Source organism: Poecilia mexicana, unplaced genomic scaffold (genome assembly GCF_051168715.1).
Source record: "Poecilia mexicana isolate PSO_F unplaced genomic scaffold, ASM5116871v1 scaffold_13, whole genome shotgun sequence".
Lineage (NCBI taxonomy): Eukaryota > Metazoa > Chordata > Actinopteri > Cyprinodontiformes > Poeciliidae > Poecilia > Poecilia mexicana.
This window is the reverse complement of record NW_028263382.1, coordinates 28,494-99,760: the sequence shown is the minus strand read 5'-3', so window position 1 is coordinate 99,760 and position 71,267 is coordinate 28,494. Positions and strand designations below refer to the sequence as shown.

General features: G+C 39.9%; 1 protein-coding gene and 1 long non-coding RNA gene across 2 annotated transcripts; both read right to left on the bottom strand.

The window, feature by feature from the left end:
• Nucleotides 1–37,176: 37,176 nt before the first annotated feature.
• Nucleotides 37,177–44,054, bottom strand: LOC148155641 (uncharacterized). Its single transcript, XR_015764982.1, has 2 exons — nucleotides 43,635–44,054; nucleotides 37,177–37,898 (listed from the first exon to the last, which is right to left on the bottom strand). It is a non-coding gene; the product is annotated as an uncharacterized LOC148155641 (long non-coding RNA).
• Nucleotides 40,276–43,013, bottom strand: LOC148155642 (uncharacterized). The gene is made up of 2 exons (XM_088011421.1): nucleotides 42,932–43,013; nucleotides 40,276–42,816 (listed from the first exon to the last, which is right to left on the bottom strand). The coding sequence occupies exons 1-2, from the start codon at nucleotides 43,011–43,013 to the stop codon at nucleotides 41,627–41,629; spliced, it is 1,272 nt and encodes a 423-aa protein (XP_087867547.1). The 3' UTR covers nucleotides 40,276–41,626.
• Nucleotides 44,055–71,267: the final 27,213 nt, after the last annotated feature.

Below are 71,267 nucleotides of genomic sequence, written 5' to 3'. Positions count from 1 at the left end.
TCAATTTTCAGCCTTCTTAGTGTTTGGACAGCTCCGAAATGCTGAGCAGCACTAGATCTGGCTGTATTAAACTGGAATTAGGTCAAATGCTTAAGTTTCTAGTGATCAGCAAGCCAGAAGCCAAAAACGCTTTATCTCAGCAAGAGAAGTCAAAAATGGACTATTTGTAAATTTGCAGCACTACATTCAATTTTCAGCCTTCTTAGTTGTTGGACAGCTCCGAAATGCTGAGCAGCAATAGATCTGGCTGCTTTAAACTGGAATTAAGTCTAATGCTTAAGTTTCAAGTGATCAGCAAGCCAGAAGCCAAAAACGCTTTATCTCAGCGAGAGAGGTCAAAAATGGAATATTTGTTAATTTGCAGCACTGCATTCAGTGTTCAGCCTTCTTAGTTGTTGGACAGCTCCGAAATGCTGAGCAGCACTAGATCTGGCTGCATTAAACTATAATTAGGTCTAATGCTTAAGTTTCAAGTGATCAGCAAGCCAGAAGCCAAAAACGCTTTATCTCAGCGAGAGAAGTCAAAAATGGACTATTTGTAAATTTGCAGCACTACATTCAATGTTCAGCCTTCTTAGTTGTTGGACAGCTCCGAAATGCTGAGAAGCACTAGATCTGGCTGTATTAAACTGGAATTAGGTCAAATGCTTAAGTTTCAAGTGATCAGCAAGCCAGAAGCCAAAAACGCTTTATCTCAGCGAGAGAAGTCAAAAATGGACTATTTGTAAATTTGCAGCACTACATTCAGTGTTCAGCCTTCTTAGTTGTTGGACAGCTCCGAAATGCTGAGCAGCACTAGATCTGGCTGCATTAAACTATAATTAGGTCTAATGCTTAAGTTTCAAGTGATCAGCAAGCCAGAAGCCAAAAACGCTTTACCTCAGCGAGAGAAGTCAAAAACTGACTATTTCTTACTTTGCAGCACTACATTCAATGTTCAGCCTTCTTAGTTGTTGGACAGCTCCGAAATGCTGAGCAGCACTAGATCTGGCTGTATTAAACTGGAATTCGGTCTAATGCTTAAGTTTCAAGTGATCAGCAAGCCAGAAGCCAAAAAAGCTTTATCTAAGCGAGAGAAGTCAAAAACTGACTATTTGTGAATTTGCAGCACTACATTCAATTTTCAGCCTTCTTAGTGTTTGGACAGCTCCGAAATGCTGAGCAGCACTAGATCTGGCTGTATTAAAATGGAATTAGGTCAAATGTTTAAGTTTCTAGTGATCAGCAAGCCAGAAGCCAAAAACGCTTTATCTCAGCGAGAGAGGTCAAAAATGGAATATTTGTTAATTTGCAGCACTACATTCAGTGTTCAGCCTTCTTAGTTGTTGGACAGCTCCGAAATGCTGAGCAGCACTAGATCTGGCTGCATTAAACTATAATTAGGTCTAATGCTTAAGTTTCAAGTGATCAGCAAGCCAGAAGCCAAAAACGCTTTATCTCAGCGAGAGAAGTCAAAAATGGACTATTTGTAAATTTGCAGCACTACATTCAGTGTTCAGCCTTCTTAGTTGTTGGACAGCTCCGAAATGCTGAGCAGCACTAGATCTGGCTGTATTAAACTGGAATTCGGTCTAATGCTTAAGTTTCAAGTGATCAGCAAGCCAGAAGCCAAAAAAGCTTTATCTAAGCGAGAGAAGTCAAAAACTGACTATTTGTGAATTTGCAGCACTACATTCAATTTTCAGCCTTCTTAGTGTTTGGACAGCTCCGAAATGCTGAGCAGCACTAGATCTGGCTGTATTAAAATGGAATTAGGTCAAATGTTTAAGTTTCTAGTGATCAGCAAGCCAGAAGCCAAAAACGCTTTATCTCAGCGAGAGAGGTCAAAAATGGAATATTTGTTAATTTGCAGCACTACATTCAGTGTTCAGCCTTCTTAGTTGTTGGACAGCTCCGAAATGCTGAGCAGCACTAGATCTGGCTGCATTAAACTATAATTAGGTCTAATGCTTAAGTTTCAAGTGATCAGCAAGCCAGAAGCCAAAAACGCTTTATCTCAGCGAGAGAAGTCAAAAATGGACTATTTGTAAATTTGCAGCACTACATTCAGTGTTCAGCCTTCTTAGTTGTTGGACAGCTCCGAAATGCTGAGCAGCACTAGATCTGGCTGCATTAAACTATAATTAGGTCTAATGCTTAAGTTTCAAGTGATCAGCAAGCCAGAAGCCAAAAACGCTTTATCTCAGCGAGAGAAGTCAAAAATGGACTATTTGTAAATTTGCAGCACTACATTCAATGTTCAGCCTTCTTAGTTGTTGGACAGCTCCGAAATGTTGAGAAGCACTAGATCTGGCTGTATTAAACTGGAATTAGGTCAAATGCTTAAGTTTCAAGTGATCAGCAAGCCAGAAGCCAAAAACGCTTTACCTCAGCGAGAGAAGTCAAAAACTGACTATTTCTTACTTTGCAGCACTACATTCAATGTTCAGCCTTCTTAGTTGTTGGACAGCTCCGAAATGCTGAGCAGCACTAGATCTGGCTGTATTAAACTGGAATTAGGTCAAATGCTTAAGTTTCTAGTGATCAGCAAGCCAGAAGTCAAAAACGCTTTGTCTCAGCAAGAGAAGTCAAAAATGGACTATTTCTTACTTTGCAGCACTACATTCAATGTTCAGCCTTCTTAGTTGTTGGACAGCTCCGAAATGCTGAGAAGCACTAGATCTGGCTGCATTAAACTGGAATTAGGTCAAATGCTTAAGTTTCTAGTGATCAGCAAGCCAGAAGCCAAAAACGCTTTATCTCAGCGAGAGAAGTCAAAAACTGACTATTTGTGAATTTGCAGCACTACATTCAATTTTCAGCCTTCTTAGTGTTTGGACAGCTCCGAAATGCTGAGCAGCACTAGATCTCGCTGTATTAAACTGGAATTAGGTCAAATGTTTAAGTTTCTAGTGATCAGCAAGCCAGAAGCCAAAAACGCTTTATCTCAGCGAGATAAGTCAAAAATGGACTATTTGTAAATTTGCAGCACTACATTCAATGTTCAGCCTTCTTAGTTGTTGGACAGCTCCGAAATACTGAGAAGCACTAGATCTGGCTGTATTAAACTGGAATTAGGTCAAATGCTTAAGTTTCAAGTGATCAGCAAGCCAGAAGCCAAAAACGCTTTATCTCAGCGAGAGAAGTCAAAAATGGACTATTTGTAAATTTGCAGCACTACATTCAATTTTCAGCCTTCTTAGTTGTTGGACAGCTCCGAAATGCTGAGCAGCACTAGATCTGGCTGTATTAAACTGGAATTAGGTCAAATGCTTAAGTTTCTAGTGATCAGCAAGCCAGAAGCCAAAAACGCTTTATCTCAGCGAAAGAAGTCAAAAATGGACTATCTGTGAATTTGCAGCTTTACATTCAATTTTCAGCCTTGTTAGTTGTTGGACAGCTCCGAAATGCTGAGCAGCACTAGATCTGGCTGTAATAACCTGAAATTAGTTGATCTGCTTAAGTTACGGCTTTACATTCAATTTTCAGCCTTGTTAGTTGTTGGACAGCTCCGAAATGCTGAGCAGCACTAGATCTGGCTGTAATAACCTGAAATTAGTTGATCTGCTTAAGTTACAAATGATCAGAAAGCCAGAAGCCAAAAACGCTTTATCTCAGCGAAAGAAGTCAAAAATGGACTATCTGTGAATTTGCGGCTTTACATTCAATTTTCAGCCTTGTTAGTTGTTGGACAGCTCCGAAATGCTGAGCAGCACTAGATCTAGCTGTAATAAGCTGAAATTAGTTGATCTGCTTAAGTTACAAATGATCAGAAAGCCAGAAGCCAAAAACGCTTTATCTCAGCGAAAGAAGTCAAAAATGGACTATCTGTGAATTTGCAGCTTTACATTCAATTTTCAGCCTTGTTAGTTGTTGGACAGCTCCGAAATGCTGAGCAGCACTAGATCTGGCTGCATTAAACTATAATTAGGTCTAATGCTTAAGTTTCAAGTGATCAGCAAGCCAGAAGCCAAAAACGCTTTATCTCAGCGAGAGAAGTCAAAAATGGACTATTTGTAAATTTGCAGCACTACATTCAGTGTTCAGCCTTCTTAGTTGTTGGACAGCTCCGAAATGCTGAGCAGCACTAGATCTGGCTGCATTAAACTATAATTAGGTCTAATGCTTAAGTTTCAAGTGATCAGCAAGCCAGAAGCCAAAAACGCTTTATCTCAGCGAGAGAAGTCAAAAATGGACTATTTGTAAATTTGCAGCACTACATTCAATGTTCAGCCTTCTTAGTTGTTGGACAGCTCCGAAATGTTGAGAAGCACTAGATCTGGCTGTATTAAACTGGAATTAGGTCAAATGCTTAAGTTTCAAGTGATCAGCAAGCCAGAAGCCAAAAACGCTTTACCTCAGCGAGAGAAGTCAAAAACTGACTATTTCTTACTTTGCAGCACTACATTCAATGTTCAGCCTTCTTAGTTGTTGGACAGCTCCGAAATGCTGAGCAGCACTAGATCTGGCTGTATTAAACTGGAATTAGGTCAAATGCTTAAGTTTCTAGTGATCAGCAAGCCAGAAGTCAAAAACGCTTTGTCTCAGCAAGAGAAGTCAAAAATGGACTATTTCTTACTTTGCAGCACTACATTCAATGTTCAGCCTTCTTAGTTGTTGGACAGCTCCGAAATGCTGAGAAGCACTAGATCTGGCTGCATTAAACTGGAATTAGGTCAAATGCTTAAGTTTCTAGTGATCAGCAAGCCAGAAGCCAAAAACGCTTTATCTCAGCGAGAGAAGTCAAAAACTGACTATTTGTGAATTTGCAGCACTACATTCAATTTTCAGCCTTCTTAGTGTTTGGACAGCTCCGAAATGCTGAGCAGCACTAGATCTGGCTGTATTAAACTGGAATTAGGTCAAATGTTTAAGTTTCTAGTGATCAGCAAGCCAGAAGCCAAAAACGCTTTATCTCAGCGAGAGAAGTCAAAAATGGACTATTTGTAAATTTGCAGCACTACATTCAATTTTCAGCCTTCTTAGTTGTTGGACAGCTCCGAAATGCTGAGCAGCACTAGATCTGGCTGTATTAAACTGGAATTAGGTCAAATGCTTAAGTTTCTAGTGATCAGCAAGCCAGAAGCCAAAAACGCTTTATCTCAGCGAAAGAAGTCAAAAATGGACTATCTGTGAATTTGCAGCTTTACATTCAATTTTAAGCCTTGTTAGTTGTTGGACAGCTCCGAAATGCTGAGCAGCACTAGATCTGGCTGTAATAACCTGAAATTAGTTGATCTGCTTAAGTTACGGCTTTACATTCAATTTTCAGCCTTGTTAGTTGTTGGACAGCTCCGAAATGCTGAGCAGCACTAGATCTAGCTGTAATAAGCTGAAATTAGTTGATCTGCTTAAGTTACAAATGATCAGAAAGCCAGAAGCCAAAAACGCTTTATCTCAGCGAAAGAAGTCAAAAATGGACTATCTGTGAATTTGCGGCTTTACATTCAATTTTCAGCCTTGTTAGTTGTTGGACAGCTCCGAAATGCTGAGCAGCACTAGATCTAGCTGTAATAAGCTGAAATTAGTTGATCTGCTTAAGTTACAAATGATCAGAAAGCCAGAAGCCAAAAACGCTTTATCTCAGCGAAAGAAGTCAAAAATGGACTATCTGTGAATTTGCAGCTTTACATTCAATTTTCAGCCTTGTTAGTTGTTGGACAGCTCCGAAATGCTGAGCAGCACTAGATCTGGCTGTAATAACCTGAAATTAGTTGATCTGCTTAAGTTACGGCTTTACATTCAATTTTCAGCCTTGTTAGTTGTTGGACAGCTCCGAAATGCTGAGCAGCACTAGATCTAGCTGTAATAAGCTGAAATTAGTTGATCTGCTTAAGTTACAAATGATCAGAAAGCCAGAAGCCAAAAACGCTTTATCTCAGCGAAAGAAGTCAAAAATGGACTATCTGTGAATTTGCAGCTTTACATTCAATTTTCAGCCTTGTTAGTTGTTGGACAGCTCCGAAATGCTGAGCAGCACTAGATCTGGCTGTAATAACCTGAAATTAGTTGATCTGCTTAAGTTACAAATGATCAGAAAGCCAGAAGCCAAAAACGCTTTATCTCAGCGAAAGAAGTCAAAAATGGACTATCTGTGAATTTGCAGCTTTACATTCAATTTTCAGCCTTGTTAGTTGTTGGACAGCTCCGAAATGCTGAGCAGCACTACATCTGGCTGTAATAACCTGAAATTAGTTGATCTGCTTAAGTTACAAATGATCAGAAAGCCAGAAGCCAAAAACGCTTTATCTCAGCGAAAGAAGTCAAAAATGGACTATCTGTGAATTTGCAGCTTTACATTCAATTTTCAGCCTTGTTAGTTGTTGGACAGCTCCGAAATGCTGAGCAGCACTAGATCTGGCTGTAATAAGCTGAAATTAGTTGATCTGCTTAAGTTACAAATGATCAGAAAGCCAGAAGCCAAAAACGCTTTATCTCAGCGAAAGAAGTCAAAAATGGACTATCTGTGAATTTGCAGCTTTACATTCAATTTTCAGCCTTGTTAGTTGTTGGACAGCTCCGAAATGCTGAGCAGCACTAGATCTGGCTGTAATAACCTGAAATTAGTTGATCTGCTTAAGTTACGGCTTTACATTCAATTTTCAGCCTTGTTAGTTGTTGGACAGCTCCGAAATGCTGAGCAGCACTAGATCTAGCTGTAATAAGCTGAAATTAGTTGATCTGCTTAAGTTACAAATGATCAGAAAGCCAGAAGCCAAAAACGCTTTATCTCAGCGAGAGAAGTCAAAAACTGACTATTTGTGAATTTGCAGCACTACATTCAATTTTCAGCCTTCTTAGTGTTTGGACAGCTCCGAAATGCTGAGCAGCACTAGATCTGGCTGTATTAAACTGGAATTAGGTCAAATGCTTAAGTTTCTAGTGATCAGCAAGCCAGAAGCCAAAAACGCTTTATCTCAGCAAGAGAAGTCAAAAATGGACTATTTGTAAATTTGCAGCACTACATTCAATTTTCAGCCTTCTTAGTTGTTGGACAGCTCCGAAATGCTGAGCAGCAATAGATCTGGCTGCTTTAAACTGGAATTAAGTCTAATGCTTAAGTTTCAAGTGATCAGCAAGCCAGAAGCCAAAAACGCTTTATCTCAGCGAGAGAGGTCAAAAATGGAATATTTGTTAATTTGCAGCACTGCATTCAGTGTTCAGCCTTCTTAGTTGTTGGACAGCTCCGAAATGCTGAGCAGCACTAGATCTGGCTGCATTAAACTATAATTAGGTCTAATGCTTAAGTTTCAAGTGATCAGCAAGCCAGAAGCCAAAAACGCTTTATCTCAGCGAGAGAAGTCAAAAATGGACTATTTGTAAATTTGCAGCACTACATTCAATGTTCAGCCTTCTTAGTTGTTGGACAGCTCCGAAATGCTGAGAAGCACTAGATCTGGCTGTATTAAACTGGAATTAGGTCAAATGCTTAAGTTTCAAGTGATCAGCAAGCCAGAAGCCAAAAACGCTTTATCTCAGCGAGAGAAGTCAAAAATGGACTATTTGTAAATTTGCAGCACTACATTCAGTGTTCAGCCTTCTTAGTTGTTGGACAGCTCCGAAATGCTGAGCAGCACTAGATCTGGCTGCATTAAACTATAATTAGGTCTAATGCTTAAGTTTCAAGTGATCAGCAAGCCAGAAGCCAAAAACGCTTTACCTCAGCGAGAGAAGTCAAAAACTGACTATTTCTTACTTTGCAGCACTACATTCAATGTTCAGCCTTCTTAGTTGTTGGACAGCTCCGAAATGCTGAGCAGCACTAGATCTGGCTGTATTAAACTGGAATTCGGTCTAATGCTTAAGTTTCAAGTGATCAGCAAGCCAGAAGCCAAAAAAGCTTTATCTAAGCGAGAGAAGTCAAAAACTGACTATTTGTGAATTTGCAGCACTACATTCAATTTTCAGCCTTCTTAGTGTTTGGACAGCTCCGAAATGCTGAGCAGCACTAGATCTGGCTGTATTAAAATGGAATTAGGTCAAATGTTTAAGTTTCTAGTGATCAGCAAGCCAGAAGCCAAAAACGCTTTATCTCAGCGAGAGAGGTCAAAAATGGAATATTTGTTAATTTGCAGCACTACATTCAGTGTTCAGCCTTCTTAGTTGTTGGACAGCTCCGAAATGCTGAGCAGCACTAGATCTGGCTGCATTAAACTATAATTAGGTCTAATGCTTAAGTTTCAAGTGATCAGCAAGCCAGAAGCCAAAAACGCTTTATCTCAGCGAGAGAAGTCAAAAATGGACTATTTGTAAATTTGCAGCACTACATTCAGTGTTCAGCCTTCTTAGTTGTTGGACAGCTCCGAAATGCTGAGCAGCACTAGATCTGGCTGTATTAAACTGGAATTCGGTCTAATGCTTAAGTTTCAAGTGATCAGCAAGCCAGAAGCCAAAAAAGCTTTATCTAAGCGAGAGAAGTCAAAAACTGACTATTTGTGAATTTGCAGCACTACATTCAATTTTCAGCCTTCTTAGTGTTTGGACAGCTCCGAAATGCTGAGCAGCACTAGATCTGGCTGTATTAAAATGGAATTAGGTCAAATGTTTAAGTTTCTAGTGATCAGCAAGCCAGAAGCCAAAAACGCTTTATCTCAGCGAGAGAGGTCAAAAATGGAATATTTGTTAATTTGCAGCACTACATTCAGTGTTCAGCCTTCTTAGTTGTTGGACAGCTCCGAAATGCTGAGCAGCACTAGATCTGGCTGCATTAAACTATAATTAGGTCTAATGCTTAAGTTTCAAGTGATCAGCAAGCCAGAAGCCAAAAACGCTTTATCTCAGCGAGAGAAGTCAAAAATGGACTATTTGTAAATTTGCAGCACTACATTCAGTGTTCAGCCTTCTTAGTTGTTGGACAGCTCCGAAATGCTGAGCAGCACTAGATCTGGCTGCATTAAACTATAATTAGGTCTAATGCTTAAGTTTCAAGTGATCAGCAAGCCAGAAGCCAAAAACGCTTTATCTCAGCGAGAGAAGTCAAAAATGGACTATTTGTAAATTTGCAGCACTACATTCAATGTTCAGCCTTCTTAGTTGTTGGACAGCTCCGAAATGTTGAGAAGCACTAGATCTGGCTGTATTAAACTGGAATTAGGTCAAATGCTTAAGTTTCAAGTGATCAGCAAGCCAGAAGCCAAAAACGCTTTACCTCAGCGAGAGAAGTCAAAAACTGACTATTTCTTACTTTGCAGCACTACATTCAATGTTCAGCCTTCTTAGTTGTTGGACAGCTCCGAAATGCTGAGCAGCACTAGATCTGGCTGTATTAAACTGGAATTAGGTCAAATGCTTAAGTTTCTAGTGATCAGCAAGCCAGAAGTCAAAAACGCTTTGTCTCAGCAAGAGAAGTCAAAAATGGACTATTTCTTACTTTGCAGCACTACATTCAATGTTCAGCCTTCTTAGTTGTTGGACAGCTCCGAAATGCTGAGAAGCACTAGATCTGGCTGCATTAAACTGGAATTAGGTCAAATGCTTAAGTTTCTAGTGATCAGCAAGCCAGAAGCCAAAAACGCTTTATCTCAGCGAGAGAAGTCAAAAACTGACTATTTGTGAATTTGCAGCACTACATTCAATTTTCAGCCTTCTTAGTGTTTGGACAGCTCCGAAATGCTGAGCAGCACTAGATCTCGCTGTATTAAACTGGAATTAGGTCAAATGTTTAAGTTTCTAGTGATCAGCAAGCCAGAAGCCAAAAACGCTTTATCTCAGCGAGATAAGTCAAAAATGGACTATTTGTAAATTTGCAGCACTACATTCAATGTTCAGCCTTCTTAGTTGTTGGACAGCTCCGAAATACTGAGAAGCACTAGATCTGGCTGTATTAAACTGGAATTAGGTCAAATGCTTAAGTTTCAAGTGATCAGCAAGCCAGAAGCCAAAAACGCTTTATCTCAGCGAGAGAAGTCAAAAATGGACTATTTGTAAATTTGCAGCACTACATTCAATTTTCAGCCTTCTTAGTTGTTGGACAGCTCCGAAATGCTGAGCAGCACTAGATCTGGCTGTATTAAACTGGAATTAGGTCAAATGCTTAAGTTTCTAGTGATCAGCAAGCCAGAAGCCAAAAACGCTTTATCTCAGCGAAAGAAGTCAAAAATGGACTATCTGTGAATTTGCAGCTTTACATTCAATTTTCAGCCTTGTTAGTTGTTGGACAGCTCCGAAATGCTGAGCAGCACTAGATCTGGCTGTAATAACCTGAAATTAGTTGATCTGCTTAAGTTACGGCTTTACATTCAATTTTCAGCCTTGTTAGTTGTTGGACAGCTCCGAAATGCTGAGCAGCACTAGATCTGGCTGTAATAACCTGAAATTAGTTGATCTGCTTAAGTTACAAATGATCAGAAAGCCAGAAGCCAAAAACGCTTTATCTCAGCGAAAGAAGTCAAAAATGGACTATCTGTGAATTTGCGGCTTTACATTCAATTTTCAGCCTTGTTAGTTGTTGGACAGCTCCGAAATGCTGAGCAGCACTAGATCTAGCTGTAATAAGCTGAAATTAGTTGATCTGCTTAAGTTACAAATGATCAGAAAGCCAGAAGCCAAAAACGCTTTATCTCAGCGAAAGAAGTCAAAAATGGACTATCTGTGAATTTGCAGCTTTACATTCAATTTTCAGCCTTGTTAGTTGTTGGACAGCTCCGAAATGCTGAGCAGCACTAGATCTGGCTGCATTAAACTATAATTAGGTCTAATGCTTAAGTTTCAAGTGATCAGCAAGCCAGAAGCCAAAAACGCTTTATCTCAGCGAGAGAAGTCAAAAATGGACTATTTGTAAATTTGCAGCACTACATTCAGTGTTCAGCCTTCTTAGTTGTTGGACAGCTCCGAAATGCTGAGCAGCACTAGATCTGGCTGCATTAAACTATAATTAGGTCTAATGCTTAAGTTTCAAGTGATCAGCAAGCCAGAAGCCAAAAACGCTTTATCTCAGCGAGAGAAGTCAAAAATGGACTATTTGTAAATTTGCAGCACTACATTCAATGTTCAGCCTTCTTAGTTGTTGGACAGCTCCGAAATGTTGAGAAGCACTAGATCTGGCTGTATTAAACTGGAATTAGGTCAAATGCTTAAGTTTCAAGTGATCAGCAAGCCAGAAGCCAAAAACGCTTTACCTCAGCGAGAGAAGTCAAAAACTGACTATTTCTTACTTTGCAGCACTACATTCAATGTTCAGCCTTCTTAGTTGTTGGACAGCTCCGAAATGCTGAGCAGCACTAGATCTGGCTGTATTAAACTGGAATTAGGTCAAATGCTTAAGTTTCTAGTGATCAGCAAGCCAGAAGTCAAAAACGCTTTGTCTCAGCAAGAGAAGTCAAAAATGGACTATTTCTTACTTTGCAGCACTACATTCAATGTTCAGCCTTCTTAGTTGTTGGACAGCTCCGAAATGCTGAGAAGCACTAGATCTGGCTGCATTAAACTGGAATTAGGTCAAATGCTTAAGTTTCTAGTGATCAGCAAGCCAGAAGCCAAAAACGCTTTATCTCAGCGAGAGAAGTCAAAAACTGACTATTTGTGAATTTGCAGCACTACATTCAATTTTCAGCCTTCTTAGTGTTTGGACAGCTCCGAAATGCTGAGCAGCACTAGATCTGGCTGTATTAAACTGGAATTAGGTCAAATGTTTAAGTTTCTAGTGATCAGCAAGCCAGAAGCCAAAAACGCTTTATCTCAGCGAGAGAAGTCAAAAATGGACTATTTGTAAATTTGCAGCACTACATTCAATTTTCAGCCTTCTTAGTTGTTGGACAGCTCCGAAATGCTGAGCAGCACTAGATCTGGCTGTATTAAACTGGAATTAGGTCAAATGCTTAAGTTTCTAGTGATCAGCAAGCCAGAAGCCAAAAACGCTTTATCTCAGCGAAAGAAGTCAAAAATGGACTATCTGTGAATTTGCAGCTTTACATTCAATTTTAAGCCTTGTTAGTTGTTGGACAGCTCCGAAATGCTGAGCAGCACTAGATCTGGCTGTAATAACCTGAAATTAGTTGATCTGCTTAAGTTACGGCTTTACATTCAATTTTCAGCCTTGTTAGTTGTTGGACAGCTCCGAAATGCTGAGCAGCACTAGATCTAGCTGTAATAAGCTGAAATTAGTTGATCTGCTTAAGTTACAAATGATCAGAAAGCCAGAAGCCAAAAACGCTTTATCTCAGCGAAAGAAGTCAAAAATGGACTATCTGTGAATTTGCGGCTTTACATTCAATTTTCAGCCTTGTTAGTTGTTGGACAGCTCCGAAATGCTGAGCAGCACTAGATCTAGCTGTAATAAGCTGAAATTAGTTGATCTGCTTAAGTTACAAATGATCAGAAAGCCAGAAGCCAAAAACGCTTTATCTCAGCGAAAGAAGTCAAAAATGGACTATCTGTGAATTTGCAGCTTTACATTCAATTTTCAGCCTTGTTAGTTGTTGGACAGCTCCGAAATGCTGAGCAGCACTAGATCTGGCTGTAATAACCTGAAATTAGTTGATCTGCTTAAGTTACGGCTTTACATTCAATTTTCAGCCTTGTTAGTTGTTGGACAGCTCCGAAATGCTGAGCAGCACTAGATCTAGCTGTAATAAGCTGAAATTAGTTGATCTGCTTAAGTTACAAATGATCAGAAAGCCAGAAGCCAAAAACGCTTTATCTCAGCGAAAGAAGTCAAAAATGGACTATCTGTGAATTTGCAGCTTTACATTCAATTTTCAGCCTTGTTAGTTGTTGGACAGCTCCGAAATGCTGAGCAGCACTAGATCTGGCTGTAATAACCTGAAATTAGTTGATCTGCTTAAGTTACAAATGATCAGAAAGCCAGAAGCCAAAAACGCTTTATCTCAGCGAAAGAAGTCAAAAATGGACTATCTGTGAATTTGCAGCTTTACATTCAATTTTCAGCCTTGTTAGTTGTTGGACAGCTCCGAAATGCTGAGCAGCACTACATCTGGCTGTAATAACCTGAAATTAGTTGATCTGCTTAAGTTACAAATGATCAGAAAGCCAGAAGCCAAAAACGCTTTATCTCAGCGAAAGAAGTCAAAAATGGACTATCTGTGAATTTGCAGCTTTACATTCAATTTTCAGCCTTGTTAGTTGTTGGACAGCTCCGAAATGCTGAGCAGCACTAGATCTGGCTGTAATAAGCTGAAATTAGTTGATCTGCTTAAGTTACAAATGATCAGAAAGCCAGAAGCCAAAAACGCTTTATCTCAGCGAAAGAAGTCAAAAATGGACTATCTGTGAATTTGCAGCTTTACATTCAATTTTCAGCCTTGTTAGTTGTTGGACAGCTCCGAAATGCTGAGCAGCACTAGATCTGGCTGTAATAACCTGAAATTAGTTGATCTGCTTAAGTTACGGCTTTACATTCAATTTTCAGCCTTGTTAGTTGTTGGACAGCTCCGAAATGCTGAGCAGCACTAGATCTAGCTGTAATAAGCTGAAATTAGTTGATCTGCTTAAGTTACAAATGATCAGAAAGCCAGAAGCCAAAAACGCTTTATCTCAGCGAAAGAAGTCAAAAATGGACTATCTGTGAATTTGCAGCTTTACATTCAATTTTCAGCCTTGTTAGTTGTTGGACAGCTCCGAAATGCTGAGCAGCACTAGATCTGGCTGTAATAACCTGAAATTAGTTGATCTGCTTAAGTTACAAATGATCAGAAAGCCAGAAGCCAAAAACGCTTTATCTCAGCGAAAGAAGTCAAAAATGGACTATCTGTGAATTTGCGGCTTTACATTCAATTTTCAGCCTTGTTAGTTGTTGGACAGCTCCGAAATGCTGAGCAGCACTAGATCTAGCTGTAATAAGCTGAAATTAGTTGATCTGCTTAACTTACAAATGATCAGAAAGCCAGAAGCCAAAAACGCTTTATCTCAGCGAAAGAAGTCAAAAATGGACTATCTGTGAATTTGCAGCTTTACATTCAATTTTCAGCCTTGTTAGTTGTTGGACAGCTCCGAAATGCTGAGCAGCACTAGATCTGGCTGTAATAACCTGAAATTAGTTGATCTGCTTAAGTTACGGCTTTACATTCAATTTTCAGCCTTGTTAGTTGTTGGACAGCTCCGAAATGCTGAGCAGCACTAGATCTAGCTGTAATAAGCTGAAATTAGTTGATCTGCTTAAGTTACAAATGATCAGAAAGCCAGAAGCCAAAAACGCTTTATCTCAGCGAAAGAAGTCAAAAATGGACTATCTGTGAATTTGCAGCTTTACATTCAATTTTCAGCCTTGTTAGTTGTTGGACAGCTCCGAAATGCTGAGCAGCACTAGATCTGGCTGTAATAACCTGAAATTAGTTGATCTGCTTAAGTTACAAATGATCAGAAAGCCAGAAGCCAAAAACGCTTTATCTCAGCGAAAGAAGTCAAAAATGGACTATCTGTGAATTTGCAGCTTTACATTCAATTTTCAGCCTTGTTAGTTGTTGGACAGCTCCGAAATGCTGAGCAGCACTACATCTGGCTGTAATAACCTGAAATTAGTTGATCTGCTTAAGTTACAAATGATCAGAAAGCCAGAAGCCAAAAACGCTTTATCTCAGCGAAAGAAGTAAAAAATGGACTATCTGTGAATTTGCAGCTTTACATTCAATTTTCAGCCTTGTTAGTTGTTGGACAGCTCCGAAATGCTGAGCAGCACTAGATCTGGCTGTAATAAGCTGAAATTAGTTGATCTGCTTAAGTTACAAATGATCAGAAAGCCAGAAGCCAAAAACGCTTTATCTCAACAAGAGAAGTCAAAAATGGACTATTTCTTACTTTGCAGCACTACATTCAATGTTCAGCCTTCTTAGTTGTTGGACAGCTCCGAAATGCTGAGAAGCACTAGATCTGGCTGCATTAAACTGGAATTAGGTCAAATGCTTAAGTTTCTAGTGATCAGCAAGCCAGAAGCCAAAAACGCTTTATCTCAGCGAGAGAAGTCAAAAATGGACTATTTGTAAATTTGCAGCACTACATTCAATTTTCAGCCTTCTTAGTTGTTGGACAGCTCCGAAATGCTGAGCAGCAATAGATCTGGCTGCATTAAACTGGAATTAGGTCTAATGCTTAAGTTTCAAGTGATCAGCAAGCAGAAGCCAAAAACGCTTTATCTCAGCGAGAGAAGTCAAAAATGGACTACTTGTTAATTTGCAGCATTACATTCAATGTTCAGCCTTCTTAGTTGTTGGACAGCTCCGAAATGCTGAGCAGCACTAGATCTGGCTGTATTAAACTGGAATTAGGTCTAATGCTTAAGATTCAAGTGATCAGCAAGCCAGAAGCCAAAAAAGCTTTATCTCAGCGAGAGAAGTCAAAAACTGACTATTTGTGAATTTGCAGCACTACATTCAATTTTCAGCCTTCTTAGTGTTTGGACAGCTCCGAAATGCTGAGCAGCACTAGATCTGGCTGTATTAAAATGGAATTAGGTCAAATGCTTAAGTTTCTAGTGATCAGCAAGCCAGAAGCCAAAAACGCTTTATCTCAGCGAGAGAGGTCAAAAATGGAATATTTGTTAATTTGCAGCACTACATTCAGTGTTCAGCCTTCTTAGTTGTTGGACAGCTCCGAAATGCTGAGCAGCACTAGATCTGGCTGCATTAAACTATAATTAGGTCTAATGCTTAAGTTTCAAGTGATCAGCAAGCCAGAAGCCAAAAACGCTTTATCTCAGCGAGAGAAGTCAAAAATGGACTATTTGTAAATTTGCAGCACTACATTCAGTGTTCAGCCTTCTTAGTTGTTGGACAGCTCCGAAATGCTGAGCAGCACTAGATCTGGCTGCATTAAACTATAATTAGGTCTAATGCTTAAGTTTCAAGTGATCAGCAAGCCAGAAGCCAAAAACGCTTTATCTCAGCGAGAGAAGTCAAAAATGGACTATTTGTAAATTTGCAGCACTACATTCAATGTTCAGCCTTCTTAGTTGTTGGACAGCTCCGAAATGCTGAGAAGCACTAGATCTGGCTGTATTAAACTGGAATTAGGTCAAATGCTTAAGTTTCAAGTGATCAGCAAGCCAGAAGCCAAAAACGCTTTACCTCAGCGAGAGAAGTCAAAAACTGACTATTTCTTACTTTGCAGCACTACATTCAATGTTCAGCCTTCTTAGTTGTTGGACAGCTCCGAAATGCTGAGCAGCACTAGATCTGGCTGTATTAAACTGGAATTAGGTCTAATGCTTAAGTTTCAAGTGATCAGCAAGCCAGAAGCCAAAAAAGCTTTATCTCAGCGAGAGAAGTCAAAAACTGACTATTTGTGAATTTGCAGCACTACATTCAATTTTCAGCCTTCTTAGTGTTTGGACAGCTCCGAAATGCTGAGCAGCAATAGATCTGGCTGTATTAAACTGGAATTAGGTCAAATGCTTAAGTTTCTAGTGATCAGCAAGCCAGAAACCAAAAACGCTTTATCTCAGCGAGAGAGGTCAAAAATGGAATATTTGTTAATTTGCAGCACTACATTCAGTGTTCAGCCTTCTTAGTTGTTGGACAGCTCCGAAATGCTGAGCAGCACTAGATCTGGCTGCATTAAACTATAATTAGGTCTAATGCTTAAGTTTCAAGTGATCAGCAAGCCAGAAGCCAAAAACGCTTTATCTCAGCGAGAGAAGTCAAAAATGGACTATTTGTAAATTTGCAGCACTACATTCAGTGTTCAGCCTTCTTAGTTGTTGGACAGCTCCGAAATGCTGAGCAGCACTAGATCTGGCTGCATTAAACTATAATTAGGTCTAATGCTTAAGTTTCAAGTGATCAGCAAGCCAGAAGCCAAAAACGCTTTATCTCAGCGAGAGAAGTCAAAAATGGACTATTTGTAAATTTGCAGCACTACATTCAATGTTCAGCCTTCTTAGTTGTTGGACAGCTCCGAAATGCTGAGAAGCACTAGATCTGGCTGTATTAAACTGGAATTAGGTCAAATGCTTAAGTTTCAAGTGATCAGCAAGCCAGAAGCCAAAAACGCTTTACCTCAGCGAGAGAAGTCAAAAACTGACTATTTCTTACTTTGCAGCACTACATTCAATGTTCAGCCTTCTTAGTTGTTGGACAGCTCCGAAATGCTGAGCAGCACTAGATCTGGCTGTATTAAACTGGAATTAGGTCTAATGCTTAAGTTTCAAGTGATCAGCAAGCCAGAAGCCAAAAAAGCTTTATCTCAGCGAGAGAAGTCAAAAACTGACTATTTGTGAATTTGCAGCACTACATTCAATTTTCAGCCTTCTTAGTGTTTGGACAGCTCCGAAATGCTGAGCAGCAATAGATCTGGCTGTATTAAACTGGAATTAGGTCAAATGCTTAAGTTTCTAGTGATCAGCAAGCCAGAAACCAAAAACGCTTTATCTCAGCAAGAGAAGTCAAAAATGGACTATTTCTTACTTTGCAGCACTACATTCAATGTTCAGCCTTCTTAGTTGTTGGACAGCTCCGAAATGCTGAGAAGCACTAGATCTGGCTGCATTAAACTGGAATTAGGTCAAATGCTTAAGTTTCTAGTGATCAGCAAGCCAGAAGCCAAAAACGCTTTATCTCAGCGAGAGAAGTCAAAAATGGACTATTTGTAAATTTGCAGCACTACATTCAATTTTCAGCCTTCTTAGTTGTTGGACAGCTCCGAAATGCTGAGCAGCAATAGATCTGGCTGTATTAAACTGGAATTAGGTCTAATGCTTAAGTTTCAAGTGATCAGCAAGCCAGAAGCCAAAAAAGCTTTATCTCAGCGAGAGAAGTCAAAAACTGACTATTTGTGAATTTGCAGCACTACATTCAATTTTCAGCCTTCTTAGTGTTTGGACAGCTCCGAAATGCTGAGCAGCACTAGATCTGGCTGTATTAAAATGGAATTAGGTCAAATGCTTAAGTTTCTAGTGATCAGCAAGCCAGAAGCCAAAAACGCTTTATCTCAGCGAGAGAGGTCAAAAATGGAATATTTGTTAATTTGCAGCACTACATTCAGTGTTCAGCCTTCTTAGTTGTTGGACAGCTCCGAAATGCTGAGCAGCACTAGATCTGGCTGCATTAAACTATAATTAGGTCTAATGCTTAAGTTTCAAGTGATCAGCAAGCCAGAAGCCAAAAACGCTTTATCTCAGCGAGAGAAGTCAAAAATGGACTATTTGTAAATTTGCAGCACTACATTCAGTGTTCAGCCTTCTTAGTTGTTGGACAGCTCCGAAATGCTGAGCAGCACTAGATCTGGCTGCATTAAACTATAATTAGGTCTAATGCTTAAGTTTCAAGTGATCAGCAAGCCAGAAGCCAAAAACGCTTTATCTCAGCGAGAGAAGTCAAAAATGGACTATTTGTAAATTTGCAGCACTACATTCAATGTTCAGCCTTCTTAGTTGTTGGACAGCTCCGAAATGCTGAGAAGCACTAGATCTGGCTGTATTAAACTGGAATTAGGTCAAATGCTTAAGTTTCAAGTGATCAGCAAGCCAGAAGCCAAAAACGCTTTACCTCAGCGAGAGAAGTCAAAAACTGACTATTTCTTACTTTGCAGCACTACATTCAATGTTCAGCCTTCTTAGTTGTTGGACAGCTCCGAAATGCTGAGCAGCACTAGATCTGGCTGTATTAAACTGGAATTAGGTCTAATGCTTAAGTTTCAAGTGATCAGCAAGCCAGAAGCCAAAAAAGCTTTATCTCAGCGAGAGAAGTCAAAAACTGACTATTTGTGAATTTGCAGCACTACATTCAATTTTCAGCCTTCTTAGTGTTTGGACAGCTCCTAAATGCTGAGCAGCAATAGATCTGGCTGCATTAAACTGGAATTAGGTCTAATCCTTAAGTTTCTAGTGATCAGCAAGGAAGAAGCCAAAAACGCTTGATCTCAGCGAGAGAAGTCAAAAATGGACTATTTGTGAATTTGCAGCACTACATTCAATTTTCAGCCTTCTTAGTGTTTGGACAGCTCCGAAATGCTGAGAAGCACTAGATCTGGCTGTATTAAACTGGAATTAGGTCAAATGCTTAAGTTTCTAGTGATCAGCAAGCCAGAAGCCAAAAACGCTTTATCTCAGCAAGAGAAGTCAAAAATGGACTATTTCTTACTTTGCAGCACTACATTCAATGTTCAGCCTTCTTAGTTGTTGGACAGCTCCGAGATGCTGAGAAGCACTAGATCTGGCTGTATTAAACTGGAATTAGGTCAAATGCTTAAGTTTCTAGCGATCAGCAAGCCAGAAGCCAAAAACGCTTTATCTCAGCGAGAGAAGTCAAAAATTGACTATTTGTAAATTTGCAGCACTACATTCAATTTTCAGCCTTCTTAGTTGTTGGACAGCTCCGAAATGCTGAGCAGCAATAGATCTGGCTGCTTTAAACTGGAATTAAGTCTAATGCTTAAGTTTCAAGTGATCAGCAAGCCAGAAGCCAAAAACGCTTTATCTCAGCGAGAGAAGTCAAAAATGGACTACTTGTTAATTTGCAGCATTACATTCAATGTTCAGCCTTCTTAGTTGTTGGACAGCTCCGAAATGCTGAGCAGCACTAGATCTGGCTGTATTAAACTGGAATTAGGTCAAATGCTTAAGTTTCTAGTGATCAGCAAGCCAGAAGCCAAAAACGCTTTATCTCAGCAAGAGAAGTCAAAAATGGACTATTTCTTACTTTGCAGCACTACATTCAATGTTCAGCCTTCTTAGTTGTTGGACAGCTCCGAGATGCTGAGAAGCACTAGATCTGGCTGTATTAAACTGGAATTAGGTCAAATGCTTAAGTTTCTAGCGATCAGCAAGCCAGAAGCCAAAAACGCTTTATCTCAGCGAGAGAAGTCAAAAATTGACTATTTGTAAATTTGCAGCACTACATTCAATTTTCAGCCTTCTTAGTTGTTGGACAGCTCCGAAATGCTGAGCAGCAATAGATCTGGCTGCTTTAAACTGGAATTAAGTCTAATGCTTAAGTTTCAAGTGATCAGCAAGCCAGAAGCCAAAAACGCTTTATCTCAGCGAGAGAAGTCAAAAATGGACTATTTCTTACTTTGCAGCACTACATTCAATGTTCAGCCTTCTTAGTTGTTGGACAGCTCCGAGATGCTGAGAAGCACTAGATCTGGCTGTATTAAACTGGAATTAGGTCAAATGCTTAAGTTTCTAGCGATCAGCAAGCCAGAAGCCAAAAACGCTTTATCTCAGCGAGAGAAGTCAAAAATTGACTATTTGTAAATTTGCAGCACTACATTCAATTTTCAGCCTTCTTAGTTGTTGGACAGCTCCGAAATGCTGAGCAGCAATAGATCTGGCTGCTTTAAACTGGAATTAAGTCTAATGCTTAAGTTTCAAGTGATCAGCAAGCCAGAAGCCAAAAACGCTTTATCTCAGCGAGAGAAGTCAAAAATGGACTACTTGTTAATTTGCAGCATTACATTCAATGTTCAGCCTTCTTAGTTGTTGGACAGCTCCGAAATGCTGAGCAGCACTAGATCTGGCTGTATTAAACTGGAATTAGGTCTAATGCTTAAGATTCAAGTGATCAGCAAGCCAGAAGCCAAAAAAGCTTTATCTCAGCGAGAGAAGTCAAAAACTGACTATTTGTGAATTTGCAGCACTACATTCAATTTTCAGCCTTCTTAGTGTTTGGACAGCTCCGAAATGCTGAGCAGCACTAGATCTGGCTGTATTAAAATGGAATTAGGTCAAATGCTTAAGTTTCTAGTGATCAGCAAGCCAGAAGCCAAAAACGCTTTATCTCAGCGAGAGAGGTCAAAAATGGAATATTTGTTAATTTGCAGCACTACATTCAGTGTTCAGCCTTCTTAGTTGTTGGACAGCTCCGAAATGCTGAGCAGCACTAGATCTGGCTGCATTAAACTATAATTAGGTCTAATGCTTAAGTTTCAAGTGATCAGCAAGCCAGAAGCCAAAAACGCTTTATCTCAGCGAGAGAAGTCAAAAATGGACTATTTGTAAATTTGCAGCACTACATTCAGTGTTCAGCCTTCTTAGTTGTTGGACAGCTCCGAAATGCTGAGCAGCACTAGATCTGGCTGCATTAAACTATAATTAGGTCTAATGCTTAAGTTTCAAGTGATCAGCAAGCCAGAAGCCAAAAACGCTTTATCTCAGCGAGAGAAGTCAAAAATGGACTATTTGTAAATTTGCAGCACTACATTCAATGTTCAGCCTTCTTAGTTGTTGGACAGCTCCGAAATGCTGAGAAGCACTAGATCTGGCTGTATTAAACTGGAATTAGGTCAAATGCTTAAGTTTCAAGTGATCAGCAAGCCAGAAGCCAAAAACGCTTTACCTCAGCGAGAGAAGTCAAAAACTGACTATTTCTTACTTTGCAGCACTACATTCAATGTTCAGCCTTCTTAGTTGTTGGACAGCTCCGAAATGCTGAGCAGCACTAGATCTGGCTGTATTAAACTGGAATTAGGTCTAATGCTTAAGTTTCAAGTGATCAGCAAGCCAGAAGCCAAAAAAGCTTTATCTCAGCGAGAGAAGTCAAAAACTGACTATTTGTGAATTTGCAGCACTACATTCAATTTTCAGCCTTCTTAGTGTTTGGACAGCTCCGAAATGCTGAGCAGCAATAGATCTGGCTGTATTAAACTGGAATTAGGTCAAATGCTTAAGTTTCTAGTGATCAGCAAGCCAGAAACCAAAAACGCTTTATCTCAGCAAGAGAAGTCAAAAATGGACTATTTCTTACTTTGCAGCACTACATTCAATGTTCAGCCTTCTTAGTTGTTGGACAGCTCCGAAATGCTGAGAAGCACTAGATCTGGCTGCATTAAACTGGAATTAGGTCAAATGCTTAAGTTTCTAGTGATCAGCAAGCCAGAAGCCAAAAACGCTTTATCTCAGCGAGAGAAGTCAAAAATGGACTATTTGTAAATTTGCAGCACTACATTCAATTTTCAGCCTTCTTAGTTGTTGGACAGCTCCGAAATGCTGAGCAGCAATAGATCTGGCTGTATTAAACTGGAATTAGGTCTAATGCTTAAGTTTCAAGTGATCAGCAAGCCAGAAGCCAAAAAAGCTTTATCTCAGCGAGAGAAGTCAAAAACTGACTATTTGTGAATTTGCAGCACTACATTCAATTTTCAGCCTTCTTAGTGTTTGGACAGCTCCGAAATGCTGAGCAGCACTAGATCTGGCTGTATTAAACTGGAATTAGGTCAAATGCTTAAGTTTCTAGTGATCAGCAAGCCAGAAGCCAAAAACGCTTTATCTCAGCAAGAGAAGTCAAAAATGGACTATTTCTTACTTTGCAGCACTACATTCAATGTTCAGCCTTCTTAGTTGTTGGACAGCTCCGAAATGCTGAGAAGCACTAGATCTGGCTGCATTAAACTGGAATTAGGTCAAATGCTTAAGTTTCTAGTGATCAGCAAGCCAGAAGCCAAAAACGCTTTATCTCAGCGAGAGAAGTCAAAAATGGACTATTTGTAAATTTGCAGCACTACATTCAATTTTCAGCCTTCTTAGTTGTTGGACAGCTCCGAAATGCTGAGCAGCAATAGATCTGGCTGCTTTAAACTGGAATTAAGTCTAATGCTTAAGTTTCAAGTGATCAGCAAGCCAGAAGCCAAAAACGCTTTATCTCAGCGAGAGAAGTCAAAAATGGACTACTTGTTAATTTGCAGCATTACATTCAATGTTCAGCCTTCTTAGTTGTTGGACAGCTCCGAAATGCTGAGCAGCACTAGATCTGGCTGTATTAAACTGGAATTAGGTCTAATGCTTAAGTTTCAAGTGATCAGCAAGCCAGAAGCCAAAAAAGCTTTATCTCAGCGAGAGAAGTCAAAAACTGACTATTTGTGAATTTGCAGCACTACATTCAATTTTCAGCCTTCTTAGTGTTTGGACAGCTCCGAAATGCTGAGCAGCACTAGATCTGGCTGTATTAAAATGGAATTAGGTCAAATGTTTAAGTTTCTAGTGATCAGCAAGCCAGAAGCCAAAAACGCTTTATCTCAGCGAGAGAGGTCAAAAATGGAATATTTGTTAATTTGCAGCACTACATTCAGTGTTCAGCCTTCTTAGTTGTTGGACAGCTCCGAAATGCTGAGCAGCACTAGATCTGGCTGCATTAAACTATAATTAGGTCTCATGCTTAAGTTTCAAGTGATCAGCAAGCCAGAAGCCAAAAACGCTTTATCTCAGCGAGAGAAGTCAAAAATGGACTATTTGTAAATTTGCAGCACTACATTCAGTGTTCAGCCTTCTTAGTTGTTGGACAGCTCCGAAATGCTGAGCAGCACTAGATCTGGCTGCATTAAACTATAATTAGGTCTAATGCTTAAGTTTCAAGTGATCAGCAAGCCAGAAGCCAAAAACGCTTTATCTCAGCGAGAGAAGTCAAAAATGTACTATTTGTAAATTTGCAGCACTACATTCAATGTTCAGCCTTCTTAGTTGTTGGACAGCTCCGAAATGCTGAGAAGCACTAGATCTGGCTGTATTAAACTGGAATTAGGTCAAATGCTTAAGTTTCAAGTGATCAGCAAGCCAGAAGCCAAAAACGCTTTACCTCAGCGAGAGAAGTCAAAAACTGACTATTTCTTACTTTGCAGCACTACATTCAATGTTCAGCCTTCTTAGTTGTTGGACAGCTCCGAAATGCTGAGAAGCACTAGATCTGGCTGCATTAAACTGGAATTAGGTCAAATGCTTAAGTTTCAAGTGATCAGCAAGCCAGAAGCCAAAAACGCTTTATCTCAGCGAGAGAAGTCAAAAATGGACTATTTGTAAATTTGCAGCACTACATTCAATTTTCAGCCTTCTTAGTTGTTGGACAGCTCCGAAATGCTGAGCAGCAATAGATCTGGCTGCATTAAACTGGAATTAGGTCTAATGCTTAAGTTTCAAGTGATCAGCAAGCAGAAGCCAAAAACGCTTTATCTCAGCGAGAGAAGTCAAAAACTGACTATTTGTGAATTTGCAGCACTACATTCAATTTTCAGCCTTCTTAGTGTTTGGACAGCTCCGAAATTCTGAGCAGCAATAGATCTGGCTGCATTAAACTGTAATTAGGTCTAATGCTTAAGTTTCTAGTGATCAGCAAGGCAGAAGCCAAAAACGCTTGATCTCAGCGAGAGAAGTCAAAAATGGACTATTTGTGAATTTGCAGCACTACATTCAATTTTCAGCCTTCTTAGTGTTTGGACAGCTCCGAAATGCTGAGAAGCACTAGATCTGGCTGCATTAAACTGGAATTAGGTCTAATGCTTAAGTTTCAAGTGATCAGCAAGCAGAAGCCAAAAACGCTTTATCTCAGCGAGAGAAGTCAAAAACTGACTATTTGTAAATTTGCAGCACTACATTCAATGTTCAGCCTTCTTAGTTGTTGGACAGCTCCGAAATGCTGAGCAGCACTAGATCTGGCTGTATTAAACTGGAATTAGGTCTAATGCTTAAGTTTCAAGTGATCAGCAAGCCAGAAGCCAAAAAAGCTTTATCTCAGCGAGAGAAGTCAAAGACTGACTATTTGTGAATTTGCAGCACTACATTCAATTTTCAGCCTTCTTAGTGTTTGGACAGCTCCGAAATGCTGAGCAGCACTAGATCTGGCTGTATTAAACTGGAATTAGGTCAAATGCTTAAGTTTCTAGTGATCAGCAAGCCAGAAGCCAAAAACGCTTTATCTCAGCGAGAGAAGTCAAAAATGGACTATTTGTAAATTTGCAGCACTACATTCAATTTTCAGCCTTCTTAGTTGTTGGACAGCTCCGAAATGCTGAGCAGCAATAGATCTGGCTGCATTAAACTGGAATTAGGTCTAATGCTTAAGTTTCAAGTGATCAGCAAGCAGAAGCCAAAAACGCTTTATCTCAGCGAGAGAAGTCAAAAACTGACTATTTGTGAATTTGCAGCACTACATTCAATTTTCAGCCTTCTTAGTGTTTGGACAGCTCCGAAATGCTGAGCAGCAATAGATCTGGCTGCATTAAACTGTAATTAGGTCTAATGCTTAAGTTTCTAGTGATCAGCAAGGCAGAAGCCAAAAACGCTTGATCTCAGCGAGAGAAGTCAGAAATGGACTATTTGTGAATTTGCAGCACTACATTCAATTTTCAGCCTTCTTAGTGTTTGGACAGCTCCGAAATGCTGAGCAGCACTAGATCTGGCTGTATTAAAATGGAATTAGGTCAAATGCTTAAGTTTCTAGTGATCAGCAAGCCAGAAGCCAAAAACGCTTTATCTCAGCGAGAGAAGTCAAAAATGGACTATTTGTAAATTTGCAGCACTACATTCAGTGTTCAGCCTTCTTAGTTGTTGGACAGCTCCGAAATGCTGAGAAGCACTAGATCTGGCTGTATTAAACTGGAATTAGGTCAAATGCTTAAGTTTCAAGTGATCAGCAAGCCAGAAGCCAAAAAACGCTTTACCTCAGCGAGAGAAGTCAAAAACTGACTATTTCTTACTTTGCAGCACTACATTCAATGTTCAGCCTTCTTAGTTGTTGGACAGCTCCGAAATGCTGAGCAGCACTAGATCTGGCTGTATTAAACTGGAATTAGGTCAAATGCTTAAGTTTCAAGTGATCAGCAAGCCAGAAGCCAAAAACGCTTTACCTCAGCGAGAGAAGTCAAAAACTGACTATTTCTTACTTTGCAGCACTACATTCAATGTTCAGCCTTCTTAGTTGTTGGACAGCTCCGAAATGCTGAGAAGCACTAGATCTGGCTGCATTAAACTGGAATTAGGTCAAATGCTTAAGTTTCTAGTGATCAGCAAGCCAGAAGCCAAAAACGCTTTATCTCAGCGAGAGAAGTCAAAAATGGACTATTTGTAAATTTGCAGCACTACATTCAATTTTCAGCCTTCTTAGTTGTTGGACAGCTCCGAAATGCTGAGCAGCAATAGATCTGGCTGTATTAAACTGGAATTAGGTCTAATGCTTAAGTTTCAAGTGATCAGCAAGCCAGAAGCCAAAAAAGCTTTATCTCAGCGAGAGAAGTCAAAAACTGACTATTTGTGAATTTGCAGCACTACATTCAATTTTCAGCCTTCTTAGTGTTTGGACAGCTCCGAAATGCTGAGCAGCACTAGATCTGGCTGTATTAAACTGGAATTAGGTCAAATGCTTAAGTTTCTAGTGATCAGCAAGCCAGAAGCCAAAAACGCTTTATCTCAGCAAGAGAAGTCAAAAATGGACTATTTCTTACTTTGCAGCACTACATTCAATGTTCAGCCTTCTTAGTTGTTGGACAGCTCCGAAATGCTGAGAAGCACTAGATCTGGCTGCATTAAACTGGAATTAGGTCAAATGCTTAAGTTTCTAGTGATCAGCAAGCCAGAAGCCAAAAACGCTTTATCTCAGCGAGAGAAGTCAAAAATGGACTATTTGTAAATTTGCAGCACTACATTCAATTTTCAGCCTTCTTAGTTGTTGGACAGCTCCGAAATGCTGAGCAGCAATAGATCTGGCTGCTTTAAACTGGAATTAAGTCTAATGCTTAAGTTTCAAGTGATCAGCAAGCCAGAAGCCAAAAACGCTTTATCTCAGCGAGAGAAGTCAAAAATGGACTACTTGTTAATTTGCAGCATTACATTCAATGTTCAGCCTTCTTAGTTGTTGGACAGCTCCGAAATGCTGAGCAGCACTAGATCTGGCTGTATTAAACTGGAATTAGGTCTAATGCTTAAGTTTCAAGTGATCAGCAAGCCAGAAGCCAAAAAAGCTTTATCTCAGCGAGAGAAGTCAAAAACTGACTATTTGTGAATTTGCAGCACTACATTCAATTTTCAGCCTTCTTAGTGTTTGGACAGCTCCGAAATGCTGAGCAGCACTAGATCTGGCTGTATTAAAATGGAATTAGGTCAAATGTTTAAGTTTCTAGTGATCAGCAAGCCAGAAGCCAAAAACGCTTTATCTCAGCGAGAGAGGTCAAAAATGGAATATTTGTTAATTTGCAGCACTACATTCAGTGTTCAGCCTTCTTAGTTGTTGGACAGCTCCGAAATGCTGAGCAGCACTAGATCTGGCTGCATTAAACTATAATTAGGTCTCATGCTTAAGTTTCAAGTGATCAGCAAGCCAGAAGCCAAAAACGCTTTATCTCAGCGAGAGAAGTCAAAAATGGACTATTTGTAAATTTGCAGCACTACATTCAGTGTTCAGCCTTCTTAGTTGTTGGACAGCTCCGAAATGCTGAGCAGCACTAGATCTGGCTGCATTAAACTATAATTAGGTCTAATGCTTAAGTTTCAAGTGATCAGCAAGCCAGAAGCCAAAAACGCTTTATCTCAGCGAGAGAAGTCAAAAATGTACTATTTGTAAATTTGCAGCACTACATTCAATGTTCAGCCTTCTTAGTTGTTGGACAGCTCCGAAATGCTGAGAAGCACTAGATCTGGCTGTATTAAACTGGAATTAGGTCAAATGCTTAAGTTTCAAGTGATCAGCAAGCCAGAAGCCAAAAACGCTTTACCTCAGCGAGAGAAGTCAAAAACTGACTATTTCTTACTTTGCAGCACTACATTCAATGTTCAGCCTTCTTAGTTGTTGGACAGCTCCGAAATGCTGAGAAGCACTAGATCTGGCTGCATTAAACTGGAATTAGGTCAAATGCTTAAGTTTCAAGTGATCAGCAAGCCAGAAGCCAAAAACGCTTTATCTCAGCGAGAGAAGTCAAAAATGGACTATTTGTAAATTTGCAGCACTACATTCAATTTTCAGCCTTCTTAGTTGTTGGACAGCTCCGAAATGCTGAGCAGCAATAGATCTGGCTGCATTAAACTGGAATTAGGTCTAATGCTTAAGTTTCAAGTGATCAGCAAGCAGAAGCCAAAAACGCTTTATCTCAGCGAGAGAAGTCAAAAACTGACTATTTGTGAATTTGCAGCACTACATTCAATTTTCAGCCTTCTTAGTGTTTGGACAGCTCCGAAATTCTGAGCAGCAATAGATCTGGCTGCATTAAACTGTAATTAGGTCTAATGCTTAAGTTTCTAGTGATCAGCAAGGCAGAAGCCAAAAACGCTTGATCTCAGCGAGAGAAGTCAAAAATGGACTATTTGTGAATTTGCAGCACTACATTCAATTTTCAGCCTTCTTAGTGTTTGGACAGCTCCGAAATGCTGAGAAGCACTAGATCTGGCTGCATTAAACTGGAATTAGGTCTAATGCTTAAGTTTCAAGTGATCAGCAAGCAGAAGCCAAAAACGCTTTATCTCAGCGAGAGAAGTCAAAAACTGACTATTTGTAAATTTGCAGCACTACATTCAATGTTCAGCCTTCTTAGTTGTTGGACAGCTCCGAAATGCTGAGCAGCACTAGATCTGGCTGTATTAAACTGGAATTAGGTCTAATGCTTAAGTTTCAAGTGATCAGCAAGCCAGAAGCCAAAAAAGCTTTATCTCAGCGAGAGAAGTCAAAGACTGACTATTTGTGAATTTGCAGCACTACATTCAATTTTCAGCCTTCTTAGTGTTTGGACAGCTCCGAAATGCTGAGCAGCACTAGATCTGGCTGTATTAAACTGGAATTAGGTCAAATGCTTAAGTTTCTAGTGATCAGCAAGCCAGAAGCCAAAAACGCTTTATCTCAGCGAGAGAAGTCAAAAATGGACTATTTGTAAATTTGCAGCACTACATTCAATTTTCAGCCTTCTTAGTTGTTGGACAGCTCCGAAATGCTGAGCAGCAATAGATCTGGCTGCATTAAACTGGAATTAGGTCTAATGCTTAAGTTTCAAGTGATCAGCAAGCAGAAGCCAAAAACGCTTTATCTCAGCGAGAGAAGTCAAAAACTGACTATTTGTGAATTTGCAGCACTACATTCAATTTTCAGCCTTCTTAGTGTTTGGACAGCTCCGAAATGCTGAGCAGCAATAGATCTGGCTGCATTAAACTGTAATTAGGTCTAATGCTTAAGTTTCTAGTGATCAGCAAGGCAGAAGCCAAAAACGCTTGATCTCAGCGAGAGAAGTCAGAAATGGACTATTTGTGAATTTGCAGCACTACATTCAATTTTCAGCCTTCTTAGTGTTTGGACAGCTCCGAAATGCTGAGCAGCACTAGATCTGGCTGTATTAAAATGGAATTAGGTCAAATGCTTAAGTTTCTAGTGATCAGCAAGCCAGAAGCCAAAAACGCTTTATCTCAGCGAGAGAAGTCAAAAATGGACTATTTGTAAATTTGCAGCACTACATTCAGTGTTCAGCCTTCTTAGTTGTTGGACAGCTCCGAAATGCTGAGAAGCACTAGATCTGGCTGTATTAAACTGGAATTAGGTCAAATGCTTAAGTTTCAAGTGATCAGCAAGCCAGAAGCCAAAAACGCTTTACCTCAGCGAGAGAAGTCAAAAACTGACTATTTCTTACTTTGCAGCACTACATTCAATGTTCAGCCTTCTTAGTTGTTGGACAGCTCCGAAATGCTGAGCAGCACTAGATCTGGCTGTATTAAACTGGAATTAGGTCAAATGCTTAAGTTTCAAGTGATCAGCAAGCCAGAAGCCAAAAACGCTTTACCTCAGCGAGAGAAGTCAAAAACTGACTATTTCTTACTTTGCAGCACTACATTCAATGTTCAGCCTTCTTAGTTGTTGGACAGCTCCGAAATGCTGAGAAGCACTAGATCTGGCTGCATTAAACTGGAATTAGGTCAAATGCTTAAGTTTCAAGTGATCAGCAAGCCAGAAGCCAAAAACGCTTTATCTCAGCGAGAGAAGTCAAAAATGGACTATTTGTAAATTTGCAGCACTACATTCAATTTTCAGCCTTCTTAGTTGTTGGACAGCTCCGAAATGCTGAGCAGCAATAGATCTGGCTGCATTAAACTGGAATTAGGTCTAATGCTTAAGTTTCAAGTGATCAGCAAGCAGAAGCCAAAAACGCTTTATCTCAGCGAGAGAAGTCAAAAACTGACTATTTGTGAATTTGCAGCAATACATTCAATTTTCAGCCTTCTTAGTGTTTGGACAGCTCCGAAATTCTGAGCAGCAATAGATCTGGCTGCATTAAACTGTAATTAGGTCTAATGCTTAAGTTTCTAGTGATCAGCAAGGCAGAAGCCAAAAACGCTTGATCTCAGCGAGAGAAGTCAAAAATGGACTATTTGTGAATTTGCAGCACTACATTCAATTTTCAGCCTTCTTAGTGTTTGGACAGCTCCGAAATGCTGAGAAGCACTAGATCTGGCTGCATTAAACTGGAATTAGGTCTAATGCTTAAGTTTCAAGTGATCAGCAAGCAGAAGCCAAAAACGCTTTATCTCAGCGAGAGAAGTCAAAAACTGACTATTTGTAAATTTGCAGCACTACATTCAATGTTCAGCCTTCTTAGTTGTTGGACAGCTCCGAAATGCTGAGCAGCACTAGATCTGGCTGTATTAAACTGGAATTAGGTCTAATGCTTAAGTTTCAAGTGATCAGCAAGCCAGAAGCCAAAAAAGCTTTATCTCAGCGAGAGAAGTCAAAGACTGACTATTTGTGAATTTGCAGCACTACATTCAATTTTCAGCCTTCTTAGTGTTTGGACAGCTCCGAAATGCTGAGCAGCACTAGATCTGGCTGTATTAAACTGGAATTAGGTCAAATGCTTAAGTTTCTAGTGATCAGCAAGCCAGAAGCCAAAAACGCTTTATCTCAGCGAGAGAAGTCAAAAATGGACTATTTGTAAATTTGCAGCACTACATTCAATTTTCAGCCTTCTTAGTTGTTGGACAGCTCCGAAATGCTGAGCAGCAATAGATCTGGCTGCATTAAACTGGAATTAGGTCTAATGCTTAAGTTTCAAGTGATCAGCAAGCAGAAGCCAAAAACGCTTTATCTCAGCGAGAGAAGTCAAAAACTGACTATTTGTGAATTTGCAGCACTACATTCAATTTTCAGCCTTCTTAGTGTTTGGACAGCTCCGAAATGCTGAGCAGCAATAGATCTGGCTGCATTAAACTGTAATTAGGTCTAATGCTTAAGTTTCTAGTGATCAGCAAGGCAGAAGCCAAAAACGCTTGATCTCAGCGAGAGAAGTCAGAAATGGACTATTTGTGAATTTGCAGCACTACATTCAATTTTCAGCCTTCTTAGTGTTTGGACAGCTCCGAAATGCTGAGAAGCACTAGATCTGGCTGTATTAAACTGGAATTAGGTCAAATGCTTAAGTTTCTAGTGATCAGCAAGCCAGAAGCCAAAAACGCTTTATCTCAGCGAGAGAAGTCAAAAATGGACTATTTGTAAATTTGCAGCACTACATTCAGTGTTCAGCCTTCTTAGTTGTTGGACAGCTCCGAAATGCTGAGAAGCACTAGATCTGGCTGTATTAAACTGGAATTAGGTCAAATGCTTAAGTTTCAAGTGATCAGCAAGCCAGAAGCCAAAAACGCTTTACCTCAGCGAGAGAAGTCAAAAACTGACTATTTCTTACTTTGCAGCACTACATTCAATGTTCAGCCTTCTTAGTTGTTGGACAGCTCCGAAATGCTGAGCAGCACTAGATCTGGCTGTATTAAACTGGAATTAGGTCTAATGCTTAAGTTTCAAGTGATCAGCAAGCCAGAAGCCAAAAAAGCTTTATCTCAGCGAGAGAAGTCAAAAACTGACTATTTGTGAATTTGCAGCACTACATTCAATTTTCAGCCTTCTTAGTGTTTGGACAGCTCCGAAATGCTGAGCAGCACTAGATCTGGCTGTATTAAACTGGAATTAGGTCAAATGCTTAAGTTTCTAGTGATCAGCAAGCCAGAAGCCAAAAACGCTTTATCTCAGCAAGAGAAGTCAAAAATGGACTATTTGTAAATTTGCAGCACTACATTCAATTTTCAGCCTTCTTAGTTGTTGGACAGCTCCGAAATGCTGAGCAGCAATAGATCTGGCTGCTTTAAACTGGAATTAAGTCTAATGCTTAAGTTTCAAGTGATCAGCAAGCCAGAAGCCAAAAACGCTTTATCTCAGCGAGAGAGGTCAAAAATGGAATATTTGTTAATTTGCAGCACTGCATTCAGTGTTCAGCCTTCTTAGTTGTTGGACAGCTCCGAAATGCTGAGCAGCACTAGATCTGGCTGCATTAAACTATAATTAGGTCTAATGCTTAAGTTTCAAGTGATCAGCAAGCCAGAAGCCAAAAACGCTTTATCTCAGCGAGAGAAGTCAAAAATGGACTATTTGTAAATTTGCAGCACTACATTCAATGTTCAGCCTTCTTAGTTGTTGGACAGCTCCGAAATGCTGAGCAGCAATAGATCTGGCTGCATTAAACTGGAATTAGGTCTAATGCTTAAGTTTCAAGTGATCAGCAAGCAGAAGCCAAAAACGCTTTATCTCAGCGAGAGAAGTCAAAAACTGACTATTTGTGAATTTGCAGCACTACATTCAATTTTCAGCCTTCTTAGTGTTTGGACAGCTCCGAAATGCTGAGCAGCAATAGATCTGGCTGCATTAAACTGTAATTAGGTCTAATGCTTAAGTTTCTAGTGATCAGCAAGGCAGAAGCCAAAAACGCTTGATCTCAGCGAGAGAAGTCAAAAATGGACTATTTGTGAATTTGCAGCACTACATTCAATTTTCAGCCTTCTTAGTGTTTGGACAGCTCCGAAATGCTGAGAAGCACTAGATCTGGCTGTATTAAACTGGAATTAGGTCAAATGCTTAAGTTTCTAGTGATCAGCAAGCCAGAAGCCAAAAACGCTTTATCTCAGCGAGAGAAGTCAAAAATGGACTATTTGTAAATTTGCAGCACTACATTCAGTGTTCAGCCTTCTTAGTTGTTGGACAGCTCCGAAATGCTGAGAAGCACTAGATCTGGCTGTATTAAACTGGAATTAGGTCAAATGCTTAAGTTTCAAGTGATCAGCAAGCCAGAAGCCAAAAACGCTTTACCTCAGCGAGAGAAGTCAAAAACTGACTATTTCTTACTTTGCAGCACTACATTCAATGTTCAGCCTTCTTAGTTGTTGGACAGCTCCGAAATGCTGAGCAGCACTAGATCTGGCTGTATTAAACTGGAATTAGGTCTAATGCTTAAGTTTCAAGTGATCAGCAAGCCAGAAGCCAAAAAAGCTTTATCTCAGCGAGAGAAGTCAAAAACTGACTATTTGTGAATTTGCAGCACTACATTCAATTTTCAGCCTTCTTAGTGTTTGGACAGCTCCGAAATGCTGAGCAGCAATAGATCTGGCTGTATTAAACTGGAATTAGGTCAAATGCTTAAGTTTCTAGTGATCAGCAAGCCAGAAGCCAAAAACGCTTTATCTCAGCAAGAGAAGTCAAAAATGGACTATTTGTAAATTTGCAGCACTACATTCAATTTTCAGCCTTCTTAGTTGTTGGACAGCTCCGAAATGCTGAGCAGCAATAGATCTGGCTGCTTTAAACTGGAATTAAGTCTAATGCTTAAGTTTCAAGTGATCAGCAAGCCAGAAGCCAAAAACGCTTTATCTCAGCGAGAGAGGTCAAAAATGGAATATTTGTTAATTTGCAGCACTGCATTCAGTGTTCAGCCTTCTTAGTTGTTGGACAGCTCCGAAATGCTGAGCAGCACTAGATCTGGCTGCATTAAACTATAATTAGGTCTAATGCTTAAGTTTCAAGTGATCAGCAAGCCAGAAGCCAAAAACGCTTTATCTCAGCGAGAGAAGTCAAAAATGGACTATTTGTAAATTTGCAGCACTACATTCAATGTTCAGCCTTCTTAGTTGTTGGACAGCTCCGAAATGCTGAGAAGCACTAGATCTGGCTGTATTAAACTGGAATTAGGTCAAATGCTTAAGTTTCAAGTGATCAGCAAGCCAGAAGCCAAAAACGCTTTATCTCAGCGAGAGAAGTCAAAAATGGACTATTTGTAAATTTGCAGCACTACATTCAGTGTTCAGCCTTCTTAGTTGTTGGACAGCTCCGAAATGCTGAGCAGCACTAGATCTGGCTGCATTAAACTATAATTAGGTCTAATGCTTAAGTTTCAAGTGATCAGCAAGCCAGAAGCCAAAAACGCTTTACCTCAGCGAGAGAAGTCAAAAACTGACTATTTCTTACTTTGCAGCACTACATTCAATGTTCAGCCTTCTTAGTTGTTGGACAGCTCCGAAATGCTGAGCAGCACTAGATCTGGCTGTATTAAACTGGAATTCGGTCTAATGCTTAAGTTTCAAGTGATCAGCAAGCCAGAAGCCAAAAAAGCTTTATCTAAGCGAGAGAAGTCAAAAACTGACTATTTGTGAATTTGCAGCACTACATTCAATTTTCAGCCTTCTTAGTGTTTGGACAGCTCCGAAATGCTGAGCAGCACTAGATCTGGCTGTATTAAAATGGAATTAGGTCAAATGTTTAAGTTTCTAGTGATCAGCAAGCCAGAAGCCAAAAACGCTTTATCTCAGCGAGAGAGGTCAAAAATGGAATATTTGTTAATTTGCAGCACTACATTCAGTGTTCAGCCTTCTTAGTTGTTGGACAGCTCCGAAATGCTGAGCAGCACTAGATCTGGCTGCATTAAACTATAATTAGGTCTAATGCTTAAGTTTCAAGTGATCAGCAAGCCAGAAGCCAAAAACGCTTTATCTCAGCGAGAGAAGTCAAAAATGGACTATTTGTAAATTTGCAGCACTACATTCAGTGTTCAGCCTTCTTAGTTGTTGGACAGCTCCGAAATGCTGAGCAGCACTAGATCTGGCTGTATTAAACTGGAATTCGGTCTAATGCTTAAGTTTCAAGTGATCAGCAAGCCAGAAGCCAAAAAAGCTTTATCTAAGCGAGAGAAGTCAAAAACTGACTATTTGTGAATTTGCAGCACTACATTCAATTTTCAGCCTTCTTAGTGTTTGGACAGCTCCGAAATGCTGAGCAGCACTAGATCTGGCTGTATTAAAATGGAATTAGGTCAAATGTTTAAGTTTCTAGTGATCAGCAAGCCAGAAGCCAAAAACGCTTTATCTCAGCGAGAGAGGTCAAAAATGGAATATTTGTTAATTTGCAGCACTACATTCAGTGTTCAGCCTTCTTAGTTGTTGGACAGCTCCGAAATGCTGAGCAGCACTAGATCTGGCTGCATTAAACTATAATTAGGTCTAATGCTTAAGTTTCAAGTGATCAGCAAGCCAGAAGCCAAAAACGCTTTATCTCAGCGAGAGAAGTCAAAAATGGACTATTTGTAAATTTGCAGCACTACATTCAGTGTTCAGCCTTCTTAGTTGTTGGACAGCTCCGAAATGCTGAGCAGCACTAGATCTGGCTGCATTAAACTGGAATTAGGTCAAATGTTTAAGTTTCTAGTGATCAGCAAGCCAGAAGCCAAAAACGCTTTATCTCAGCGAGAGAAGTCAAAAATGGACTATTTGTAAATTTGCAGCACTACATTCAATGTTCAGCCTTCTTAGTTGTTGGACAGCTCCGAAATACTGAGAAGCACTAGATCTGGCTGTATTAAACTGGAATTAGGTCAAATGCTTAAGTTTCAAGTGATCAGCAAGCCAGAAGCCAAAAACGCTTTATCTCAGCGAGAGAAGTCAAAAATGGACTATTTGTAAATTTGCAGCACTACATTCAATTTTCAGCCTTCTTAGTTGTTGGACAGCTCCGAAATGCTGAGCAGCAATAGATCTGGCTGCATTAAACTGGAATTAGGTCTAATGCTTAAGTTTCAAGTGATCAGCAAGCAGAAGCCAAAAACGCTTTATCTCAGCGAGAGAAGTCAAAAACTGACTATTTGTGAATTTGCAGCACTACATTCAATTTTCAGCCTTCTTGGTGTTTGGACAGCTCCGAAATGCTGAGCAGCAATAGATCTGGCTGCATTAAACTGGAATTAGGTCAAATGCTTAAGTTTCTAGTGATCAGCAAGCCAGAAGCCAAAAACGCTTTATCTCAGCAAGAGAAGTCAAAAATGGACTATTTCTTACTTTGCAGCACTACATTCAATGTTCAGCCTTCTTAGTTGTTGGACAGCTCCGAAATGCTGAGAAGCACTAGATCTGGCTGCATTAAACTGGAATTAGGTCAAATGCTTAAGTTTCTATTGATCAGCAAGCCAGAAGCCAAAAACGCTTTATCTCAGCGAGAGAAGTCAAAAATGGACTATTTGTAAATTTGCAGCACTACATTCAATTTTCAGCCTTCTTAGTTGTTGGACAGCTCCGAAATGCTGAGCAGCAATAGATCTGGCTGCATTAAACTGGAATTAGGTCTAATGCTTAAGTTTCAAGTGATCAGCAAGCAGAAGCCAAAAACGCTTTATCTCAGCGAGAGAAGTCAAAAACTGACTATTTGTGAATTTAGAGCACTACATTCAATTTTCAGCCTTCTTAGTGTTTGGACAGCTACGAAATGCTGAGCAGCAATAGATCTGGCTGCATTTAACTATAATTAGGTCTAATGCTTAAGTTTCAAGTGATCAGCAAGCCAGAAGCCAAAAACGCTTTATCTCAGCGAGAGAAGTCAAAAATGGACTATTTCTTACTTTGCAGCACTACATTCAATGTTCAGCCTTCTTAGTTGTTGGACAGCTCCGAAATGCTGAGCAGCACTAGATCTGGCTGTATTAAACTGGAATTAGGTCTAATGCTTAAGTTTCAAGTGATCAGCAAGCCAGAAGCCAAAAAAGCTTTATCTCAGCGAGAGAAGTCAAAAACTGACTATTTGTGAATTTGCAGCACTACATTCAATTTTCAGCCTTCTTAGTGTTTGGACAGTGTCAGAGTTGACACCTATTACACACAGCACATAACACAGGAAAGACAAGAGAAAGTTAGATTCTTAATACTCGCGAGGAGAACAGACAGAGATGTGCTTTCAGTTACAAATCTCCAACTGCTCTGAAGCACATTTGCCTGCCCCTCTCTTTTTATTGTCTTTAGGATCCCTAATCACAGAGAGCGCTGTAACTCTAAGGGGAGGGGAAAAGACACTTCATCACACAGTCACAGCGCCAAGATTATCACTAACTAACAACACAATCAATCTAGCACTAGCTTATCCAGTTCCTGACCCAGGATCAAGCGGGACAAGTTGTGAATCTTCACGGCGATGGTTTTATAACTATCTAAGAGGTCAAAGCAGGCCATTCTGAGAAGAGCCGCTGTCACTGCTCTTCTTCAGAGAGGCCTCCTCTGAGGAAGGAAGCAGAGTGATTAACATTCCTTAAAACATATGACTAAACTAAATAAGTAAGAATACATAAACTCAGAACATAATAAAGATATAACAAATAGTTGATAATAATACAATTTACCTAACATTCCCCCCTGTTTATCAAATATTTGTTCTAAGTCTCACATCCCTTCTAAACAGCCACCTCAAATGATTTTCAGCTGGGGGTTTATTTGTTTTAAGAACACAAATATTTTTACTCTCAAGGGTTGTACTCAGTTCAAAAACTAGGATCTAAATACATGTAAGGGGAATCCTCAGCAGAGGATTCTGTTTCAGACTCAGCTTGTTTTACGAACAAAGGATACATCTGTGCCATCCGGTCCTCCATGGGCAAAATTGCTGTGGTGATGATACGGTTAAACAAAGAACGCAGGCAAAAAGTACAACGGCATTCACACAAGGTTAGAATGGCAGCAAAGACTGCCATTGATACTAAAGCAGAGGACACAAGGGTTTGGTACCTTCCAACAACCTCAAACCATGCATCCCACATAGAGGTGTTTGCTCCAGAGGCGTCCTTCATTTTGCCATTCAGGGTTCGGTGCCCCGTAATGGTCTCCGCCAGGCTCCCATCGGCTGCTGCGTTGGTTGGCAGGTATATACAACATCTTTCTCCAAAGACAACACACACACCCACCTCTTTCTCAGCTAGCAACATGTCAAGAGCTACACAGTTTTGGAAAGCCATCAGTGAAGTAGCGGCCAGCTGCTCATGAACCGCCTCGAACTCAGCCTGTGTCTAGTTACTTAGTTTGGCACGTTGTAATGAATGAAATTGATTCCGTCTACGTCCCTATTTACAGTACACCACCAACAAACTGTAGATTCAAAACCTGATCGGTCAAAATTGGTGAGGGACCCGGATGGCATGGATGTATGTAGACGCACATGTTCCCATGACAGCTCTCGTTTCTGGAAAGGGTAAGACAGAACATGTGTTAGATCGGTTTCTGTCATAGGATAAACAAATACAGGCAATAAAGAAACTGGAGCACAGAAACCTGTAACCTTTCAGGGTAACTTATCAGAAAGCCTGTCATTATCACTCCACCACCGGACATCTCTCCGAAATATGACTTATGTAAAAATCCAAGTCACTGACAGAAAGTTTACTTCAGTTAAAGTCTTAAAGCATCTGAAATGTCTCGTCTTTAAGTATGGAAATTACTGTAATAATGGATCTACTCAAGTAAGGTAATGAAAAGTATAAGTAATGACTTCTTTTTTTATTTATATACTGGTAAATTTGTCAAATAAACTTAAAGTAATGTACACAACAAGGTGCAGGCAAAATTAAACTTGCTAATAGACATACCTGCAGGCATCATTTAGTTAAAAATTAGGCGCTTTACCTATACAAGGTTAACTTAACCTAGTTTACAACTGAACCAGCTTCTTAGTATCCCCTCCAGGACAGAACGTACAAAGGTTTTGTAAGCCTTAAGTTTTCCCTTCAAGTAAAGTAAGTAATGAAAATGAGAAAAATAAAAAGTCCGTACAGAAAATGCGGCCAACATGAAAGGCAGGCAAGGCCAGTAAGCTACCAACTTTGTTGCAGTCAATCAGTAGGTGGGGTCAAAATACTGGCCTAAAAGTGAAAGTTCATCAAAAATTGTCATAATTATTTATGCTTTCCTTTTAGAAAGGAATCTTTTCAGCAGTTACTGCAAGAGGAAATATTGAACATAAATCCTACAAGTGCTTTTAGGATTAGTTTTACTCATCATTAAGAATTACTTTTTAATGATTGCTAGGGTTGGCCATAGTAAATGTCTTGGTTCCATACATACTACACAATCTTGCTTGACTAATTTAAAAGCCTGATCTACCATTAATAATAAGAATAATAAAATAAGAAGCAGTTATTATTTTGTCCCGGCTGAAAACATAAAATGAAAATAAAAAAACAACATTTTTATTCGCCATTTCAGTAATGTTTAAGTTCGTTCGGCTCCTAAGGATGCTCCAGGGTTGTGGACAATCTTCACCAGTTTTGAGACGGTCAAACTATTTGGTTTAGCCCCCTTTGCAACCTGGCCTTTGCCCTGTAGGTCAGTGAGCCTCCGGAACTTATTCTGTCTTTTTTTTTTTTTCTTTTTACTTCTGAGCTGAAATGACCTTTCTGCTATTTTTATGGCTGTGGGAGTAGTCAGCAGCACCTGGTACGGCCCGTCCCACTTAGGAAAATACGCCGAGATGAGAGTATAGGCCAAAATAGTTTGTTTTTGTTTATTTAAGTTAGCTTCTCATATAATCAGCTTAAGTAGCTTCCTCATCTATTTACCATTGATTATTAAACTGTGACAATCTATACAGTCTTCCAAATAATGTTTTTAAAAAGGTGTAAGTTTTGATGTACTTGTAATGTTAATGTATAATTTTACCAAGTCTAAACATTGTGTCCAGGGCCTACTAGTTCCTCCAATACATGTTTTAATCTGCGTTTCACAGTACCATTTGTTCTTTCCACCAACCCTGCACTCTAAGGATGATAAGCACAGTGGTTTTTCAATGTCATTCTCACATCACTTGTCACTGTAATCAGTCTGTGGAATGTTGTATATTGCGCAGATTGAACAAGTTCTACAAAAAATTTTCGAATGAGAAATAAATCTATAAGTAGTATAATACTGATGTACTTGTCCGACCATTCCCCCTGTCGAGACATGTTACACACCATGGCTCGATATTGCAGCCCATTTATATAGATTTTTTTTTTTTTTTTTTTTGTAAAATAGGCTTATTGTTAGAGCTTTTGTAGATATCGTCTATTATTGTTGCTCCTTTCTTTGTCCATAATTCTTTTTCATTTTGTGGACTTGCTTGTTGCATTTCACGTAGAACTTTTGATCACAAGATTGAACTTTCTTCTAAATGCAACACTGTTACTGTTCCTGTCGCTGCTTGTTTGCCATCTTATCAGCGAACGCATTCCCCAGGGACACTCTGTCTGTCCCTGCAGTGTGTGCCGCACATTTGCAGATTGGTAGTTGCTTTTGGAGTTGTACAGCTTCAAGTAATTCTTTTAACAATTCTGCATGTGTCACTGGTTTTCCTGTTGATGATATCATACCTCTATATTGCCAATATTGTGCAAAAGTATGAACAGTTGCAAACGCATACTGTCAGTATAAATCGTTACTGTTTTATCTTTCATAAGTTTGCAAGCAGTGGTAAGTGCAATTAATTCGGCAGCTTGGGCTGAGTAATGTGAAGGGAGCTTTTCAGCTTTTAGCACTGTCATATCAGTTACCACTGCATACCCAGTTTGAGTTTTCCCTAGTTCATCTTTTTCCGAGCAACCATCTACAAAAAGTGTTTCACCTTTGTCTAATGGTAGATCCTTTAAATTGCTTCTACGTCTAGCCGTTTGTTCTGCTAAAAAGGTGATAAAAAGGTCATATTTATCTGCAGTAATAGTGCTGATACCACGTGTGGTACTCTTAGTGGTAATGGATGAAATAGTACAATAAGAGCGCTAACTTCAACAGCCATGGAAGCAGCAATAACAGCCCTCACACAGTGAGGCAACGCACACGCCACACTATCTAGGTTTGAGGAGTAATATGCGACCGGTCTCATTTTATCACCATGTTGTTGTGCCAGTACCGAGGTCATAAAATGACCTTTGCAATCCACCGTCTGAACAAAAGGTTTACTTGGTAAAGCTAGGGCAGAGGTTGACACAAGGGCCTGCTTTATATTTTGAGATTTTCACTATACATTAATTTTTTTTTTAAAGGTGCCACAATTTCCGCATAATTAGGCACCAATTTATATTATATTATTTTTATCACCTCATTTCCCTTTCCCCCCCGTTTAACACATGGCATTGCCCATGTGTCACAGTCACGTAAGCTTCTAATAAAGTGTTTGGGAGGACAGGTGAACTCATAGGTTCACTATAGAAGATATTTTAGCAGACAGTCTTTTAATTGCAGGATTATATTTTGGTTATTCTTTGTTAAATTCAGCAGCTTTCAACATTTCTATCGAATTCCTCTAGAATAAAAATGTCCATCTTTAATTTAACCAAACCTCAAATCCTCTAATCCAAGATTTTTCTTTTTGAATTTGACTATAATTCAAATCTAGATTAAAATGTTTTAGACTGAAATCTAGAAAGTGTTGCTGTCATTCACAATCATCAATTTTTTGTAGCCATTCATATCTATCAGGTTGCTTAAAATCTCAGACTTTCACTTAACCTTGCATTTCAGACAAGTTAACAACGTAAGTTATTTATATCTAATATGAAATGGTCAATAGTTTCATCCGTTACTCAATTCTTTAGCAGTTTTTCTTTATAGAACTAACTTGCATTCATAAAAGCATCAACAAAAAATCACACGAAAACCAAACTAATTTCAATCAATTTTGAGATTCTTTATAGGATTAAACTCTAAATTAAATTTGAGTTAAATTCAATTATCAATTATTTTCAACACTTAGAGGTGTTTAATTTATTTCCACAGTAGTATACTTAAAATGAATTATTTGTCACTTGTGAGGTTTAAACCTAATTTTGGTAACGTTAAAATATATATATATTTTTTTATGCACCGGTATCGCACAGAAATTCAATTTATTTTATGATTCCACTTAACATGTCCCAAGCTGCACATATGTCCACCATTTCATCAATTTGGTGTGGTGGTTTGTCTTTTTGGGGTGTGATAAACTCTGATCATGCTGAGGATTTCTCCTGTTTGAGGTCTCCTCACTCCACCACCCCTCCTGTTGTTCCGTGCAGCAATCTTTGAAGGGCAGTTTCTTGCCCAGTGGCCAGTACCGCCACAAATCCAGCAGCCATTTGGACTGCGTGGATTTTGTGGGGTATCATTTTTGGTTCGTCGCCTATTGCGACCTCCTCTGTCTCTGCCTTTTCCACGGCCTTTCATCGGTCCGTTGGAAAAGGCAGAGGTTCCTAAACCTCCAAATTCACCCAGCTGAAAAACATCCGATCCTTGGTTAGGTTTTTCAAGGATTTCTTCAGCATGAATTGCCCACGTGGTTAATTGTGAGACAGGGACAGTTTCAATTTCAACCAGGTGTTTTCTTATCCATCCCCCAATTTCAGGGCGAAAGCCCGTCAGCAAAGCATTTTTCAGCTGCTGCTGATATGCACTGGTGTCATCTTCATTAAAAGTTATCCCACTATGCATTTTAAACTCTTTTTCAAAACGCAAACGGAAATCATCTACTTTTTCTCCAGCTATTTGTTTTATCCCTGCCAAGTGGCGGTAATTTGCTTTTTTGCGAAAATTTCTTTTGACTCTTTCACATAATGGATCCCATTGTGCTTTGAATGCTTCACTCAGTTCTGGATTAGCTCCCATAGGGTATTTTATTGGGCCTAATCTACCATTTTGATCAGTTATTTTTCCCGTATAATTCCCTCTTACTTTTGCCCAGTCTTTCCCTAGTGAGAGCATTGCAGCTTCCCCTGCTTCTGTCCCATTTAATCTATAGGAATGAATTAATCCAGTCATGTCTTCTACCCATATATCGGGATCCACTGCTGCAGGTGTTATTCCTTCCACAGCCTTCCTGGCTTCTTCTAAGGTCCAGGGTCTGAAAACATATAAGTCTTGTGCCCCTTCGTCTAATGAGGGGTACAGTCGTGCTGCTGAGACCGCAGCGGCTGATACTGGGGCAGACTGAGCTGCTGCAGCGGCGGGGGGAGGAGTGGCTGCAGGAGCTTGCGCTCCCTGCACCGTTACAGCAGTCCGTGTGCTTTCTTTTGTTCTTACAAATAAGTTCTCGGATTCTTTTAACCATAATTTAGCACAACTCAACTCATCCTCCTTTTTCGCCTTTTTTTCTTCCTCTTTTTTCCATTACACTGTTCTCCAAAGTTTTTACTACAATTTGCCATTGTTCAAATTTTAATTTCCCCTCTACTCCATATTTCTTCTTCCATTTTGTCATGTATACAGTGCTACCAGGAAATCTGGACAGCATGTACTTCTCATCCCCTTCGGGACCCTCAGCGAGTGAGGAATTACAAGAATTCGTGTTTCCCATTATTTAAAGTACTTGCAATTTTAATTTGAAAAATTATTAATTTATTTACCTTTGGTTTGCTATTTTAGCTTCAAAAATTTATTTATTTAAATTTGGTCCAGGTTCGTTGACTCCTAGGGAGTCCTATGAACTGGAGTTTGTTTCAGTAGGCCAGCAATTAAAAATACCTTGTTGTGGTATTCTCCACTTCAACTCTTCCGAGTGGGAGAATCTTGCCTATTGCATCCACAAGAGGTTTGCTGCTGACAATCCTACTGTTTTATATGAGGTAAAATACCGAGTGGTATTTAAACCTCCAATCCCTCTCACTTCCACACTTTTTGTTACGGAAATTAAGCGCCTGTTTGTCGCCGGACTCCGCAGTCCGCTACCACGGGTATTAGACAGGCCCCGCAGCCTAACAGGACAAGGCCTCCAACCTTGCACAGCACCAGGCTCCGTCCGCCTGTTACGCGAAGACTTTCCGCTAGGACTTTCGCTATCCTACGCGGATTTTGTGCATTAATTTAGTTACCTGTTAGAGTCTAGAATTTCCAGGGTTTTATTTACGCGCAATGACCCCCAGTCACTCGCCACACTTTTTTTTTTTTTTTTCTTTATTTTAAAACAAGAATCACTCACCCCTGTTGCCTTTCCTTGGAGTCTCGTCAACCTTCAGATCCCAGCAGGCAGGCAGAGTGTCAGCCCTTGAACAGGTTCTGAAAAGCTTCCACTAGGAAGCTTGCCGTGCACGGTCTCTACTGGCATCTGCCTTACCCGCTGGAATCCTTCCGGTATGTTGAGCTCCGGCTCGAAGGACCAAATTATGTCAGAGTTGACACCTATTACACACAGCACATAACACAGGAAAGACAAGAGAAAGTTAGATTCTTAATACTCGCGAGGAGAACAGACAGAGATGTGCTTTCAGTTACAAATCTCCAACTGCTCTGAAGCACATTTGCCTGCCCCTCTCTTTTTATTGTCTTTAGGATCCCTAATCACAGAGAGCGCTGTAACTCTAAGGGGAGGGGAAAAGACACTTCATCACACAGTCACAGCGCCAAGATTATCACTAACTAACAACACAATCAATCTAGCACTAGCTTATCCAGTTCCTGACCCAGGATCAAGCGGGACAAGTTGTGAATCTTCACGGCGATGGTTTTATAACTATCTAAGAGGTCAAAGCAGGCCATTCTGAGAAGAGCCGCTGTCACTGCTCTTCTTCAGAGAGGCCTCCTCTGAGGAAGGAAGCAGAGTGATTAACATTCCTTAAAACATATGACTAAACTAAATAAGTAAGAATACATAAACTCAGAACATAATAAAGATATAACAAATAGTTGATAATAATACAATTTACCTAACAGACAGCTCCGAAATGCTGAGCAGCACAAGATCTGGCTGTATTAAACTGGAATTAGGTCAAATGCTTAAGTTTCTAGTGATCAGCAAGCCAGAAGTCAAAAACGCTTTATCTCAGCAAGAGAAGTCAAAAATGGACTATTTCTTACTTTGCAGCACTACATTCAATGTTCAGCCTTCTTAGTTGTTGGACAGCTCCGAAATGCTGAGAAGCACTAGATCTGGCTGCATTAAACTGGAATTAGGTCAAATGCTTAAGTTTCTAGTGATCAGCAAGCCAGAAGCCAAAAACGCTTTATCTCAGCGAGAGAAGTCAAAAATGGACTATTTGTAAATTTGCAGCACTACATTCAGTGTTCAGCCTTCTTAGTTGTTGGACAGCTCCGAAATACTGAGAAGCACTAGATCTGGCTGTATTAAACTGGAATTAGGTCAAATGCTTAAGTTTCAAGTGATCAGCAAGCCAGAAGCCAAAAACGCTTTATCTCAGCGAGAGAAGTCAAAAATGGACTATTTGTAAATTTGCAGCACTACATTCAATTTTCAGCCTTCTTAGTTGTTGGACAGCTCCGAAATGCTGAGAAGCACTAGATCTGGCTGCATTAAACTGGAATTAGGTCAAATGCTTAAGTTTCTAGTGATCAGCAAGCCAGAAGCCAAAAACGCTTTATCTCAGCGAGAGAAGTCAAAAATGGACTATTTGTAAATTTGCAGCACTACATTCAATTTTCAGCCTTCTTAGTTGTTGGACAGCTCCGAAATGCTGAGCAGCAATAGATCTGGCTGCATTAAACTGGAATTAGGTCTAATGCTTAAGTTTCAAGTGATCAGCAAGCCAGAAGCCAAAAAAGCTTTATCTCAGCGAGAGAAGTCAAAAACTGACTATTTGTGAATTTGCAGCACTACATTCAATTTTCAGCCTTCTTAGTGTTTGGACAGCTCCGAAATGCTGAGCAGCACTAGATCTGGCTGTATTAAACTGGAATTAGGTCAAATGCTTAAGTTTCTAGTGATCAGCAAGCCAGAAGCCAAAAACGCTTTATCTCAGCAAGAGAAGTCAAAAATGGACTATTTCTTACTTTGCAGAACTACATTCAATGTTCAGCCTTCTTAGTTGTTGGACAGCTCCGACATGCTGAGAAGCACTAGATCTGGCTGCATTAAACTGGAATTAGGTCAAATGCTTAAGTTTCTAGTGATCAGCAAGCCAGAAGCCAAAAACGCTTTATCTCAGCGAGAGAAGTCAAAAATGGACTATTTGTAAATTTGCAGCACTACATTCAATTTTCAGCCTTCTTAGTTGTTGGACAGCTCCGAAATGCTGAGCAGCAATAGATCTGGCTGCATTAAACTGGAATTAGGTCTAATGCTTAAGTTTCAAGTGATCAGCAAGCAGAAGCCAAAAACGCTTTATCTCGGCGAGAGAAGTCAAAAACTGACTATTTGTGAATTTGCAGCACTACATTCAATTTTCAGCCTTCTTAGTGTTTGGACAGCTCCGAAATGCTGAGCTGCAATAGATCTGGCTGCATTAAACTGGAATTAGGTCTAATGCTTAAGTTTCTAGTGATCAGCAAGGCAGAAGCCAAAAACGCTTGATCTCAGCGAGAGAAGTCAAAAATGGACTATTTGTGAATTTGCAGCACTACATTCAATTTTCAGCCTTCTTAGTGTTTGGACAGCTCCGAAATGCTCAGAAGCACTAGATCTGGCTGTATTAAACTGGAATTAGGTCAAATGCTTAAGTTTCTAGTGATCAGCAAGCCAGAAGCCAAAAACGCTTTATCTCAGCGAGAGAAGTCAAAAATGGACTATTTGTAAATTTGCAGCACTACATTCAATTTTCAGCCTTCTTAGTTGTTGGACAGCTCCGAAATGCTGAGCAGCAATAGATCTGGCTGCATTAAACTGGAATTAGGTCTAATGCTTAAGTTTCAAGTGATCAGCAAGCCAGAAGCCAAAAACGCTTTATCTCAGCAAGAGAAGTCAAAAATGGACTATTTCTTACTTTGCAGCACTACATTCAATGTTCAGCCTTCTTAGTTGTTGGACAGCTCCGAGATGCTGAGAAGCACTAGATCTGGCTGTATTAAACTGGAATTAGGTCAAATGCTTAAGTTTCTAGTGATCAGCAAGCCAGAAGCCAAAAACGCTTTATCTCAGCGAGAGAAGTCAAAAATGGACTATTTGTAAATTTGCAGCACTACATTCAATGTTCAGCCTTCTTAGTTGTTGGACAGCTCCGAAATGTTGAGAAGCACTAGATCTGGCTGTATTAAACTGGAATTAGGTCAAATGCTTAAGTTTCAAGTGATCAGCAAGCCAGAAGCCAAAAACGCTTTACCTCAGCGAGAGAAGTCAAAAACTGACTATTTCTTACTTTGCAGCACTACATTCAATGTTCAGCCTTCTTAGTTGTTGGACAGCTCCGAAATGCTGAGCAGCACCAGATCTGGCTGTATTAAACTGGAATTAGGTCTAATGCTTAAGTTTCAAGTGATCAGCAAGCCAGAAGCCAAAAAAGCTTTATCTCAGCGAGAGAAGTCAAAAACTGACTGTTTGTGAATTTGCAGCACTACATTCAATTTTCAGCCTTCTTAGTGTTTGGACAGCTCCGAAATGCTGAGCAGCACTAGATCTGGCTGTATTAAACTGGAATTAGGTCAAATGCTTAAGTTTCTAGTGATCAGCAAGCCAGAAGTCAAAAACGCTTTATCTCAGCAAGAGAAGTCAAAAATGGACTATTTCTTACTTTGCAGCACTACATTCAATGTTCAGCCTTCTTAGTTGTTGGACAGCTCCGAAATGCTGAGAAGCACTAGATCTGGCTGCATTAAACTGGAATTAGGTCAAATGCTTAAGTTTCTAGTGATCAGCAAGCCAGAAGCCAAAAACGCTTTATCTCAGCGAGAGAAGTCAAAAACTGACTATTTGTGAATTTGCAGCACTACATTCAATTTTCAGCCTTCTTAGTGTTTGGACAGCTCCGAAATGCTGAGCAGCACTAGATCTGGCTGTATTAAATTGGAATTAGGTCAAATGTTTAAGTTTCTAGTGATCAGCAAGCCAGAAGCCAAAAACGCTTTATCTCAGCGAGAGAAGTCAAAAATGGACTATTTGTAAATTTGCAGCACTACATTCAATTTTCACCCTTCTTAGTTGTTGGACAGCTCCGAAATGCTGAGAAGCACTAGATCTGGCTGTATTAAACTGGAATTAGGTCAAATGCTTAAGTTTCTAGTGATCAGCAAGCCAGAAGCCAAAAACGCTTTATCTCAGCGAGAGAAGTCAAAAATGGACTATTTGTAAATTTGCAGCACTACATTCAATGTTCAGCCTTCTTAGTTGTTGGACAGCTCCGAAATGTTGAGAAGCACTAGATCTGGCTGTATTAAACTGGAATTAGGTCAAATGCTTAAGTTTCAAGTGATCAGCAAGCCAGAAGCCAAAAACGCTTTACCTCAGCGAGAGAAGTCAAAAACTGACTATTTCTTACTTTGCAGCACTACATTCAATGTTCAGCCTTCTTAGTTGTTGGACAGCTCCGAAATGCTGAGCAGCACCAGATCTGGCTGTATTAAACTGGAATTAGGTCTAATGCTTAAGTTTCAAGTGATCAGCAAGCCAGAAGCCAAAAAAGCTTTATCTCAGCGAGAGAAGTCAAAAACTGACTGTTTGTGAATTTGCAGCACTACATTCAATTTTCAGCCTTCTTAGTGTTTGGACAGCTCCGAAATGCTGAGCAGCACTAGATCTGGCTGTATTAAACTGGAATTAGGTCAAATGCTTAAGTTTCTAGTGATCAGCAAGCCAGAAGTCAAAAACGCTTTATCTCAGCAAGAGAAGTCAAAAATGGACTATTTCTTACTTTGCAGCACTACATTCAATGTTCAGCCTTCTTAGTTGTTGGACAGCTCCGAAATGCTGAGAAGCACTAGATCTGGCTGCATTAAACTGGAATTAGGTCAAATGCTTAAGTTTCTAGTGATCAGCAAGCCAGAAGCCAAAAACGCTTTATCTCAGCGAGAGAAGTCAAAAACTGACTATTTGTAAATTTGCAGCACTACATTCAATTTTCAGCCTTCTTAGTGTTTGGACAGCTCCGAAATGCTGAGCAGCACTAGATCTGGCTGTATTAAATTGGAATTAGGTCAAATGTTTAAGTTTCTAGTGATCAGCAAGCCAGAAGCCAAAAACGCTTTATCTCAGCGAGAGAAGTCAAAAATGGACTATTTGTAAATTTGCAGCACTACATTCAATTTTCACCCTTCTTAGTTGTTGGACAGCTCCGAAATGCTGAGAAGCACTAGATCTGGCTGTATTAAACTGGAATTAGGTCAAATGCTTAAGTTTCTAGTGATCAGCAAGCCAGAAGCCAAAAACGCTTTATCTCAGCGAGAGAAGTCAAAAATGGACTATTTGTAAATTTGCAGCACTACATTCAATTTTCAGCCTTCTTAGTTGTTGGACAGCTCCGAAATGCTGAGCAGCAATAGATCTGGCTGCATTAAACTGGAATTAGGTCTAATGCTTAAGTTTCAAGTGATCAGCAAGCAGAAGCCAAAAACGCTTTATCTCAGCGAGAGAAGTCAAAAACTGACTATTTGTGAATTTGCAGCACTACATTCAATTTTCAGCCTTCTTAGTGTTTGGACAGCTCCGAAATGATGAGCAGCAATAGATCTGGCTGCATTAAACTGGAATTAGGTCAAATGCTTAAGTTTCTAGTGATCAGCAAGCCAGAAGCCAAAAACGCTTTATCTCAGCAAGAGACGTCAAAAATGGACTATTTCTTACTTTGCAGCACTACATTCAATGTTCAGCCTTCTTAGTTGTTGGACAGCTCCGAAATGCTGAGAAGCACTAGATCTGGCTGCATTAAACTGGAATTAGGTCAAATGCTTAAGTTTCTAGTGATCAGCAAGCCAGAAGCCAAAAGCGCTTTATCTCAGCGAGAGAAGTCAAAAATGGACTATTTGTAAATTTGCAGCACTACATTCAATTTTCAGCCTTCTTAGTTGTTGGACAGCTCCGAAATGCTGAGCAGCAATAGATATGGCTGCATTAAACTGGAATTAGGTCTAATGCTTAAGTTTCAAGTGATCAGCAAGCAGAAGCCAAAACGCTTTATCTCAGCGAGAGAAGTCAAAAACTGACTATTTGTGAATTTGCAGCACTACATTCAATTTTCAGCCTTCTTAGTGTTTGGACAGCTCCGAAATGCTGAGCAGCAATAGATCTGGCTGCATTAAACTGGAATTAGGTCTAATGCTTAAGTTTCTAGTGATCAGCAAGGCAGAAGCCAAAAACGCTTGATCTCAGCGAGAGAAGTCAAAAGTGGACTATTTGTGAATTTGCAGCACTACATTCAATTTTCAGCCTTCTTAGTGTTTGGACAGCTCCGAAATGCTGAGAAGCACTAGATCTGGCTGTATTAAACTGGAATTAGGTCAACGTTTCTAGTGATCAGCAAGCCAGAAGCCAAAAACGCTTTATCTCAGCAAGAGAAGTCAAAAATGGACTATTTCTTACTTTGCAGCACTACATTCAATGTTCAGCCTTCTTAGTTGTTGGACAGCTCCGAGATGCTGAGAAGCACTAGATCTGGCTGTATTAAACTGGAATTAGGTCAAATGCTTAAGTTTCTAGTGATCAGCAAGCCAGAAGCCAAAAACGCTTTATCTCAGCGAGAGAAGTCAAAAATGGACTATTTGTAAATTTGCAGCACTACATTCAATGTTCAGCCTTCTTAGTTGTTGGACAGCTCCGAAATACTGAGAAGCACTAGATCTGGCTGTATTAAACTGGAATTAGGTCAAATGCTTAAGTTTCAAGTGATCAGCAAGCCAGAAGCCAAAAACGCTTCATCTCAGCGAGAGAAGTCAAAAATGGACTATTTGTAAATTTGCAGCACTACATTCAATTTTCAGCCTTCTTAGTTGTTGGACAGCTCCGAAATGCTGAGAAGCACTAGATCTGGCTGTATTAAACTGGAATTAGGTCAAATGCTTAAGTTTCTAGTGATCAGCAAGCCAGAAGCCAAAAACGCTTTATCTCAGCGAGAGAAGTCAACAATGGACTATTTGTAAATTTGCAGCACTACATTCAATTTTCAGCCTTCTTAGTTGTTGGACAGCTCCGAAATGCTGAGCAGCAATAGATCTGGCTGCATTAAACTGGAATTAGGTCTAATGCTTAAGTTTCAAGTGATCAGCAAGCAGAAGCCAAAAACGCTTTATCTCAGCGAGAGAAGTCAAAAACTGACTATTTGTGAATTTGCAGCACTACATTCAATTTTCAGCCTTCTTAGTGTTTGGACAGCTCCGAAATGCTGAGCAGCAATAGATCTGGCTGCATTAAACTGGAATTAGGTCAAATGCTTAAGTTTCTAGTGATCAGCAAGCCAGAAGCCAAAAACGCTTTATCTCAGCGAGAGAAGTCAAAAATGGACTATTTGTAAATTTGCAGCACTACATTCAATGTTCAGCCTTCTTAGTTGTTGGACAGCTCCGAAATACTGAGAAGCACTAGATCTGGCTGTATTAAACTGGAATTAGGTCAAATGCTTAAGTTTCAAGTGATCAGCAAGCCAGAAGCCAAAAACGCTTCATCTCAGCGAGAGAAGTCAAAAACTGACTATTTGTGAATTTGCAGCACTACATTCAATTTTCAGCCTTCTTAGTGTTTGGACAGCTCCGAAATGCTGAGAAGCACTAGATCTGGCTGTATTAAACTGGAATTAGGTCAAATGCTTAAGTTTCAAGTGATCAGCAAGCCAGAAGCCAAAAACGCTTCATCTCAGCGAGAGAAGTCAAAAACTGACTATTTGTGAATTTGCAGCACTACATTCAATTTTCAGCCTTCTTAGTGTTTGGACAGCTCCGAAATGCTGAGCAGCAATAGATCTGGCTGCATTAAACTGGAATTAGGTCAAATGCTTAAGTTTCTAGTGATCAGCAAGCCAGAAGCCAAAAACGCTTTATCTCAGCAAGAGAAGTCAAAAATGGACTATTTCTTACTTTGCAGCACTACATTCAATGTTCAGCCTTCTTAGTTGTTGGACAGCTCCGAGATGCTGAGAAGCACTAGATCTGGCTGTATTAAACTGGAATTAGGTCAAATGCTTAAGTTTCTAGTGATCAGCAAGCCAGAAGCCAAAAACGCTTTATCTCAGCGAGAGAAGTCAAAAATGGACTATTTGTGAATTTGCAGCACTACATTCAATTTTCAGCCTTCTTAGTGTTTGGACAGCTCCGAAATGCTGAGCAGCAATAGATCTGGCTGCATTAAACTGGAATTAGGTCTAATGCTTAAGTTTCTAGTGATCAGCAAGGCAGAAGCCAAAAACGCTTGATCTCAGCGAGAGAAGTCAAAAATGGACTATTTGTGAATTTGCAGCACTACATTCAATTTTCAGCCTTCTTAGTGTTTGGACAGCTCCGAAATGCTGAGAAGCACTAGATCTGGCTGTATTAAACTGGAATTAGGTCAAATGCTTAAGTTTCTAGTGATCAGCAAGCCAGAAGCCAAAAACGCTTTATCTCAGCAAGAGAAGTCAAAAATGGACTATTTCTTACTTTGCAGCACTACATTCAATGTTCAGCCTTAGTTGTTGGACAGCTCCGAGATGCTGAGAAGCATTAGATCTGGCTGTATTAAACTGGAATTAGGTCAAATGCTTAAGTTTCTAGTGATCAGCAAGCCAGAAGCCAAAAACGCTTTATCTCAGCAAGAGAAGTCAAAAATGGACTATTTCTTACTTTGCAGCACTACATTCAATGTTCAGCCTTCTTAGTTGTTGGACAGCTCCGAGATGCTGAGAAGCACTAGATCTGGCTGTATTAAACTGGAATTAGGTCAAATGCTTAAGTTTCTAGTGATCAGCAAGCCAGAAGCCAAAAACGCTTTATCTCAGCGAGAGAAGTCAAAAATGGACTATTTGTAAATTTGCAGCACTACATTCAATTTTCAGCCTTCTTAGTTGTTGGACAGCTCCGAAATGCTGAGCAGCAATAGATCTGGCTGCTTTAAAGTGGAATTAAGTCTAATGCTTAAGTTTCAAGTGATCAGCAAGCCAGAAGCCAAAAACGCTTTATCTCAGCGAGAGAAGTCAAAAATGGACTACTTGTTAATTTGCAGAATTACATTAAATGTTCAGCCTTCTTAGTTGTTGGACAGCTCCGAAATGCTGAGCAGCACTAGATCTGGCTGTATTAAACTGGAATTAGGTCTAATGCTTAAGTTTCAAGTGATGAGCAAGCCAGAAGCCAATAAAGCTTTATCTCAGCGAGAGAGGTCAAAAATGGAATATTTGTTAATTTGCAGCACTACATTCAGTGTTCAGCCTTCTTAGTTGTTGGACAGCTCCGAAATGCTGAGCAGCACTAGATCTGGCTGCATTAAACTATAAATAGGTCTAATGCTTAAGTTTCAAGTGATCAGCAAGCCAGAAGCCAAAAACGCTTTATCTCAGCAAGAGAAGTCAAAAATGGACTATTTCTTACTTTGCAGCACTACATTCAATGTTCAGCCTTAGTTGTTGGACAGCTCCGAGATGCTGAGAAGCACTAGATCTGGCTTTATTAAACTGGAATTAGGTCAAATGCTTAAGTTTCTAGTGATCAGCAAGCCAGAAGCCAAAAACGCTTTATCTCAGCAAGAGAAGTCAAAAATGGACTATTTCTTACTTTGCAGCACTACATTCAATGTTCAGCCTTCTTAGTTGTTGGACAGCTCCGAGATGCTGAGAAGCACTAGATCTGGCTGTATTAAACTGGAATTAGGTCAAATGCTTAAGTTTCAAGTGATCAGCAAGCCAGAAGCCAAAAACGCTTTATCTCAGCGAGAGAAGTCAAAAATGGACTACTTGTTAATTTGCAGCATTACATTCAATGTTCAGCCTTCTTAGTTGTTGGACAGCTCCGAAATGCTGAGCAGCACTAGATCTGGCTGTATTAAACTGGAATTAGGTCTAATGCTTAAGTTTCAAGTGATCAGCAAGCCAGAAGCGTAAAAAGCTTTTTCTCAGCGAGAGAGGTCAAAAATGGAATATTTGTTAATTTGCAGCACTACATTCAGTGTTCAGCCTTCTTAGTTGTTGGACAGCTCCGAAATGCTGAGCAGCACTAGATCTGGCTGCATTAAACTATAATTAGGTCTAATGCTTAAGTTTCAAGTGATCAGCAAGCCAGAAGCCAAAAACGCTTTATCTCAGCGAGAGAAGTCAAAAATGGACTATTTGTAAATTTGCAGCACTACATTCAATGTTCAGCCTTCTTAGTTGTTGGGCAGCTCCGAAATACTGAGAAGCACTAGATCTGGCTGTATTAAACTGGAATTAGGTCAAATGCTTAAGTTTCAAGTGATCAGCAAGCCAGAAGCCAAAAACGCTTTACCTCAGCGAGAGAAGTCAAAAACTGACTATTTCTTACTTTGCAGCACTACATTCAATGTTCAGCCTTCTTAGTTGTTGGACAGCTCCGAAATGCTGAGAAGCACTAGATCTGGCTGCATTAAACTGGAATTAGGTCAAATGCTTAAGTTTCTAGTGATCAGCAAGCCAGAAGCCAAAAACGCTTTATGTCAGCGAGAGAAGTCAAAAATGGACTATTTGTAAATTTGCAGCACTACATTCAATTTTCAGCCTTCTTAGTTGTTGGACAGCTCCGAAATGCTGAGCAGCAATAGATCTGGCTGCATTAAACTGGAATTAGGTCTAATGCTTAAGTTTCAAGTGATCAGCAAGCAGAAGCCAAAAACGCTTTATCTCGGCGAGAGAAGTCAAAAACTGACTATTTGTGAATTTGCAGCACTACATTCAATTTTCAGCCTTCTTAGTGTTTGGACAGCTCCGAAATGCTGAGCAGCAATAGATCTGGCTGCATTAAACTGGAATTAGGTCAAATGCTTAAGTTTCTAGTGATCAGCAAGCCAGAAGCCAAAAACGCTTTATCTCAGCAAGAGAAGTCAAAAATGGACTATTTCTTACTTTGCAGCACTACATTCAATGTTCAGCCTTCTTAGTTGTTGGACAGCTCCGAGATGCTGAGAAGCACTAGATCTGGCTGTATTAAACTGTAATTAGGTCAAATGCTTAAGTTTCTAGTGATCAGCAAGCCAGAAGCCAAAAACGCTTTATCTCAGCGAGAGAAGTCAAAAATGGACTATTAGTAAATTTGCAGCACTACATTCAATTTTCAGCCTTCTTAGTTGTTGGACAGCTCCGAAATGCTGAGCAGCAATAGATCTGGCTGCTTTAAACTGGAATTAAGTCTAATGCTTAAGTTTCAAGTGATCAGCAAGCCAGAAGCCAAAAACGCTTTATCTCAGCGAGAGAAGTCAAAAATGGACTACTTGTTAATTTGCAGCATTACATTCAATGTTCAGCCTTCTTAGTTGTTGGACAGCTCCGAAATGCTGAGCAGCACTAGATCTGGCTGTATTAAACTGGAATTAGGTCTAATGCTTAAGTTTCAAGTGATCAGCAAGCCAGAAGCCAAAAAAGCTTTTTCTCAGCGAGAGAGGTCAAAAATGGAATATTTGTTAATTTGCAGCACTACATTCAGTGTTCAGCCTTCTTAGTTGTTGGACAGCTCCGAAATGCTGAGCAGCACTAGATCTGGCTGTATTAAACTGGAATTAGGTCAAATACTTAAGTTTCAAGTGATCAGCAAGCCAGAAGCCAAAAACGCTTTATCTCAGCGAGAGAAGTCAAAAATGGACTACTTGTTAATTTGCAGAATTACATTCAATGTTCAGCCTTCTTAGTTGTTGGACAGCTCCGAAATGCTGAGAAGCACTAGATCTGGCTGTATTAAACTGGAATTAGGTCTAATGCTTAAGTTTCAAGTGATCAGCAAGCCAAAAGCCAAAAAAGCTTGATCTCAGCGAGAGAAGTCAAAAACTGACTATTTGTGAATTTGCAGCACTACATTCAATTTTCAGCCTTCTTAGTGTTTGGACAGCTCCGAAATGCTGAGCAGCACTAGATCTGGCTGTATTAAAATGGAATTTGGTCAAATGTTTAAGTTTCTAGTGATCAGCAAGCCAGAAGCCAAAAACGCTTTATCTCAGCGAGAGAGGTCAAAAATGGAATATTTGTTAATTTGCAGCACTACATTCAGTGTTCAGCCTTCTTAGTTGTTGGACAGCTCCGAAATGCTGAGCAGCACTAGATCTGGCTGCATTAAACTATAATTAGGTCTAATGCTTAAGTTTCAAGTGATCAGCAAGCCAGAAGCCAAAAACGCTTTATCTCAGCGAGAGTAGTCAGAAATGGACTATTTGTAAATTTGCAGCACTACATTCAGTGTTCAGCCTTCTTAGTTGTTGGACAGCTCCGAAATGCTGAGCAGCACTAGATCTGGCTGCATTAAACTATAATTAGGTCTAATGCTTAAGTTTCAAGTGATCAGCAAGCCAGAAGCCAAAAACGCTTTATCTCAGCGAGAGAAGTCAGAAATGGACTATTTGTAAATTTGCAGCACTACATTCAGTGTTCAGCCTTCTTAGTTGTTGGACAGCTCCGAAATGCTGAGCAGCACTAGATCTGGCTGCACTAAACTATAATTAGGTCTAATGCTTAAGTTTCAAGTGATCAGCAAGCCAGAAGCCAAAAACGCTTTATCTCAGCGAGAGAAGTCAAAAATGGACTATTTGTAAATTTGCAGCACTACATTCAGTGTTCAGCCTTCTTAGTTGTTGGACAGCTCCGAAATGCTGAGCAGCACTAGATCTGGCTGCATTAAACTATAATTAGGTCTAATGCTTAAGTTTCAAGTGATCAGCAAGCCAGAAGCCAAAAACGCTTTATCTCAGCGAGAGAAGTCAAAAATGGACTATTTGTAAATTTGCAGCACTACATTCAATGTTCAGCCTTCTTAGTTGTTGGACAGCTCCGAAATGCTGAGAAGCACTAGATCTGCCTGCATTAAACTGGAATTAGGTAAAATGCTTAAGTTTCTAGTGATCAGCAAGCCAGAAGCCAAAAACGCTTTATCTCAGCGAGAGAAGTCAAAAATGGACTATTTGTAAATTTGCAGCACTACATTCAATTTTCAGCCTTCTTAGTTGTTGGACAGCTCCGAAATGCTGAGCAGCAATAGATCTAGCTGCATTAAACTGGAATTAGGTCTAATGCTTAAGTTTCAAGTGATCAGCAAGCAGAAGCCAAAAACGCTTTATCTCAGCGAGAGAAGTCAAAAACTGACTATTTGTGAATTTGCAGCACTACATTCAATTTTCAGCCTTCTTAGTGTTTGGACAGCTCCGAAATGCTGAGCAGCAATAGATCTGGCTGCATTAAACTGGAATTAGGTCTAATGCTTAAGTTTCTAGTGATCAGCAAGGCAGAAGCCAAAAACGCTTGATCTCAGCGAGAGAAGTCAAAAATGGACTATTTGTGAATTTGCAGCACTACATTCAATTTTCAGCCTTCTTAGTGTTTGGACAGCTCCGAAATGCTGAGAAGCACTAGATCTGGCTGTATTAAACTGGAATTAGGTCAAATGCTTAAGTTTCTAGTGATCAGCAAGCCAGAAGCCAAAAACGCTTTATCTCAGCGAGAGAAGTTTAAAATGGACTATTTGTAAATTTGCAGCACTACATTCAGTGTTCAGCCTTCTTAGTTGTTGGACAGCTCCGAAATGCTGAGCAGCACTAGATCTGGCTGCATTAAACTATAATTAGGTCTAATGCTTAAGTTTCAAGTGATCAGCAAGCCAGAAGCCAAAAACGCTTTATCTCAACGAGAGAAGTCAAAAATGGACTATTTGTAAATTTGCAGCACTACATTCAATGTTCAGCCTTCTTAGTTGTTGGACAGCTCCGAAATGCTGAGAAGCACTAGATCTGCCTGCATTAAACTGGAATTAGGTAAAATGCTTAAATTTCTAGTGATCAGCAAGCCAGAAGCCAAAAACGCTTTATCTCAGCGAGAGAAGTCAAAAATGGACTATTTGTAAATTTGCAGCACTACATTCAATTTTCAGCCTTCTTAGTTGTTGGACAGCTCCGAAATGCTGAGCAGCAATAGATCTGGCTGCATTAAACTGGAATTAGGTCTAATGCTTAAGTTTCAAGTGATCAGCAAGCAGAAGCCAAAAACGCTTTATCTCAGCGAGAGAAGTCAAAAACTGACTATTTGTGAATTTGCAGCACTACATTCAATTTTCAGCCTTCTTAGTGTTTGGACAGCTCCGAAATGCTGAGCAGCAATAGATCTGGCTGCATTAAACTGGAATTAGGTCTAATGCTTAAGTTTCTAGTGATCAGCAAGGCAGAAGCCAAAAACGCTTGATCTCAGCGAGAGAAGTCAAAAATGGACTATTTGTGAATTTGCAGCACTACATTCAATTTTCAGCCTTCTTAGTGTTTGGACAGCTCCGAAATGCTGAGAAGCACTAGATCTGGCTGTATTAAACTGGAATTAGGTCAAATGCTTAAGTTTCTAGTGATCAGCAAGCCAGAAGCCAAAAACGCTTTATCTCAGCGAGAGAAGTCAAAAATGGACTATTTGTAAATTTGCAGCACTACATTCAGTGTTCAGCCTTCTTAGTTGTTGGACAGCTCCGAAATGCTGAGCAGCACTAGATCTGGCTGCATTAAACTATAATTAGGTCTAATGCTTAAGTTTCAAGTGATCAGCAAGCCAGAAGCCAAAAACGCTTTATCTCAGCGAGAGAAGTCAAAAATGGACTATTTGTAAATTTGCAGCACTACATTCAATGTTCAGCCTTCTTAGTTGTTGGACAGCTCCGAAATGCTGAGAAGCACTAGATCTGGCTGTATTAAACTGGAATTAGGTCTAATGCTTAAGTTTCAAGTGATCAGCAAGCCAGAAGCCAAAAAAGCTTGATCTCAGCGAGAGAAGTCAAAAACTGACTATTTGTGAATTTGCAGCACTACATTCAATTTTCAGCCTTCTTAGTGTTTGGACAGCTCCGAAATGCTGAGCAGCACTAGATCTGGCTGTATTAAAATGGAATTTGGTCAAATGTTTAAGTTTCTAGTGATCAGCAAGCCAGAAGCCAAAAACGCTTTATCTCAGCGAGAGAGGTCAAAAATGGAATATTTGTTAATTTGCAGCACTACATTCAGTGTTCAGCCTTCTTAGTTGTTGGACAGCTCCGAAATGCTGAGCAGCACTAGATCTGGCTGCATTAAACTATAATTAGGTCTAATGCTTAAGTTTCAAGTGATCAGCAAGCCAGAAGCCAAAAACGCTTTATCTCAGCGAGAGTAGTCAGAAATGGACTATTTGTAAATTTGCAGCACTACATTCAGTGTTCAGCCTTCTTAGTTGTTGGACAGCTCCGAAATGCTGAGCAGCACTAGATCTGGCTGCATTAAACTATAATTAGGTCTAATGCTTAAGTTTCAAGTGATCAGCAAGCCAGAAGCCAAAAACGCTTTATCTCAGCGAGAGAAGTCAAAAATGGACTATTTGTAAATTTGCAGCACTACATTCAGTGTTCAGCCTTCTTAGTTGTTGGACAGCTCCGAAATGCTGAGCAGCACTAGATCTGGCTGCATTAAACTATAATTAGGTCTAATGCTTAAGTTTCAAGTGATCAGCAAGCCAGAAGCCAAAAACGCTTTATCTCAACGAGAGAAGTCAAAAATGGACTATTTGTGAATTTGCAGCACTACATTCAATGTTCAGCCTTCTTAGTTGTTGGACAGCTCCGAAATGCTGAGCAGCAATAGATCTGGCTGCATTAAACTGGAATTAGGTCTAATGCTTAAGTTTCTAGTGATCAGCAAGCAGAAGCCAAAAACGCTTTATCTCAGCGAGAGAAGTCAAAAACTGACTATTTGTGAATTTGCAGCACTACATTCAATTTTCAGCCTTCTTAGTGTTTGGACAGCTCCGAAATGCTGAGCAGCAATAGATCTGGCTGCATTAAACTGGAATTAGGTCTAATGCTTAAGTTTCTAGTGATCAGCAAGGCAGAAGCCAAAAACGCTTGATCTCAGCGAGAGAAGTCAAAAATGGACTATTTGTGAATTTGCAGCACTACAATCAATTTTCAGCCTTCTTAGTGTTTGGACAGCTCCGAAATGCTGAGAAGCACTAGATCTGGCTGTATTAAACTGGAATTAGGTCAAATGCTTAAGTTTCTAGTGATCAGCAAGCCAGAAGCCAAAAACGCTTTATCTCAGCGAGAGAAGTCAAAAATGGACTATTTGTAAATTTGCAGCACTACATTCAGTGTTCAGCCTTCTTAGTTGTTGGACAGCTCCGAAATGCTGAGCAGCACCAGATCTGGCTGCATTAAACTATAATTAGGTCTAATGCTTAAGTTTCAAGTGATCAGCAAGCCAGAAGCCAAAAACGCTTTATCTCAGCGAGAGAAGTCAAAAATGGACTATTTGTAAATTTGCAGCACTACATTCAATGTTCAGCCTTCTTAGTTGTTGGACAGCTCCGAAATGCTGAGAAGCACTAGATCTGGCTGTATTAAACTGGAATTAGGTCAAATGCTTAAGTTTCAAGTGATCAGCAAGCCAGAAGCCAAAAACGCTTTACCTCAGCGAGAGAAGTCAAAAACTGACTATTTCTTACTTTGCAGCACTACATTCAATGTTCAGCCTTCTTAGTTGTTGGACAGCTCCGAAATGCTGAGCAGCACTAGATCTGGCTGTATTAAACTGGAATTAGGTCTAATGCTTAAGTTTCAAGTGATCAGCAAGCCAGAAGCCAAAAAAGCTTTATCTCAGCGAGAGAAGTCAAAAACTGACTATTTGTGAATTTGCAGCACTACATTCAATTTTCAGCCTTCTTAGTGTTTGGACAGCTCCGAAATGCTGAGCAGCACTAGATCTGGCTGTATTAAACTGGAATTAGGTCAAATTCTTAAGTTTCTAGTGATCAGCAAGCCAGAAGCCAAAAACGCTTTATCTCAGCAAGAGAAGTCAAAAATGGACTATTTGTAAATTTGCAGCACTACATTCAGTTTTCAGCCTTCTTAGTTGTTGGACAGCTCCGAAATGCTGAGCAGCACTAGATCTGGCTGCATTAAACTATAATTAGGTCTAATGCTTAAGTTTCAAGTGATCAGCAAGCCAGAAGCCAAAAACGCTTTATCTCAGCGAGAGAAGTCAAAAATGGACTATTTGTAAATCTGCAGCACTACATTCAATGTTCAGCCTTCTTAGTTGTTGGACAGCTCCGAAATGCTGAGAAGCACTAGATCTGGCTGCATTAAACTATAATTAGGTCTAATGCTTAAGTTTCAAGTGATCAGCAAGCCAGAAGCCAAAAACGCTTTATCTCAGCGAGAGAAGTCAAAAATGGACTATTTGTAAATTTGCAGCACTACATTCAATGTTCAGCCTTCTTAGTTGTTGGACAGCTCCGAAATGCTGAGAAGCACTAGATCTGGCTGTATTAAACTGGAATTAGGTCAAATGCTTAAGTTTGAAGTGATCAGCAAGCCAGAAGCCAAAAACGCTTTACCTCAGCGAGAGAAGTCAAAAACTGACTATTTCTTACTTTGCAGCACTACATTCAATGTTCAGCCTTCTTAGTTGTTGGACAGCTCCGAAATGCTGAGCAGCACTAGATCTGGCTGTATTAAACTGGAATTAGGTCTAATGCTTAAGTTTCAAGTGATCAGCAAGCCAGAAGCCAAAAACGCTTTATCTCAGCGAGAGAAGTCAAAAACTGACTATTTGTGAATTTGCAGCACTACATTCAATTTTCAGCCTTCTTAGTGTTTGGACAGCTCCGAAATGCTGAGCAGCACTAGATCTGGCTGTATTAAACTGGAATTAGGTCAAATGCTTAAGTTTCTAGTGATCAGCAAGCCAGAAGCCAAAAACGCTTTATCTCAGCAAGAGAAGTCAAAAATGGACTATTTCTTACTTTGCAGCACTACATTCAATGTTCAGCCTTCTTAGTTGTTGGACAGCTCCGAAATGCTGAGAAGCACTAGATCTGGCTGCATTAAACTGGAATTAGGTCAAATGCTTAAGTTTCTAGTGATCAGCAAGCCAGAAGCCAAAAACGCTTTATCTCAGCGAGAGAAGTCAAAAATGGACTATTTGTAAATTTGCAGCACTACATTCAATTTTCAGCCTTCTTAGTTGTTGGACAGCTCCGAAATGCTGAGAAGCACTAGATCTGGCTGTATTAAACTGGAATTAGGTCAAATGCTTAAGTTTCTAGTGATCAGCAAGCCAGAAGCCAAAAACGCTTTATCTCAGCGAGAGAAGTCAAAAATGGACTATTTGTAAATTTGCAGCACTACATTCAATTTTCAGCCTTCTTAGTTGTTGGACAGCTCCGAAATGCTGAGTAGCAATAGATCTGGCTGTATTAAACTGGAATTAGGTCAAATGCTTAAGTTTCTAGTGATCAGCAAGCCAGAAGCCAAAAACGCTTTATCTCAGCGAGAGACGTCAAAAATGGACTACTTGTTAATTTGCAGCACTACATTCAGTGTTCAGCCTTCTTAGTTGTTGGACAGCTCCGAAATGCTGAGCAGCACTAGATCTGGCTGCATTAAACTATAATTAGGTCTAATGCTTAAGTTTCAAGTGAATCAGCAAGCCCGAAGCCAAAAACGCTTTATCTCAGCGAGAGAAGTCAAAAACTGACTATTTCTTACTTTGCAGCACTACATTCAATGTTCAGCCTTCTTAGTTGTTGGACAGCTCCGAAATGCTGAGCAGCACTAGATCTGGCTGTATTAAACTGGAATTAGGTCTAATGCTTAAGTTTCAAGTGATCAGCAAGCCAGAAGCCAAAAAAGCTTTATCTCAGCGAGAGAAGTCAAAAACTGACTATTTGTGAATTTGCAGCACTACATTCAATTTTCAGCCTTCTTAGTGTTTGGACAGCTCCGAAATACTGAGAAGCACTAGATCTGGCTGTATTAAACTGGAATTAGGTCAAATGCTTAAGTTTCTAGTGATCAGCAAGCCAGAAGCCAAAAACGCTTTATCTCAGCAAGAGAAGTCAAAAATGGACTATTTCTTACTTTGCAGCACTACATTCAATGTTCAGCCTTCTTAGTTGTTGGACAGCTCCGAAATGCTGAGAAGCACTAGATCTGGCTGCATTAAACTGGAATTAGGTCAAATGCTTAAGTTTCTAGTGATCAGCAAGCCAAAAGACAAAAACGCTTTATCTCAGCGAGAGATGTCAAAAACTGACTATTTGTGAATTTGCAGCACTACATTCAATTTTCAGCCTTCTTAGTGTTTGGACAGCTCCGAAATGCTGAGCAGCACTAGATCTGGCTGTATTAAACTGGAATTAGGTCAAATGTTTAAGTTTCTAGTGATCAGCAAACCAGAAGCCAAAAACGCTTGATCTCAGCGAGAGAAGTCAAAAATGGACTATTTGTAAATTTGCAGCACTACATTCAATGTTCAGCCTTCTTAGTTGTTGGACAGCTCCGAAATGCTGAGAAGCACTAGATCTGGCTGTATTAAACTGGAATTAGGTCAAAGTTTCTAGTGATCAGCAAGCCAGAAGCCAAAAACGCTTTATCTCAGCAAGAGAAGTCAAAAATGGACTATTTCTTACATTGCAGCACTACATTCAATGTTCAGCCTTCTTAGTTGTTGGACAGCTCCGAAATGCTGAGCAGCAATAGATCTGGCTGCATTAAACTGGAATTAGGTCTAATGCTTAAGTTTCTAGTGTTCAGCAAGGCAGAAGCCAAAAACGCTTGATCTCAGCGAGAGAAGTCAAAAATGGACTATTTGTGAATTTGCAGCACTACATTCAATTTTCAGCCTTCTTAGTGTTTGGACAGCTCCGAGATGCTGAGAAGCACTAGATCTGGCTGTATTAAACTGGAATTAGGTCAAATGCTTAAGTTTCTAGTGATCAGCAAGCCAGAAGCCAAAAACGCTTTATCTCAGCAAGAGAAGTCAAAAATGGACTATTTCTTACTTTGCAGCACTACATTCAATGTTCAGCCTTCTTAGTTGTTGGACAGCTCCGAAATGCTGAGAAGCACTAGATCTGGCTGCATTAAACTGGAATTAGGTCAAATGCTTAAGTTTCTAGTGATCAGCAAGCCAGAAGCCAAAAACGCTTTATCTCAGCGAGAGAAGTCAAAAATGGACTATTTGTAAATTTGCAGCACTACATTCAATTTTCAGCCTTCTTAGTTGTTGGACAGCTCCGAAATGCTGAGAAGCACTAGATCTGGCTGTATTAAACTGGAATTAGGTCAAATGCTTAAGTTTCTAGTGATCAGCAAGCCAGAAGCCAAAAACGCTTTATCTCAGCGAGAGAAGTCAAAAATGGACTATTTGTAAATTTGCAGCACTACATTCAATTTTCAGCCTTCTTAGTTGTTGGACAGCTCCGAAATGCTGAGTAGCAATAGATCTGGCTGTATTAAACTGGAATTAGGTCAAATGCTTAAGTTTCTAGTGATCAGCAAGCCAGAAGCCAAAAACGCTTTATCTCAGCGAGAGACGTCAAAAATGGACTACTTGTTAATTTGCAGCACTACATTCAGTGTTCAGCCTTCTTAGTTGTTGGACAGCTCCGAAATGCTGAGCAGCACTAGATCTGGCTGCATTAAACTATAATTAGGTCTAATGCTTAAGTTTCAAGTGAATCAGCAAGCCCGAAGCCAAAAACGCTTTATCTCAGCGAGAGAAGTCAAAAATGGACTATTTGTAAATTTGCAGCACTACATTCAGTGTTCAGCCTTCTTAGTTGTTGGACAGCTCCGAAATGCTGAGCAGCACTAGATCTGGCTGTATTAAACTGGAATTAGTTCTAATGCTTAAGTTTCAAGTGATCAGCAAGCCAGAAGCCAAAAACGCTTTACCTCAGCGAGAGAAGTCAAAAACTGACTATTTCTTACTTTGCAGCACTACATTCAATGTTCAGCCTTCTTAGTTGTTGGACAGCTCCGAAATGCTGAGCAGCACTAGATCTGGCTGTATTAAACTGGAATTAGGTCTAATGCTTAAGTTTCAAGTGATCAGCAAGCCAGAAGCCAAAAAAGCTTTATCTCAGCGAGAGAAGTCAAAAACTGACTATTTGTGAATTTGCAGCACTACATTCAATTTTCAGCCTTCTTAGTTGTTGGACAGCTCCGAAATGCTGAGCAGCACTAGATCTGGCTGCATTAAACTATAATTAGGTCTAATGCTTAAGTTTCAAGTGAATCAGCAAGCCCGAAGCCAAAAACGCTTTATCTCAGCGAGAGAAGTCAAAAATGGACTATTTGTAAATTTGCAGCACTACATTCAGTGTTCAGCCTTCTTAGTTGTTGGACAGCTCCGAAATGCTGAGCAGCACTAGATCTGGCTGTATTAAACTGGAATTAGTTCTAATGCTTAAGTTTCAAGTGATCAGCAAGCCAGAAGCCAAAAACGCTTTACCTCAGCGAGAGAAGTCAAAAACTGACTATTTCTTACTTTGCAGCACTACATTCAATGTTCAGCCTTCTTAGTTGTTGGACAGCTCCGAAATGCTGAGCAGCACTAGATCTGGCTGTATTAAACTGGAATTAGGTCTAATGCTTAAGTTTCAAGTGATCAGCAAGCCAGAAGCCAAAAAAGCTTTATCTCAGCGAGAGAAGTCAAAAACTGACTATTTGTGAATTTGCAGCACTACATTCAATTTTCAGCCTTCTTAGTGTTTGGACAGCTCCGAAATACTGAGAAGCACTAGATCTGGCTGTATTAAACTGGAATTAGGTCAAATGCTTAAGTTTCTAGTGATCAGCAAGCCAGAAGCCAAAAACGCTTTATCTCAGCAAGAGAAGTCAAAAATGGACTATTTCTTACTTTGCAGCACTACATTCAATGTTCAGCCTTCTTAGTTGTTGGACAGCTCCGAAATGCTGAGAAGCACTAGATCTGGCTGCATTAAACTGGAATTAGGTCAAATGCTTAAGTTTCTAGTGATCAGCAAGCCAGAAGCCAAAAACGCTTTATCTCAACGAGAGAAGTCAAAAATGGACTATTTGTAAATTTGCAGCACTACATTCAATGTTCAGCCTTCTTAGTTGTTGGACAGCTCCGAAATGCTGAGCAGCAATAGATCTGGCTGCATTAAAGTGGAATTAGGTCTAATGCTTAAGTTTCAAGTGATCAGCAAGCAGAAGCCAAAAACGCTTTATCTCAGCGAGAGAAGTCAAAAACTGACTATTTGTGAATTTGCAGCACTACATTCAATTTTCAGCCTTCTTAGTGTTTGGACAGCTCCGAAATGCTGAGCAGCAATAGATCTGGCTGCATTAAACTGGAATTAGGTCTAATGCTTAAGTTTCTAGTGATCAGCAAGGCAGAAGCCAAAAACGCTTGATCTCAGCGAGAGAAGTCAAAAATGGACTATTTGTGAATTTGCAGCACTACAATCAATTTTCAGCCTTCTTAGTGTTTGGACAGCTCCGAAATGCTGAGAAGCACTAGATCTGGCTGTATTAAACTGGAATTAGGTCAAATGCTTAAGTTTCTAGTGATCAGCAAGCCAGAAGCCAAAAACGCTTTATCTCAGCGAGAGAAGTCAAAAATGGACTATTTGTAAATTTGCAGCACTACATTCAATTTTCAGCCTTCTTAGTTGTTGGACAGCTCCGAAATGCTGAGTAGCAATAGATCTGGCTGTATTAAACTGGAATTAGGTCAAATGCTTAAGTTTCTAGTGATCAGCAAGCCAGAAGCCAAAAACGCTTTATCTCAGCGAGAGACGTCAAAAATGGACTACTTGTTAATTTGCAGCACTACATTCAGTGTTCAGCCTTCTTAGTTGTTGGACAGCTCCGAAATGCTGAGCAGCACTAGATCTGGCTGCATTAAACTATAATTAGGTCTAATGCTTAAGTTTCAAGTGAATCAGCAAGCCCGAAGCCAAAAACGCTTTATCTCAGCGAGAGAAGTCAAAAATGGACTATTTGTAAATTTGCAGCACTACATTCAGTGTTCAGCCTTCTTAGTTGTTGGACAGCTCCGAAATGCTGAGCAGCACTAGATCTGGCTGTATTAAACTGGAATTAGTTCTAATGCTTAAGTTTCAAGTGATCAGCAAGCCAGAAGCCAAAAACGCTTTACCTCAGCGAGAGAAGTCAAAAACTGACTATTTCTTACTTTGCAGCACTACATTCAATGTTCAGCCTTCTTAGTTGTTGGACAGCTCCGAAATGCTGAGCAGCACTAGATCTGGCTGTATTAAACTGGAATTAGGTCTAATGCTTAAGTTTCAAGTGATCAGCAAGCCAGAAGCCAAAAAAGCTTTATCTCAGCGAGAGAAGTCAAAAACTGACTATTTGTGAATTTGCAGCACTACATTCAATTTTCAGCCTTCTTAGTGTTTGGACAGCTCCGAAATACTGAGAAGCACTAGATCTGGCTGTATTAAACTGGAATTAGGTCAAATGCTTAAGTTTCTAGTGATCAGCAAGCCAGAAGCCAAAAACGCTTTATCTCAGCAAGAGAAGTCAAAAATGGACTATTTCTTACTTTGCAGCACTACATTCAATGTTCAGCCTTCTTAGTTGTTGGACAGCTCCGAAATGCTGAGAAGCACTAGATCTGGCTGCATTAAACTGGAATTAGGTCAAATGCTTAAGTTTCTAGTGATCAGCAAGCCAGAAGCCAAAAACGCTTTATCTCAACGAGAGAAGTCAAAAATGGACTATTTGTAAATTTGCAGCACTACATTCAATGTTCAGCCTTCTTAGTTGTTGGACAGCTCCGAAATGCTGAGCAGCAATAGATCTGGCTGCATTAAAGTGGAATTAGGTCTAATGCTTAAGTTTCAAGTGATCAGCAAGCAGAAGCCAAAAACGCTTTATCTCAGCGAGAGAAGTCAAAAACTGACTATTTGTGAATTTGCAGCACTACATTCAATTTTCAGCCTTCTTAGTGTTTGGACAGCTCCGAAATGCTGAGCAGCAATAGATCTGGCTGCATTAAACTGGAATTAGGTCTAATGCTTAAGTTTCTAGTGATCAGCAAGGCAGAAGCCAAAAACGCTTGATCTCAGCGAGAGAAGTCAAAAATGGACTATTTGTGAATTTGCAGCACTACAATCAATTTTCAGCCTTCTTAGTGTTTGGACAGCTCCGAAATGCTGAGAAGCACTAGATCTGGCTGTATTAAACTGGAATTAGGTCAAATGCTTAAGTTTCTAGTGATCAGCAAGCCAGAAGCCAAAAACGCTTTATCTCAGCGAGAGAAGTCAAAAATGGACTATTTGTAAATTTGCAGCACTACATTCAGTGTTCAGCCTTCTTAGTTGTTGGACAGCTCCGAAATGCTGAGCAGCACTAGATCTGGCTGTATTAAACTGGAATTAGGTCTAATGCTTAAGTTTCAAGTGATCAGCAAGCCAGAAGCCAAAAAAGCTTTATCTCAGCGAGAGAAGTCAAAAACTGACTATTTGTGAATTTGCAGCACTACATTCAATTTTCAGCCTTCTTAGTGTTTGGACAGCTCCGAAATGCTGAGCAGCACTAGATCTGGCTGTATTAAACTGGAATTAGGTCAAATTCTTAAGTTTCTAGTGATCAGCAAGCCAGAAGCCAAAAACGCTTTATCTCAGCAAGAGAAGTCAAAAATGGACTATTTGTAAATTTGCAGCACTACATTCAGTTTTCAGCCTTCTTAGTTGTTGGACAGCTCCGAAATGCTGAGCAGCACTAGATCTGGCTGCATTAAACTATAATTAGGTCTAATGCTTAAGTTTCAAGTGATCAGCAAGCCAGAAGCCAAAAACGCTTTATCTCAGCGAGAGAAGTCAAAAATGGACTATTTGTAAATTTGCAGCACTACATTCAATGTTCAGCCTTCTTAGTTGTTGGACAGCTCCGAAATGCTGAGAAGCACTAGATCTGGCTGCATTAAACTATAATTAGGTCTAATGCTTAAGTTTCAAGTGATCAGCAAGCCAGAAGCCAAAAACGCTTTATCTCAGCGAGAGAAGTCAAAAATGGACTATTTGTAAATTTGCAGCACTACATTCAATGTTCAGCCTTCTTAGTTGTTGGACAGCTCCGAAATGCTGAGAAGCACTAGATCTGGCTGTATTAAACTGGAATTAGGTCAAATGCTTAAGTTTGAAGTGATCAGCAAGCCAGAAGCCAAAAACGCTTTACCTCAGCGAGAGAAGTCAAAAACTGACTATTTGTGAATTTGCAGCACTACATTCAATTTTCAGCCTTCTTAGTGTTTGGACAGCTCCGAAATGCTGAGCAGCACTAGATCTGGCTGTATTAAACTGGAATTAGGTCAAATTCTTAAGTTTCTAGTGATCAGCAAGCCAGAAGCCAAAAACGCTTTATCTCAGCAAGAGAAGTCAAAAATGGACTATTTGTAAATTTGCAGCACTACATTCAGTTTTCAGCCTTCTTAGTTGTTGGACAGCTCCGAAATGCTGAGCAGCACTAGATCTGGCTGCATTAAACTATAATTAGGTCTAATGCTTAAGTTTCAAGTGATCAGCAAGCCAGAAGCCAAAAACGCTTTATCTCAGCGAGAGAAGTCAAAAATGGACTATTTGTAAATTTGCAGCACTACATTCAATGTTCAGCCTTCTTAGTTGTTGGACAGCTCCGAAATGCTGAGAAGCACTAGATCTGGCTGCATTAAACTATAATTAGGTCTAATGCTTAAGTTTCAAGTGATCAGCAAGCCAGAAGCCAAAAACGCTTTATCTCAGCGAGAGAAGTCAAAAATGGACTATTTGTAAATTTGCAGCACTACATTCAATGTTCAGCCTTCTTAGTTGTTGGACAGCTCCGAAATGCTGAGAAGCACTAGATCTGGCTGTATTAAACTGGAATTAGGTCAAATGCTTAAGTTTGAAGTGATCAGCAAGCCAGAAGCCAAAAACGCTTTACCTCAGCGAGAGAAGTCAAAAACTGACTATTTCTTACTTTGCAGCACTACATTCAATGTTCAGCCTTCTTAGTTGTTGGACAGCTCCGAAATGCTGAGCAGCACTAGATCTGGCTGTATTAAACTGGAATTAGGTCTAATGCTTAAGTTTCAAGTGATCAGCAAGCCAGAAGCCAAAAACGCTTTATCTCAGCGAGAGAAGTCAAAAACTGACTATTTGTGAATTTGCAGCACTACATTCAATTTTCAGCCTTCTTAGTGTTTGGACAGCTCCGAAATGCTGAGCAGCACTAGATCTGGCTGTATTAAACTGGAATTAGGTCAAATGCTTAAGTTTCTAGTGATCAGCAAGCCAGAAGCCAAAAACGCTTTATCTCAGCAAGAGAAGTCAAAAATGGACTATTTCTTACTTTGCAGCACTACATTCAATGTTCAGCCTTCTTAGTTGTTGGACAGCTCCGAAATGCTGAGAAGCACTAGATCTGGCTGCATTAAACTGGAATTAGGTCAAATGCTTAAGTTTCTAGTGATCAGCAAGCCAGAAGCCAAAAACGCTTTATCTCAGCGAGAGAAGTCAAAAATGGACTATTTGTAAATTTGCAGCACTACATTCAATTTTCAGCCTTCTTAGTTGTTGGACAGCTCCGAAATGCTGAGAAGCACTAGATCTGGCTGTATTAAACTGGAATTAGGTCAAATGCTTAAGTTTCTAGTGATCAGCAAGCCAGAAGCCAAAAACGCTTTATCTCAGCGAGAGAAGTCAAAAATGGACTATTTGTAAATTTGCAGCACTACATTCAATTTTCAGCCTTCTTAGTTGTTGGACAGCTCCGAAATGCTGAGTAGCAATAGATCTGGCTGTATTAAACTGGAATTAGGTCAAATGCTTAAGTTTCTAGTGATCAGCAAGCCAGAAGCCAAAAACGCTTTATCTCAGCGAGAGACGTCAAAAATGGACTACTTGTTAATTTGCAGCACTACATTCAGTGTTCAGCCTTCTTAGTTGTTGGACAGCTCCGAAATGCTGAGCAGCACTAGATCTGGCTGCATTAAACTATAATTAGGTCTAATGCTTAAGTTTCAAGTGAATCAGCAAGCCCGAAGCCAAAAACGCTTTATCTCAGCGAGAGAAGTCAAAAACTGACTATTTCTTACTTTGCAGCACTACATTCAATGTTCAGCCTTCTTAGTTGTTGGACAGCTCCGAAATGCTGAGCAGCACTAGATCTGGCTGTATTAAACTGGAATTAGGTCTAATGCTTAAGTTTCAAGTGATCAGCAAGCCAGAAGCCAAAAAAGCTTTATCTCAGCGAGGGAAGTCAAAAACTGACTATTTGTGAATTTGCAGCACTACATTCAATTTTCAGCCTTCTTAGTGTTTGGACAGCTCCGAAATACTGAGAAGCACTAGATCTGGCTGTATTAAACTGGAATTAGGTCAAATGCTTAAGTTTCTAGTGATCAGCAAGCCAGAAGCCAAAAACGCTTTATCTCAGCAAGAGAAGTCAAAAATGGACTATTTCTTACTTTGCAGCACTACATTCAATGTTCAGCCTTCTTAGTTGTTGGACAGCTCCGAAATGCTGAGAAGCACTAGATCTGGCTGCATTAAACTGGAATTAGGTCAAATGCTTAAGTTTCTAGTGATCAGCAAGCCAAAAGACAAAAACGCTTTATCTCAGCGAGAGATGTCAAAAACTGACTATTTGTGAATTTGCAGCACTACATTCAATTTTCAGCCTTCTTAGTGTTTGGACAGCTCCGAAATGCTGAGCAGCACTAGATCTGGCTGTATTAAACTGGAATTAGGTCAAATGTTTAAGTTTCTAGTGATCAGCAAACCAGAAGCCAAAAACGCTTGATCTCAGCGAGAGAAGTCAAAAATGGACTATTTGTAAATTTGCAGCACTACATTCAATGTTCAGCCTTCTTAGTTGTTGGACAGCTCCGAAATGCTGAGAAGCACTAGATCTGGCTGTATTAAACTGGAATTAGGTCAAAGTTTCTAGTGATCAGCAAGCCAGAAGCCAAAAACGCTTTATCTCAGCAAGAGAAGTCAAAAATGGACTATTTCTTACATTGCAG

Bases quoted from the DNA above. Each gene is read 5' to 3' on its own strand.
- LOC148155642 (XM_088011421.1), bottom strand. From the start codon at position 43,013: ATGGGAAACACGAATTCTTGTAATTCCTCACTCGCTGAGGGTCCCGAA. The intron at 42,817-42,931 runs GTAGCACTGTAT...AATGGAAAAAAG, and splicing joins CATGCTGTCCAGATTTCCTG to AGGAAGAAAAAAAGGCGAAA.